Consider the following 60,683-nt stretch of genomic DNA (forward strand, 5'->3'; position numbering starts at 1 on the left):
CGCTGTTACCGGCCCTTCACATCTAACGGTGCGGCCGCCCTCCCCCGCCCCCGGGTTGGGCCGCTGCGGAGTTCGGGGCGGGGGTGTTGTGCCCGGCCCCGGGGCCTTGCTGTCATCCCCCAGGCTGCCGAGGCCATCCTTCCCCCCGAGGGCAAGCCGCCTTGTCCGAAACGCCGGGCCCTTCAGCCCTGCGAGGAGCCGCGGTGGCGGCCGGGGAGGGGGTGTTCTGCTTCCGCCCCGTCGCTGAGGTCGGCAACGCCGCCCAGCCGGCTGCAGGGGTTTGGGGGCTGCCTCAAAGGAGCAAAGCTGTGAAAGTTTAGGGAAGCCAGCGTGTAGTCTGCTGTGGCACTTTAATGTGCTTTCTGGAGTTTAAAGTATTATAATATCTTTTTTAAAAAACAAACAAACAAACAAACAAAAACCCTACCCCAACCTTAATCTGTAAGTTTGGTTATAGAATATGTCTTTTAAAATGATGATTTTTCGAAAATTTATGTAAAAACATAACTAACACTTCTTTTTCTTTTGAATGTCCTTAGTTTTACTGAAAAAAAAAAATTTTGAGACAAAGCTCTATGCAACTACTTTTTAAAGAAATAAACTTCAGTCTTCAGCGAGTATTGTAAGACTCATCTTTTTCCTCCTGATGGAGAGAGGGGAAGATTTGAAAGGAAAATAAATCAACTAGACATCATTCATTGTACCTAGGGGTGGACTTGTGCAACGCACAAGTCTCATTAAGTGGGTTTTTTTAAAGCTCGAGAGGTATGATTTTTGAGAGATGATTGAAATTGCCAAGTACGTGTGCAAAATAGGACGTATGCTAGTTAAATATGAGAAAAAATATAAAAGTTTGGTCTGTAATTCTCTTGCTTTTTGATGTTAATGTTAGAGTCCAGGAGCTGCATCTGTTTCTGCCAAGTGAAGATAGGGCCTACTGATTTCAAAGTAAAAAATGTTCATTTTGTTGCTCCTGTAAAATATAGGAAGAAATACAAGAAATTTTAGGTGATGAGAAAACTTGGAAAAATAAGTGGCTCCCCCTGCTGCTAATCGTTGAAGAGCAAATGTAGCTCAGTAAATGGTGAAAGCTAGTAATTGCCAAATATTTGTTTGTACATAATGACAACAAAAATTACAGTGATTTATCTGAAGATTTTTCAGCTTTTATTACATCAAGTCTATATTAGGTATTTGGAAACAAGCGTGGCATTATTTTGAAACAAATTAGAACATTGGCCAAATACCACAAAAACGTGCTCCTGACTGTAGCAAGACACACCAAAAACCACCAGAAAGGTCAGCCAACCGGCTGATTTTCTTTTGACAGTAACTTTGTGTCTGATGAAAAATCTTAGAGTGTGAAGCAAGAGCTGAATTCAGGCTGAATTCATCTGTTGTGCCACGATGCTGTGACCCATTTGTATCTCAGGGACTCTGAAGACCTTAAAATCACTTTTGTAAGAACAGCCACTCCTCCTTATGACCTCTGGTAGAGCTTAGCAGCAGCACAGGAGGAAAAAAAAAGAAACCCCACAGTGTTTGGAGCCAACGTAGTGCCTGATTTATGTTGAAAAAGAAGGGGTAATGCTTGGAATGCTATAGCAAGCAAGAGAGTCCAGGAGTTAAATTTGAACTTTGATCTTTTTACTAAAAGTTGACAAAAGTTATTAATTGTCAGGAAGTATGTGGGAGCTGTTGGGTTTTAGTACTTACTGGTAGATCTCATCTGTGTACATCTCAGTGATGAGTTTGACTGTGAGCGCCACAGCCAAAAAAAGAATTTGGATTAGATAACCAGATCTATATTATTAGGAAACTCAAGGTTGCTTGTTTTATTGCTGGTACTGCAAATCTCCCACCACATTCAGAGCCTGAGGCTGCTAGCAACCGGAGCAAAAGGCAGTCCCTGCTTAGACCTCGGATCACTTAGAATTCAATTACACCAAAGGGACATACAGAGCGTGAGTGAAAAATAATACAGGAGTACTTTTCCATGCGTGATCCTGTTGATATTTTTGGCAAGAGAAGGCTGTGTGCTGTAACTTGCAGTTGATGTTTATCTGTAAACTTGTTCAATGTACAATGTCTCTTGCTCATGTTATTCCCTTACTGGTTTTGTTCAGATTTCAAACATTTTGTTAGGTGGTCTGACTCTTAGAAAGTCTACAATATAGAATGCATAAGTGTGTGTATAAATGCATTTTTGCACAAATAAATTCACATATTATAATATTGCTAGACTTACCTTACAAGATGCATTCGTGTTAGCAAACTAAAAATATGCCAAATCAATCTGGGACTTGGAATTTTAACTCCCTCTTTTTGCTCTTCATTGAACCACTGGCATGAAAGTTTCCATCGAAGCTTGGATCCTACAAAATTGAATCACTCAGGCAGACCCCTAGATTCCTGTTCACCAGCATCCTAAATCATCCCATTTCATTCTGCCTGAAGGATTAGGAATGAGCAGAGGGTAGAAGGTTGTCCCTCCTTCTGCTATGAGAAATAAAGGATGCATTAGGAGCATTCAGTCAAGGTTAGCCTTCAGCTTTTAAGGTCAGGAAGCTGAAATGGTTCAGAGCTCTTGAACAGATTTAGTCAGCAAAGAAGAATGTTAAGGACTCCCGCTTGCTGGCAGATGTTTATGGAACTCCCGGAGTATTTAGCAGATGTTCATTATTTTGAAAGCTTGCATAAATAAAAAAGGTATTCCTTTTTGTAGTAAAATTAATATAACAAGGATCACTTAGAACTCAACTTAAGGAAGCAGAGCCAGGGCCTGTGTGAAGGAAGCTTGAAATGAAACGTAGGATACCAGCATACCTCATACCGGGGTGTGAGGGTGCACCTGGTAATGTGGTGATGCTACTGGGCTCAGGACAGAAAGAGCAAAAGTTTGCATAGAGCTTTTTAATATATTTTGCAAATGCAGTCATGTATTGATCATTAATGCCATTTACACAACTTGTGAGGAAAATGCAAAAGGAAAATGAGTTTTGGTACCTTTTTTTTTTTTTTTCCCCCTACATTTGACAAATGTATGGTCAGTAATCCCACATTTCTTGTTAAAAACTGCATATTTATTTATATCTTGCTAGTACAGTGGGGCTGTGATGTGGTTTGAATGAATTTGAAGGGATGAATTTGTGGCTTTTCTAAGGGAAAAGTGTTTTTTGCATGTGAAAGAACACATCTTTAGAGTGCCAAATCAATATATCCAAATAGCTTTATTAGAATGATACGTGGTTGGTTTGGGTTTTTTTGAACTCTGTGAATGAATTGGATGTGTTTACTTAATTCCCAAAAGACAATCTCTCATGTCCGAGGTACTTAATGTAATATAAATTTTTGTTCTTAATTATCTAGTAGATTATGTGAGGTCTTTTTCTTTGTTTCTTTGGCTTATGTATTATTATTATTTGTAAAAGTGTAATCATCTTTGTGATCTCTTCTGCTAAAGTTAGCAAATTCTGTGTTAGCAAATACTGATCGGGCTGTGGACACTAAACTTAGTGGTGTCATAGGGAGTGACTAGTGTTGATTACGGAATACATTATGATGAAAATTTCTGTAGGTGCCCTCAGCTGAGCAAAAATGTGACTGAAATCAGTAGGGCGAAGAAGGAGGAAATGGCATGGAAATATATAGGCAGAAAGGATAAATGGTGTAACAGGTGATAAATGAATAATGGCCTGAATAAATGGGTCTCATGTCCTAGGAAAATTGTTACTTGAAATAAATTTTTAGTGTTCAAATTTTAATTAATTCAACAAAATGAGAAGAGCTATGAATATAGTTGTGCAAGATGAGATCCTCGTCCCCACCTCCATGGCAGGACAGGAGGAATGCAAGGAACTTGGCGAGTTCTAAACTTGTTTAAAGAACCACAGATGACAGCCAGAAACTTGTGAAGTTCCTCTTGCAGGGTGCGAGGGGAGCCTGTTGTGAACAACGTATTCCCAATGTCTTCAGTAGGTGCTGCTGCTCTTAGGGAAACCCAGGAACAATGCTGCAGGTCAGACAGCTCTGAAGACTTGTCTGGATTATGTCAGAGACGCTCCTGCCTTCGGGACTGCCTGAAGTCAGAAGGCTCAAAGCTCTGTTGGGCTTTTCCTGAGTCATGAGTTCCTCTCTCACCTGCAAGGAAAGCATTCCTTCAGTTGGGTTTCTGACACTAGCTTCCATGAAGCAGGCGGAGTAAAGCCTATTGAGAAGACAAGCGCCAGATAATATAAAGTAGCAATTGCAAAACTATGTCTGTTGGTCTGTAATATCAGATAATACTGCAGATAAGTATTAATCGTATAGTTTATAGGTCACATTTCTCATGAAGAGAAATCTTTGGAAGTACTAGGAAGGCATTCTGGCAGTATCTTGAAATGCTGGGAAATTACAGTGAAATCACTGTTGCAGTACAGGTTGATAATTTTAAATTCCTTCTGGCTTTTTGTCAGCATGATAAAATATTTCAAAGTATTTTTAGGCATAGTCTCTGTGTTTGAAAAGTAGACCTAACTTTTACCCTTGCTAAAGGTTGTCCACAGTACTGGTCTGTATCTCACCAATATTAGAAACAGTTTTTTCAGCTGAGGCCAAAAGTACTATTTTTCTTTATTGTAGTTTTAAAAATGTTTCCGGGAATGTAATTGCACATTGAAAAAATGCCATAAACAGTTCAGTCTCTAGCCTTCTAACCAGACAGTTAAAAACTACTGAAAGTCATTAACACTAGGAAAGATGGTGTAAAACCTTGTTTGTCAGATAACACTGGATACCCGATCTCTCTCACAATCCTAAAACTGTTGCAATTTACATCAAAGCAGTGGCATAACTTTTTTATATTACATGTCACACCTACCTGTATGTCAAAATATAAATAATGTGCAGGACATTTACCTGAAGTTGTACATCTCTCTCGTATAAACAGATGACATTTATCGCTTCGTCACATCACAAAATCTTCCTAGAAGTTTTTGATTAAACTGATTTTCCATTGTTTTGCAGTCATCAAACTCTTTGAAGGCATCTTATGAAGACTGGCTGCTGACATACGGCTTGAGCATCTCTCCTTTCCACATGCGATGGCAAACAGCTGTCTTCAACCGCCAGTTCTACAACTGGGGGAGATGGAAACCCAGATTTCTGTATTTGTGGTATAAATTCAGGATTTTTTCTCTTCTGTCAAATACAGAGTTAACAACTTTACCACATCTGTGCCTTCCAGCCTTAAAAGTGCATTAGATAGATGTAGCTATTTCACTGGGCTAATGATAACACCAAACTAGCATGGTTGCGGTAATTGTACTGTGCCAGTATAAGTCTTTCTCCTCTACTAAAAAAATACATAGCTGTAATATAGGTTGCATATTGAGATGCTATAAAACTAGAAATCTCTTTTTACCTATGGTTTGAACCATACATAGTTCTTAAAAGTACAGCTATTGTACAGAGTACATGTAATACTGCATACAGAAGTAGGTCTGAAAGCAGCTTCTCATATCCTAGATCTGTCCATCACCATACAGTGAGCCTCTCCCCTGATCACTAGAGTTTACAAAGTATTCAAAGACAGTTGTGTCCCTGTTGTCAATCGTTGCCCAGACATTCAGCAACTATACACGCTCAGAAGTGCATTGCTCACCTTCTGTCTTTTATCTGCCGGCACCTTTCCCTGCTAAGATTGCACAGACTGTTGGGAATGGTAAATAAACAGGATGGTTTGTATGGGTGCTCCTGGACTGGTTTAGAAAATTACTGCTCAGTTGCCTTCCTAACATTACTTTATATCTGCTCTGAAAATACAAAATGAGTAAGGTTTGAATTTCTTTTCATTTCCTGTATTGCTACACTCAGTGAGGTAGTAATAAGAGAGGTCTGCTTAATATTGGCTTCTCTCCTATGTAATGATTTTACTATTTCAATTTGAAATAATTCTATATCCATCAGAATTTTTAATGTGTATAATTTATTACAGCACAATGTTTCCACCAGTCTCTTTAATTAACATTACAAGTACATGTTGCTTAAAATAAATCTACTAATTCCCAGTGAGCTTCATTAAGGATGGTAAGAGAACAGTTATGCTGTTGTGAGAGGAAGGACTGGTAGTGAATTGAAGCGTTTTAGCTAGAAAATAAACTTTATCACATCCTTCAACTATTGAACAGTGTAAAATAATAATAATAATGCTGAATAAAAATTCACCACGAGGTGGACTGACGTAAATTGAAATTATTTTCAACACTGATTTTAATGAAAAATAAATTGGTGAGAAGAACAATGTATTTTAAGTAAGTGATTTTAATCTGGTCTTGAAATTGTACCTTTCATTTGTTCTTCTTTAAAAAAGGTTGAGTCTCCTTTATTGTTCTTTAGCACATGGTATTGTTTGTGAGGAAGATGCAAAATTTATTGAAAAAGCTTGTATAAATAAATATGGATGCTACCCCATCATTTGATCTGTGTCTCTAAATATGTGATGGTGTGGTACAACATGGTAAATTATACATTGTTAGTTATGTTTTTATACTCATAGCTAATGGCAAGTTAGATGTATTGGGTAACAATAAAATTTAGAATGTTTAAGAACAACATAAAAATATTTGAAGATTAATCAGGATGCGGCTTGGGTGTAAAACATTTATTAAATAAGGGAAATATTGTATGTTATTAGTCAATGTTATTAGTATATGTTATTGTTGTAATTAGTTTCCTTTAGCTAATATTTTTGTACTGGATTGTTGATACACGAATGGTAGTAGGATCAGATGAGTTTTGCCCTATGAGTTTGGTGTGCTAAATTGCACTGAAGCAATTACATATCTGGAGAATATACTCTATCTTCTTGCAGCTATACATTGTTAAACTGTTTGCTTCTCTTTGTAGGTTTAGCGTAGGAATGGTGTTTGGTATAGTTGCCATGTTTGGCTCTGTTATTCTTCTTGGAAAGACACTGATGCAGACACTGACACAGATGCTCACGGAGGCACCGAACGCCCAGAATGATCGTATGCTGCAAGTTGTGGTAAGTGTTTTCTCTTCAGGTCTTTATTTGAGAGTTGTGAACTGATCTTAACTGCCTTTTAATGGGGTATGTGATGCTTAAATCCTCCCATGCAAGAATAACCTAACTCCTCATATTCATCTGTATAAAAATGTGCTGGTTTGTTATCAGCCTTAAAAATGGGAAGTAAAAGAGGGGAAGACAAATGAAGGCAAACGTGGAAAAGTTTATATTAAAAATTCTCAGGAGTGAGAATTGGCTAGTCATTTTGAAAAGCTTTAAATTATCATGGTAGTAAGAATACAAAACAGAGCTAAGAATTTGCCTCCTCTGAGCTGTGCAATGTAGAGGCACTGGTGGCCTTGAGGTTTGCAGAGCAAATCCATAGTCCACAAGAAGAGAGGAGTTCTATTTCATTTGTTACAAAACATCAGTGGAAAAGGAAAGAAGCATAAAGAGCTTTGTGTGATAGTGGAAGCAAAGATTCATTAGAGAGAAGATGGCATCTTTTGGTTGTTCAAGGACTTATGCCCTACAGTGTTTAATTGAAAGTTCTGTTCTGGCAGTATCTAGTGAAAGGCCTAATAACAATGCATTTAATTGTTTTATAGATTTCTGATGCTGGACAATATATTGTATGGTTTTAGAAAGGAATGTATTTCACAGAATGAGAGAGACTGCAAATACTGTCCTTTTTATCTACGTGAGGCAGTAATGGCAGAATTGACATTGCCCTTAAAACAATTTTAACCTCGAAGGGTTCCTAGCCACACTTACTTCCCCAAGAGCGCTATCTAGCCAGAATGTATGGTCATTTTCTGGAAGTGTAGAAAGTCCTATGACTGCATGGCTTAGAGCAGGGGTGCCCAACCATTTTACTCCATTTAAGTACTCAGCTAGTCTAGAGAATGGAAGTTGGGAATTGTGTGCTGCCACGATAGGCCTTCCCATCAATGCTAAATTGACAGCATGCAGTCAATTAAAAAATTGTATGAGTGCAGGAAGCCTGATTGTTAGCATGTGCCATAAACTCGATGCCTTTGGGATGGTTTGGGTCTGTTTCACACATGCAGGGTGAATATAGCAAATGCAGTATGTGTTGGCAAAAGCAGGGAACGAGACCTGGGAGAGAAGTGCTGGTACTGCCACTGCAGTCACTCGGTCTGCAGTCTGCTCCTGAATTATCTCCAAAAGCAGACAGGAGTAGGCAGTCTGTATGTCCAGTAGAGCACAAGTTGAGCATGAGACAGAAAATTTTTATTTAGGTGCCAACAGAATCTATCCTAATGTCTGTCTGTTACATTCTGGAGTAAGAAGAGTCTCCCTCACGTGTTCATTTTCTAGATGATCTCTCCACTTTTGTGACACCAGGGTAAAGTGGCCATTTGCAATACATTGCTCCTTTGAGAAAATAACGTAGAGGCAACCAAAGTAAAGATGAGCATTTGGAATTAATCTGGTGTGAACTGGAATTATGAAAGCAGAAGTCTAGGATAATGTTCACAATTTCCAATTGGAATTGATTCCTCAGTGGCTGCCTACTGGCAATATTGCTGCATTCAAACCAAGGACAGACTGGCACTGAAAAAGATGTAATTTATAGGGGTAATGTAATGTCATGGGGGGTGGGTGGGTAAGGCTACTTCTCTTAAGTTGACTTCTGGTTCTCTTTCTTTCCCACCTCATTCTTTAATTTCTGAATGGTCACAGTTGTATAATTATGCCTTTAAAGAGTTTCAGTATTCTTTTTGAGGGGAATGTGCTAGCATAAGTTAACATGAAAAAGTGACCTATGTGTGGTTGCAAAGAGGTGAAGAACAAGTCAGGAGAACCTGCTTGTCCTTTAAATTAGTTATTTGTATCTGACTGCCTGGAGGAGAGCGAGTTATTTAAAAAAAAAAACAGCAACTTTTTTTTTTTTAACTCAACTGTAGCCTGTGGCGTAAATCTGTTTAGCCTTTGGCTATGGAGAGAGGGAGATACAATTCTGCTTATGTTTTATTGATTGAGATTTTTGTACCCTTCCTCTTTTGTTCATTCATGCACTTTATTTAAAATACCTGTCTGTAGGTATCTGAGCTGTTTTTCTTTAGCTGCCCCCTCTTGTGTTGGTTGATTGTTGACAAAAGTGGGAAAGGGGCAGACCAGTTACTAGCAAAGGGTCTTCTTTTACTAAAGGCATTTCCAGAAGACCATAAAATATAAGATGACAATGCTTATTAACAAAATACTGCTATTGATTTCAGAATCCTTCATGAGGGTTAGCTTCCCTTGTAGGTGAATCTTAAACTAGCTGCTTTGCCATGAAGTCTGAAAGCATCCAGTGCTGTGTTCTAACACGCTATAGTCAGGGTGGTATTAAGATGGCAACTCTTGCTGTTGCTGTCTGTCCTCCCACGTGCCCAGAGCGGAGGGCCACTGGCAAGGCCAGTTAACTGGTGCATTAGTGCCACCAGCTGATACTGTTACACAAGCAATGGATGCTTAACAAATGAAGAGCAGCTGTCTTCATACACTGAGGTTCCATAGTCATGCCAGGTAAGATAAGTATCTTGGTCATGATCACATGCTGGACAGAATTTGTTAAGTGATTCAGTTTAACATTAATGAAAACAGTCTTTTGAAGGATTTATTTTAGCTGAATTGTCTCACCAACCTATTGTAGAGTTCTGCTGCATGGGTAGATGAATGCGTATAATCGAGGAATGTGCAGGACTGAATGCAGGTAGGATCAAATGGGATCTGTTCAGTTGGATCTTCAGCCTTTTGTGTCCCATAAGGGTAGTTTTTAGGGAGTACTGTGGACAGGCCAGGATTTTTTACCCATAGCATCTCTCTTCTGCCACTGGATTGCAATTCAGTTTGTGTTCACATCAGCTGTTAGTCACAGTACTGGAGTGTGCCCTGCCTTGAGCAGGGAGAGCTGTGGAGCAGAAAGGAGAACTGTCCCAGAGGAAGCAGCAGATGTGGCCCTATCTTCCCACTGCAGCGCGACCGCTGAGCAGGGACAACAGGAGCTGAGCAGGAGGAAAGTCCATCAGGAGGAAAGAAGGGATGGTTCCTCATTCCCTGACTCATGACTGCTTCCAGCCCATCTGGAAGGAGTGACTAGCGCAATGAAGGACTGGGGGAGTGGTGGGAATCCACAGCCACAGAGGAATGTGAGGGGCCTGCATATTATGTGTTATATAAATTCGAATAGCATACTCATTTCAAGTGCCTTTTTTTTAAAGGTTAAATTGCCATATGTGGACTGCCAAAACTTGAACCACAGACAAAGTTACCCTTATTTTGACCTTGTAAATTTGGTATAGTCACGTGATTTGCATAGGGAGAGGGAAGAGAGACTGACAGTTCCTATTGTAGGCTTAGTTTTTGAAGTTCTAGTGCTTATAATGTTTTAAGTGCCATACAATTTTTTTAATTTTTTTTTTTTTGAGGAGTGGATCTTCTCCATAGCTGCATAACTGGCTGCAGGAAGTTGTAAACTAATGCTCACAGTTGCCAAGCCTGTCTCATTTGAGTGGAAGTCTGTGTACATTTTTATAAACTTCTTGAGCTTAATATAGAGTAGGACACATTTGGTCAGGGCTGTGGGGAATAAGTAGGGCGGGGAGAAGGCTTTTGATCCTGAAGAGCTTTTCAACCTTTAACAAAAGAGTATATATTTAATATATTTCAAAATACATTGACCAAATTGGGAGGAGAGGTATGAACTGATAGAGCTGCATGAGAATGGCCCCCGTTCTGTTGCGGGTCTGAAGAAGCTGAGTGAAAACAGCAAGTTTTGGGGCACAATGACTTGTCTTTGTACCTCTTGATTTCCTCCTGTGTTTTGTTTTGTTGTCATGCCCACATCCACAGGTGCCTGGTGTAAATTTGCCTGTCAGCCAGCTGACCTATTTCTTCTCTGCAGTCCTCATCAGTGGTGTGATACATGAAGTCGGCCATGGGGTGGCAGCTATTCGGTAATACAAATTACTTTACTCGTAGTACGTGCCAACAAACCCTAATATTCCAGGGCATTTACTTCCAGGTGCATGTTGTTAGCACTGCTTCAGTTTATCTAGAGAGTCTGTTTATTCTGTATTTCATAGCTTCCTTCGATTTTAAGTTTAGAATTAAGGATAGAGTTCTAATACAGTGGTTTACAGATCGTGAGAAAGGACTTCTGCTTTGCAAATATACCACACTGCATCAGGTGTAAAATAATACTTCTTTTAAGGGCTTCAGTTTTTCAGACAACAATTGCTTTTCTGCAGCTGTGGCACTTGAAGAGTGCACTGTTGCACAATGCTACTCCAAAATAGATTATAAGTTGATTTGTTTAAACATAGCTTGTGAAGTAGCGTTCAAACAGGCTGAAGCAGTAACTCAGTCAAATGTGATTTGCTGCTTATGATCTCAGGGGTGTGTTAATTTTGGTCAAAGATTATGTTTTTAATGTCACTTAACTACGATGATTACTTCACAAAAACGTTATTTGACATGGTTAGTCATTACTGTTAAATGACACTCTAGCATAAGAGGCTTAAGTGCTTGTTACTGGGACTGATATGCAGGTGTCCTCCGCGTTTCTGCTGGACATCATCATTATCTGTCCCATAAGCATGAAGCCCTAAGTTGTTTCTCTGATTTTCTTGAGTGTAGGGAGTCATGACTGCATCTTGACCCATTGCTACCTTTTTCGTAATCCCCAAAGTTCTCAATTAAAGGGGTGGGTTTGGACCCTCAGTGTTTTCTGTTTTCTGATTGTCTTTCAGTTTTTTTCCCTTAGTATTCACAGGGATTTTTCTGTGGAGGATGAAGCTCTTGCTCTTGCTCATCCCACCACAGGAAGAAGCAAAAGAATTTCTTTTGTTTTACAGTGTCTTCACACGCTGCTGGCTAACTGCACAGAAGCCAGGAGTAACTCTAGAGCTCTTTTAAAGCAGAACAAGTCATTTTTGTACCTTAGTGGTGTGATATCTTCATTCAAGATCTGGGCTCTGAATATTCAAATTGGGGTTAGTTTTTTTGTCAAAAAATTGATTCCCAGCTGTTTCCAGGGGAAAAAGTAGATTGTCCAATGTACATTGCTGTTACTGCTGCTGTTTTCTGCTTGACTTTTTTTTTTCCCCTTCTAGCACAGGTTGGGTCTCTAGTGCTGTTATGGTGAATCCTCAGGGTTTAGGCTTTACTAAATAGCTGTGCTGTGAACAAATTTTATTATTCTGGCAAATCACTTTGACTTCCTGAAATCTAATACACTTTCACCAAATTCAGTTCAAGATAGTATTGGCTGTGAACTACAAGAGCTTAAAATATTTGAGCCTTAGCTTAGTCAAGGCTTGTGCCAAAAAAGCCTTTTTCTTTTTCCCTCTGTACCTCCTACCCAAGTCATGAAATCATGTATAGGCATTAGACTGCCTATTACTAATAGGTAGCATGGGTAGGTCTGATGAGTTAATTCCAGGGAATTACTGTATTACTTCATTCTGATTAATTTTGTATAATTCTGTGTCTTCTTTTATTGTATATGCACACTAAATGTGAGTAAATAAAATGCTATGCCCAGTGTACTGTCTCAGTAAAGATATGGGATTAGCTCATCCATGCCTGGTTTGTCACGGAACATGATTGTCTTGGAATAATAATTAGAATGTAATTGTCTTGGAACATGATTGTCATGCCTCTGTAAGTTCCTTACGAAATGTCTAGCTTCATAAAACCTTTACGTAATTATTCCAAAAAGTGCCATTTAAAAGCAATTGTAAAACATCTGAAAAAAAATATATAGTGTCAGCTACTAATATGTTTAAATAGCATTTGTCCTTTTAACCTCTTAACTTGTTTTCATTTTTTTCAGATGACATTTCCCTCATTTTCCTTAGTTTACAATTTACTCTAAATTTCATTTAGGAGAAAAAAAGAAATGATAAATTCCAGAAATCTGTAAGTGTTTCTTTAAAAATGAAAGTGATTGCTTCTTCCAGATAATTTTTCATAGATTATTTTGAAACTGCATCCTACAGGCTGCCATTTTTTTAGTGAAAAGAAAAAATCCCCCAAATGTTAACATATACATTAACTTGAAAGTAGGGTGTTTTTTTAAAGTTTTTTGTGTTACTATTACCAGGAGACAGAAAAGAAGTTGAACTTTTTATGAGGCTCACAAATGTGCGCTGCTTAAAAGTGGCAACTACTGCAGAAAACATCCTTTAGTTTAATTATCTTTCAGTTATTGCTATTATGAAAAGTAAGTTAGTTTTCTAATTATAATTTTAGTTATCCTTGTTGTCAAAAATATGTGTGCTATGTGGAATCTCTGGTTTTCATGTGTTTGTTTGCAGTAACACCACTTCATTTTTCTTTTCTTCTTTTTAAGAGAACAAGTACGATTTAATGGATTTGGGATTTTTATCTTCATTATCTATCCTGGAGCATTTGTTGACCTCTTCACAACCCACCTGCAACTTATATCTCCAGTCCAGCAATTAAGGATATTTTGTGCAGGTAATAGTGTGTGCTTTTTTATTGAATCTTTGCTTAGCACAGTTACTTATTCTACAGGCATCATTTGTGAATCCTTGATGGAAGATTGAAGGTTTAAAATGAAGTACAAAAGCTTCTGTTTACCTAAAGGTGATCCTTCTGTTTGGAACCTAAGTTGTGATTTCAGAAAATCATTTGATCATTCCTTCCATTGTGTGCTGTTTTCTGGAGGAGAGACGGCAGTTTCTAGGAGTTTAAATGAGTACCAGTTTCCTGTCTTGAAAAATTATAAAATTGTAACTAAAACAATATAAAGAGAGCTTTAGGCTGGGCATACAGAAGTCTTTAGCAAAGCATATTTTCAAGCTTTCGTAAACCAGGTAAATGATGGTAAATGTTAGGTATGTAAATATATCTATATTCCAGATACCCTAATGAACCAAAGTCATTCACTACAATAGCCTAACTTATGAAGCCCTGTTTCTCAAATTAAACAATTTCCATTTCCAGCTACTGTGAACAGAAGTGAAAGTGAAGACATGCCAATTTTCAAATTGAAATTGAAATTACTGAGAAATCATATAGAAAAATAAGATTATAATCTGTAATAGAAAGTAATTGCTTGCATGTTCTTGATGACAAGCAAACACCTATAATAATTTTTCAGGTTTCTTGGGAAACCTGAAATAGGAGAATACAAGGTAGGAAGAAGCATGTTGCAAGATTGGTTAGCATCAATGCCTTGTTATCAGTTAGGTATAACAAATATATGCATTTTTTTACAGCTAATGACAGGTATGTTTCAGAACTAGGATGTTTGATAAGGATAAAATGTGGTATTCAGTAAACTTGACTCAGTTTTTCTTAATTGTCAGAGCAGTTGAATAAACCTATTCTCAGTGTTCTGAAGATCTGAGTTCAGAGAGACATGCTTTCAGATTTTTGTGTGGCAGCTAAGTAAAAGAGCTAGAGTGGAGAACAACATTGAATATTCCACCTATACTCAGGAGATTAGAGTATATTTGTTGTACAGCAGATGGCATCATGAGTTCAAGAATAGTGAATGAGCATTCTTGTAAGAGTTGTGATATTTTTAGCATTAATTCCATGCCTAGTAGATGGAAAATGCTTCTGTGCAGCACTTTCTTATAATTAGTTCCAATATTTGTATTATTTTTTGAGATCCTTTTTAATACATTTTGTCTTGTCTTTAACAGAAACAGGAATTAAACGTTTTTAAAACACTAGTTTAAGGTGTTTTAAGGGTTGTGCAAAGTTTCCCTTTTAAAATAGAAACAATTAGGTATCCAAGGATGAGGCTGTTTTAGCAAAATGAAATTGGTATACTCAGCAGTGTGCCATGGTATTCTCATTTTGAGCCTGTTTATTTTTCTATGGATCACCTGGGATGAATTTGGAGCCTTTCTATTTCAGACTTTTCTGCTGTATTCCACACAGCAAACTGTGTAGATTATGTTATTAAGGCCCATATTTTCCTAGCTGTTTCCTTGTCGCCCTCTAGCAGTTCCATCACTTCTTTTTTTTTATTATTTTAAGGTTGTTTTTTTTCCCAGTTTAGTCTCTCTAGCGGCCATACTGTTACAGAGGAATTTTGTTTCTGTCTTAGTTTTTATTCTTTTTTTAAGCTGAAAAAAATAATTATTTTTAAGATAGAAAGGTTAAAACAATAAAGTTAAAATACTTAATACTTTTGTTTCAGTTGTGTGTGTGTGTGTGTGTATATGTATATATGTATGTATGTAAGATAGAGAAAACTGAATGTAGAAACGTTTCATCTATCTGATTGCCTTTCAATGAGATATGACTAAAAACCATAGAAAGAGAAATCACTTCAAGAAGCATGTACTAGTGGAAATGGCAACAAATCCTTAGTTAAAGTACTCGACAAGTACCTCTCATTTCTGCAGCATTAGAAACATAGAAGACCACCAGGTTACATGTAGAGATAACCAGGGGAAATAAGTCTGCCATGTGTTATGATTCCTGTGTTATATACACTGCAAGAAAAATAAGTTTAATTTTTTTTTAAAATGTATTTACTTTAGTTCGTGTCCTGTAACTGCACTGTAAATATACAATTAAATCAAACCCCTCTTAACAAGATGAAGCACTGTAAGGAAACAAGGGGTCTTCAACATTGAAAAGTTTTCCTGTATTGGTCATACAAAATGTTTGTGCAAGAACACAAATTAAATGAGAAAATTTGTATAGTACTGGATGTTGAAGGAAGCCAAGTGTGTCTTATGATAGTGGTTCATTTCTTCCTATGGGGAGCAGTATACTATAAAGATTGCAGTTGCAAATATGTTGCCCAAAATAATGTGTCAGGAAATGCTGATTGCACAGCTTAGTTTCTTTATGTGGTTTGAGGTCCAGATTTTCTTGTAAATTAAGCCTTTTTTGAAATAATTTTCTAAACTTGTTTCGTACATATACATGTAAATATTTTCATTGATACAATGGAGATAACCATGAAAAATACCAACTAAATTTCAAAAATCCTGCTGACTAGGACAAACAGTACTTATTCACATATAAGCCTATGTATTAAGATTCTTAAATTCAACAGTTTATTGTGGTAGAAGGTGATATGTAATACATTTCATTCCACCAGTTTTGTAATATTTGTTTGATGACAAGTCTGTAGATAGAAACTCTTGTTTAATAATTGATTCAGAAGCCCAGTTTTTATTTGGATACTCTGCCCAGTTTTTTCTTCTGGATACTCTGCCCACTATATACTTGGAAAAGTAGTGTTACATGATGAAATACCAATATACTAGAATAACACATCAAAAATGGACTTACCACTTCCCTGTCTTTTCTGGTAGTGTAATTCTCAGGGGCTCAAAGGCTTCTCTAAAACTCCCCTACAAAGTGATATCATAGAAACTTAAGTTTTTAAAGTCATGTACATATTCTTCTTTTGTACCTGTGTTCACAAATTAACTTTTCATCCATTGTTACACTAATTATTTCAGGGAAGTTAATGAGAATGTAACCAGAGGATCCTGCATTTCAAAAACACCTTTTTGTTGTTAGCGTTTATTTAGAAACATGATTTTTTTCCTTCTCTTTAGGAGTGTGGCATAATTTTGTTCTCGGTGTTGCAAGTTTCATTGTTCTGTTTCTGCTGCCAGCCATTCTTTTCCCTTTCTATTACACGGGTGTTGGGGCACTTGTCACTGAGGTTGCCGAGGTAAGAAAAGATCTTTACTATTTTCATATTATATGCTTTGTAACCTGTGTCTCCTATTGTCAATCAAATTTGGTCAGTGCAGCACTCTGCGGAATCTAATATATTGCACTTTTTGTCTGCTTAAAGTTTCCTTCTCAATGTCATGTATTTTAGTATTAGTAAATGGAGGAACAGTAATGGAATGAATAATTATAGACTATTCAGCGTATTATAAAACTGTTTAGACATTTCAGATGAGTTTGCAGGCTTATTTTGGGGGGCGGGGGAATTAACTTATTTTCAATATTGGCACCAAGTAAATCTACTGGAAACGGCAGTATCATTCTAGTTAGTGCTATCTGGTTTTAATGTTAAAGATTATTTTGAGCCAATTTCCTTGCTTGTTTGGTCAGCTGGAAGCAAAGTAGAGATAGACTGCTGAGTTTCTGGAAAGGACTGATTTTTTTCTGACTTAATCAAATACAGCACAGTTGTAAAGCTGAAAGGAGCTGAAAGGATTCAGTCTTTCTTGGATCTAAAAGTGAACTGGTATAACTCAGGAGGAGAGTGATATTTATTATGCTTTATACCTTCAAAAGTATAGGTACACCCTGCTTTGTTGAAAGATTCAGGGTATCAATTTAAGCTTCTTGAACTTAAAATGGTAGGAAAACCCACAACATATTTACTTATATGAAGATAATTACTCAAATATGGAGAGGTCCCCTGGAACACTTAAGATTTGCCTCCTCTCCTCTCCTCTCCTCTCCTCTCCTCTCCTCATTATTTGTAGAAGATGTTGGCTTTGTAATGCTCTATCATAAATTGAAATAATCAGTTGTAGTGGAGCCTGAGATTTTCTCTTTCTCTGGAAATAGTGTCTTAACTTAAAGATTTTGTGGCTATTTGGCAGAACTGTAAACAAATCCTTGTAGTTTTAACTATAACAACTTCACTGTTTCTTCTCAGGATTCTCCTGCCAATGGACCAAAAGGTCTTTTTGTGGGAGACCTCGTGACTAACCTACAAGACTGCCCAGTCTATAGTGTGGAAGACTGGAATTCCTGTCTGGAAGACATTTCAGAGAAGTCACAGGTTGGCTACTGTATAAGTGCAGCCACCCTACAGCAATTAAGCTTTCCAGCTAGAGGTATGACTTTAAGTGCTTGCTTCATTATTTTATGTTGTAATTTTATCATGTCTTAAAGACTATTTTGGATTTAGGATTTGTTGGTGAGGGCAGATTTCTCATAAGTCGAGTCTGCCATCCTGTCTTAAGCAGTGACCAATATACCATTCATTTTTGTGAAATCTGTAAGTAACGAAGAGGTAGGTAGAAGATACAAGAATTTCGCTGGTCTTCCAGTCATCCTATACAAATATCCTGTATGATCTGGGTAAGGAAATTTGCCTCTTCAGGATATTGGATAGCTTGGTTATTAGCAGTAATACAATTATTTCCTCTATTTTTAGTTAAATTATATGGATCAACTCAGTGATCTTTTGCAGTCGTAAAATCCACGCATTACCTTCCTGCTTTGATTAGCATGACATTACAAATTGTACCGCTTAACCCAATGATGTGCTTTATTATGGCCACTTCTTCTCACGTGTCTCACTATATGGGTTTTATGTTTCATTTGCTCCTTCAACCTCACAGTGTCATTGCTCATAAACTTAGTTTTGTCTGAATTGCACATATTGTTTCTAGAAGTCCTATTTCCTTCTGTTTTCATTTATACATTAGGGTGCCTGTTGCTATAATGGCTTACCACTGAGAAACAAAAAAATGTGAACTGAACTAAACTAGAACAATAAACAAAAATTAAGTGGAACAAAAAAGAACAGTCAATTAAATTGGCTGAAGGTCTTGTCACACGCCCTAAAGCTCTCTAGAGTTTGTTTCATGCGAGCATACATGGAGACTGAATTCCAAGGGTAAGGGGGGCTGCTGCTGAGCAAAACCTATATTATGCTATTCAGAGCTTTAAAATTGTCACTGCATTTTACTGTCATACTGGAAGTTAAAAGGGGGTCAGGCAGCTCAACTACCCATGTTTTTTGATGCATTATAGTTCTCTTGTGGGACTGAAAAAGCAATTTATTTATTTTTCGTATGTAAGAAAAGTAATCTTACAAGTGGAACTAAGATAAATATTTAAACTGGAAATTAGAGGAATATGAGTAAGATCCTGCTTTTAGAGACCTAACAGTTTGGATTATCCCTCTGAAGGGGAGGGCAGCTTTGGCATATGCTTTCAGCTGTGCGGGGGTGACAAGTAAGAACCAATTCTTAGATGCTGTAGGTATATATGCTTAGATTCTGCTGTTCTTTGAAATGCAATTTCAGAGTCATGGATAATAAAACTGCATATTCTGCAACTGAACGGATCCTATTTAGATTTAAATACTAGAGACCTAATACTAGAGACTCAATAGTGCTTCCAAGCTTGGTTGCTGTATTGTGTTAGCAGCCCATTGTCCCACTGCTGCATTCTAATCAGACCAGTCTGTCTGCATTTTCAGAGCCATAAGCCTCCAGCAGTGAGAAATATTCCTCTGAAATTAAATGAACTCTGTTTGGTCTCTAGCAGCTGTCATTTGTCAAAATCTTGACAGTTCACAACTTGACATAAATACCAAATATCAATAAAAATGTATCTAGCAAATGGACCCTATCTCCTTTACCATAAAACAAACGGAGAGTAAAAAGTATTTTCAATGTAGTTTATAAGGAAGCTAATTTCATGGTCATTCACTATTCGAAAATATACGTGGTTCCTTAGCCTCAGGGTACTTGAAAAAAGGATTGTACGGTACAGTGCTTGCACCTGTAAGCCCCAGGTATAAAGCTCCATGTTAGTGGACTGCAGGTTATGCAGTGAGAAATCAGCAACGAGTATCACAGGCTTGATCTACCTAAGGAAGGTATGGCAGTGTTGCTGTGACACAGATTCTTACAGTGACTATTCTTTTGTGGGGGTTTTTTAAAGCTGTTGTTGCAGAGTAAGTTAGCTTTAATTTGTTTAAAGAACATCTGTACAAAGATTCTGTACCAGACCAGTTAAATCACGGTTTAAAACAACGTTTATTCACTGCTGCAGCCTTCAAGGCTTGGAAAGCTTTCAAAACCTGAATACTTGTAAAGGCTTTCACGTATTTAAGAGGACATTTTGAGTCTTGGTCATTTCCATAGCCAGCCAGTGAAACCAGTACAGTAGCAGGTATCAAATTTCTATGCCAAACCTTAATGCAAGGTGGGGGCAATGGATAAAAGTATTTTGTAACTCGTACTGCTCAGAACATTGCAGTGGTAGATCCCCAGTATATCAAGGAGATTTATTAAGATGAAAAAATCAGTATGTGATGTGACTGAAATCAGATGACATTCACACATACAAGTGGTGAAGCTTATTTTTAGTTGTCACTGAATCACAGTTAGGCTCTGTGAATTTCTATAATTCTTGAAGGCTATAGAATGATTGTTTTATTTTATCCAGAGACTAATTTCTTCTCAGGAAGTTACTGTAATATTGGTTATTTGCTCTATGCTTGTGTTCTTTAGTCTACAGAAGACTGGATGGCACAGTTGAGTGTTGTAGTAACAACAGCCTCACAGACATTTGCTTTTCATATAGCAATAACGTGGACAGCCACCTGGTAAGTTACTCAAACTGCTAATTCTGTTTGGTAAACCTGAAATTGTTTCAATTAAATTAGTAATATATGCCAACATTTATGCTCAAGTGCTTAAGAATACCTACAGTTTGTAATAAAAGTGTATGTGTATGTTGTTCTCCCCATTTACAGCTTAAAAAACCCAAAATATTAGTTATGATTTTTCCCATGATCACCTGAGCAGTCAGGGAGTCTCTGGAAGAACCAGAAAAGATCTTAAACCCCTCATGCCTTTAGACAGAGACACCTCCCTCATTTTCACCACTGAATGTAGAATATTGATGAGAGAAAACAGCGTTTGAAAACAAGGTGAAATTGCTTATTTTGGTGCTTCAGTCTTTAAAGGTACTGAGCACTACAGGCAAGGCAAAGTAAAGCACTGGACTGTATGTTCAGTTATTTTGTCTGAAGCCAGCAGTGCTGCTCACTAGGTTAAACTAAAAACATGCAAGAGAAGGTCCTAGAGATTGCCCAGTGTCTCAAAATTAGGGCTCTATTTGATTCCTTTTTCACCATGTTGATTTTCTTGTAACATGTGGAAACGTATAGAGTTTCTCAGTAGGATCTTGACTTACTCTTTTCAAAATACAGAAATGTTTATTAAAATATGTGATCCATATTGACAGTGATGGAATATTTCTAAAAGTTCTCTTCACAAGAAAAAGAGCACAAGTACCAACTGTGTAAACTTTTCTACACATACCAGTTTGTTATTGTTCTGACCTCTAGTGTTAAATACCTAGAGAACTGGAAATGAGTCTGTTCCTCATCTGCTATGTTTACAGTTTCTACAATGGTAAATTTCCTGCTTCAGGGTGATTTTGTGGTATTTAAACACTAAGAATTGAGCACAGATCAGCAGTTCATTTGAAAGATGACAGTGGCTGGTAACATGCTGGAGTTCAGCAAGATTTGATAAATCACTGCCCCACTGAGCTTTGACATTCTTAAGCTCATAGCTGCTACTTAGGAACAGAGAAGAAATAAAAGCATCCAGAAGCCTGTGACCTTCAAGTGTCCTTAGATTGGCTCTGAGTTTCTGAACAATTATTTTAAATAGTCCTTGCAGTGCTATGCAGCAGTGTTTGGAAAGTGTGCCCTCTCCCCCTCCTTGAAATAGGAAGAGCTTGTATTGAGTTTAATGGAGAGTGTCTTGACATTCATGCATCTATGGGGACTGTAACTATCAAGCTAAGAAGAAAGAAAATCTTTTTTGTTTGTTTGTTTCTTTCTTCCTTAGGCAAACAGTAGATGAAGAACTTTCCTTGCTTATGTTTAAGAAAAAAATAAAAATTATCGCTGAGCTTTTATGAGAGACATGAGGGGGAGAAACAATTTTCTGTTCCTTTCTGCTATACTCTTTTTGGCCTGTTGGGAGCAAGAAAGATCTGGTCTTTCAGTCTGCTGAGTGAGTGTTATAGGTAGGACTTGGGACACAGCACTGCACTAAGTCCTGTGTTCATCTTAGAACTAAGTCAGTTCATTTGGTTTCTTAGCTATCACACAACCAGTAGGTTTTTTGGTTTGTTTGCTGAACATAAGGCTTTGTTCAGCCAAATGAGGGTTTAGATAATGAAGACTAAAACTTCTTAAACAGGTAAGTCACTAGTATGTTGATGCAGGCACTGTTCATTAGAAATCACTGACTTATGGTTAGATGCTTTGATTTCTTTTGTGCGTATGTGTACCTCTTTAAAAATAGTTAGCTTTTATTTTGGTACATGTGCACACCCGGTCTTCCACATTCCACCAAAATTGAATGACAGGCTGAATATCTATCAGATAGAGGTTCTGCAGGATTTGACTAAAAAACCCCAATAAATCAGATTTCAGCTCTTCATGGGCTGGTAGTATATCAGTGCAGCATTTCCTTTGCTTTAAAAAGGAATATGTAGTACCTTCTTTCTGATCTGTTGGAAAATACCTTTAAATTTGATAATCATTTGAAATGCCTTTTGCAGTATGCCTGTCTGCCAGCACGAAAAGTTATTGAGGCCAGCAAAGTTTGTCGAACCAACGTGGACTGCCAGAAGGACTTTGTTCCAAGCTTTTGTGTGACTCCTTCTTTAGAGAACCAGACAAGACTAATCAGGGTAAAACATCCACCCCATATTGACATGCTGTATGTAGGACATCCCATGCACCTTCAGTACACAGGTTGGTATTATTTATTAAAACAGTTTAACAAAAAAGATTTCTAATATGGTTTACTTTGCCTGGCTGCTTGAACAAGGTCTTGGAGCACTTGTCAGTTAACTTGTTTAATGCAGAATCCATTTCTTGTTACAGCCAGTGGAGAGACATGGACTACTCAGGCCTAAAATGAAATGTGCACAGTGCAATGAGTTACGAAGGTAATAGAAACCATATGCGATATGAGACAGTTGTCTTTTTCAGAAAAGTATGAAAGGGCTATTTCTATAACAGATCTCACTCAGGTTAGTCATGGCAACCAGGCACCTGCATTTTCCTAACATGTAAACTTCTCAAAATGCTATTGTAAAATCTCTAGGGCATCTTGCTCTAACACCTTGCCTGGAATATTAGCACAACTGTTTAAATCACACCTAATACCCAAGTATCTGTGACAGATTCCCATGACTGCTGAGCCACAAGTACAGTTACAACATAGGATTTTTACTGATTTTTTTTTATTTGAAAATAAATGTGCCCTAAATTAAATAACATACAAGAGCTTAGTTCCTTACTTTGAAATGGACTATGGCTCTCCTTTGGGCAAGCTTATATGTTTGATCCAGGTACACAAGTGAAAAATAATTCTGCTCTTGGAGCAAATATGAAAAGAATGAACAAACTCATCTAAATTCCTAGTTAGTGGCTTGAGTGACATGGTGAAAATGAGCTTCAGATGGGCTTAAAAAAGTATGAAGTGTAAAACTCCTGTCCCTTCCTGTGCGGAAGTTGTCTGTTCCTCAGAGATGGATATACCTCACAGGGGGAGATTCTACTTTAGATGTCATGAAGTACCTCCTTAGCAAGGCATTGCACTTGTCCGAATAAGCACTGGGATTAGGTACAAAAGAGCTTTGGAAACGGTGATGAAATCTGGTAGTGTAATCCATTAGCATTCTTGCATAAATGTATTTTTAGTTAAACTGTCAGTCTTTATCTTTCTGTGCTGGTCATATTTGAGCACTCCGTGGCAAATTATTTATTTCTACTTGTTTACACTGTACCCCCATTTAAGCCAAAAATAGGATCACTTCACGACTTATTTCTGCCATCTTGCCGTTTAGGAGGAAAAATGTTGTTCACCTGTGTGATCCCAATACACAGTTCTGTATTTGATGACATCTATTCCAAATGCAGCGACAAATTTTAAGAATAGTGTTTGATAATTATTTTAAGGTCCCTTTCTTGGTCTCTAACAATACAAACAGTAGGTACTGTAGAACAATTGGTATTGTTCTCTTTTCCAATATGTTGGAGCAATGGAGTTTTAGTCAGTGTTTCCCACTGAATGCTAATTCTGAAAAAAATCGGAAGCCGTCAGTCTTTCAGAAGTTGGAAAAGAATGTTATTGCATCTAAGGAGGTAGTTCTACTTTAAGAAGTTACTGTGTGAAAATACAATTTACAGGAGTATAATTCTAAAGTGATTTACTGGACCCTGGGAGTCGCACATTGAATGTGCTAATTTGAAAGCTAAAAGCTTGACTTTATCACAAACTTTGCTGCAAATGCAAACTATGCTCCCCTTGGAAAAACATCAGAGCTAAAATTAGAGGATCCTGACTTGGGCAGCAGGTAGCCTCCTGTACCATTGTAGAGTTCCGTGCGTTCCAATGAAACAACTTCTAAATATTTCAAACTTAACTTCGCACTGTGCAATGCTGGCTTGGGGCCAACAGGTTTGATTTTTTTCCAAATGTGACTGATCAGAATGTGTTAACCGGTTTTGTTGGTTTTTTTGTTTTTTTTTTTTACAGTCCTCTACTGTGTGACTTTTGAAATAGGAATACATTTTAGTGAAATGCCTTGTTCTTTACTATGATCTTTCTGCCTGCAGGAAACATTATTTTTAGAGTAGTGCCACGTTTAACACACAACCTGGTATGGGAGTTGTAGTAGTGTGTACTATAGCTTTACTTTCTCTAGCAATGTCACCAAAGCAATTTTGAAAAACATTCTAAGATTATGCATGTATTATTTTCTACTTAGGCTTGTACTGTTGTCATGATAGTCTTGGTTTATGAAGAAGCAGTAATTATTTCATACTTTCATTTGAAGCTAGCTTCCAGATAAAATTTAAAAAAAAATGTATATCCATATTAGGTATTCACAAGGAAAAGGCTATACAGCCTACTTCATTAAAATGTTTCTGTTTCCTCAAAATAAAATATACTAGCAAAAATATTTTTTGTTGATATGGACACTAGATATTGCTCTTGTTTCCAGTATAAAAAAAAACCAAAACCTTAACGAATCGTACTCCTAAATGAACTTACAGTGCTGGAGATTTGGCCAAAACTAAATCAGAAAGAATGATTAGGAATGCATGTTGTTTAGGATGGACACATTGATTAATCCTTTTAATTAGCATTCTCTCTGTAAAAAGTATCTAATGTAATCCAATATAAATTCATACTGTGGGTTTAGTTCACGTGGTATTACTCAAGACTTTTAGACTTTTCTTATTGCAGGCCAGTTATGCTCTAGAGGCTATCGCTATGTTGGACAGATGATGAGTAAGGTTGAAATGGAGAGCCCTTTCATTATTGCCATGCAACTTTGCCGTGTTTCTCCTTTATTTTGTAAGCATTTTTTTATTCCGTCATGTCATTCTGGTATTGCACAATCTTGGCCTCCTTCTCTGGCCCATGTTGGTTGGGAAGAATCTGGTGACTAACATTCACGTTTGGAATTCACATTGCTTGAGGGAAGATCACATCCCTGAATATTACTCTGTCTGCATCACCCATCAGGGATCAAAACCTGCAAGACTTCCTTCATGAAAAGAAGATGGAACTTACCAAAGCCACTTCCTAGCTTCGGGGACTTTTTTGGGCAACCACAGCTATAATCCCCGATTAAGGTCTGTCTGTTTCTGGTTTCTCAGAATTTCCATGCTTGTTTCCCCTTATTGCTGAGGATGAGCCTTCTTTGCTTTCAACCCATGTTTAAAGGGTTACACATACAGTTCTTCTGGAAAACACACAGAAATATCTCATGCCATACTGTCTCTTTCCTCCATAGCATACATGCACTTTCCCCCATGAAGAGGTTTTGAAAAGCTGTTTGGTGAACCCAGTCTCCAAATCACTTCTAATTAAAATTGTGTCCAGTGTGATTCTTCTCAGTATTTGCCAACACCATCTAGCCTTAGCCAACAAAAAAAATGTTAATTCCAGGTCAAAGAATTGTTTAATTAGAGTGGGAAAGCAATGACTGTTTTCTCTCACCCAGCCTCATTGCTGTTCGTCTTTTCTCATCAGTGTCTTTGAAGACAAGCCTGGAGAACATAATTTCTGTAATTCTTTGCTTTTTCCTCGAAAGACAGATTTGCCTGTTGCCATTAGGTTTGATCCATTACAGCCACTAAATTCATTGCCTGATATTACAGTGTCTGGAGCTCAGTCCAACAACTTCCTGAAGAGTTTCTTTGTGTTTTGGAGATTGCTTCAGCAGTAAGGTTTGGAGTTTAGATCCAGGTCTAGTGGCTGTCGGGGACAGCGGACAGTTTGTTGTAACAAAGAGGGAAGGAGAGTAGTAATCCATTCTGAATGTAGGCACAACTTCAGGTTCAGCATGACGACTTGTTAGTGGCCACTAGGGGTTTGTCAAGGGGCAGTCAAGCTTTGAAATTACACTATATTGAAGTGTGTGTGTTTTGAAACCTTTGAATACACTGGCTGCCTCAGCCATTTTGCTGTTTTGGCTTATGAACAAGAGGTCTGATCAGATGTTCTGATACCAGCCTTCAGCTTGATGAGTTGTTTGCTTTGGATATCACTTGACTTGGATGCCTCTGACTTTCCGAGCTGGGTGGTGTCCAAGACTTCTGTCTCTTGTGTTCTTCACTCAGTAGTCCAACAGACTTTCTCATTTTCTCTCCGTTTCCCTAAATCAAAGGTCTTTCTTAAGCTAAGGTAAGAGAGAACATGATTTTCAAGTTGTCCTGGCACAGCCGTGGCAGTTTTGGTATTGGAAAGTTCTCTGCTTGTTGCCACACCAAAATTGTTCCTTTTTTGGGACTCCTTGCTATCCAAATCTCTCCACTCCATCCTGTGCTTGTGGGTTGTACTAATTATCCCTTCTGACTCATCAGGAAGGCATCTATTAACAGAAGAAAATGTGTTTGTGTGACTGAGTGGACCACTTCTCTGCCTCATGTGCCTTTGGAACTGTTTTCCCCTCATTTTTGTTCCGGTGTCCTTGAATTGTTTATTGAACCTGAAGAAATCTGATCTCACTCTTAACTAAGATATACTTAGCAGCACTTTTGGTATGTTATGTACTAGCGCTGAGGTTTCCAGTGTTCTCTTAGCCTATGGTTTTAAAATTTCTCAAAGGGTGGGTTAAATTGTTCCTTTTCCAAGGGGTCTTTTTATTGAGTGGGATTTGAACTCTTGCTTTCACCTCTCTCTGTGGAGACGGTATTTCTTATGGCTATAGGTTTTTCTCAGGTTCGTAGGGAAAATTCAGGCCATTGTGGCTGGCCTCAGCTCGTGTCCAGAGTTGTTCTTTAGGGACAGAGTGACTATTATTGATACTTTGCAAGCTCATTCTTAAGGTGGTTTTCTAATTCTGCCTTAATTTACCTAAACCTCTTCCTTCTGGGGATAAGAGTCCACTATGCTATGAGTGGAGCTTTCTAGTAGGAAAGGTATCTCTCTTCCAGCTATCACAGAACTAAGGCTTTCAAACAGTCCTTGAGGCTGGCAGACTGAGACTGCTGTTTACTTTGAAAGACTACATCAAGACTTTTTATGAGACAACTCAGATGGAGCATCCCTGTACTAACAGTGCACTCTGGGAGGTCTCAAGCTACCTCAGTTTTCTTTGAGGAGTCTCTCATAAACATTTGACATGCAGTCAGCTGAAGTTTCATGTACACGTTCAAAGGAGTCACAGTACTGAAGAAGTGTTTCAAGGTCATGTGGTGCTTGACACTGAAATTTTCCAGTCGCTATTTATATGAAGGATGCTGTGTCCCACCTCCCAGGTTTTTAAGTTGCACTAAGTTACATCTTAGAGTCACTTATGGTATCATTTGAAGACAGAAGAAGAAGCTACTTATGTACTGGCTGACTGGTGTTAAGATGTGTAATGCACCCATGCACCATCTCCTAGCCTTTGCTTTCTCAGAGTGATTCTAGAACTCTGCTCCCTATCTGCTCCACTCCTATATACCATGAACTCAGCCTCAGGACAGGGGTATCTTCTGCAGGTACTGCAAGAAAAGAATTTTCTAGCCTTGAGAGAAAGTACCCATACATGTGAACCCACAGTTTGAATGTATACATGTGGACTGCATATGTTGAAAAAGTCTGGTAACTATAATTTCTTTTTATATGTTTTTCTTTGAAAAGGACTTAAATTACACAATGTGGTCTTTATGACTACAGATGTCCAGTTGCCTCTGAAAGTATGTATCTTAGATCTACTTTTACTGAAATCACACTGACTGTATTTTGTGGAGTGACTTTACTATGATAGGGACCATGTTTAAGAAAGATTTAAAGGCTGCAGTCTTTTAAAAACACAGACCAAGCAAATCCATATTTATGTTGGTTATTCATCCTTGAAGAAATGTAGTTTCAAACCTGATTTTTCTGCAAAATTATAATCTAAAATTCATAATGTTATAATCCTGGAATGACTGTTCATGTGTTGTGTATCTTTATATTTTCGTTTCAGTAAGCCTCAGCAGTTTTGTACCACGACAAAACTTTCTAAGCATCGATCTGCCTGTGATGATAGAGACATTTTGCAAGTATCCTTTGAAGTATGCTTGTTCTTTTAAGGCAAGAAGGGAAGTGTTTAGAATTTGATGACCCAGCAAAATTTCAGCTGGATATCATTTTAGACAGGGTGCTCTGAAACATTTCTGTAGCATTTAACATCTTTATCCTATCTCTGCATTGATTATTGTCCACGTGCCAAGCTCAAAATGAAATCTCACACTTTCTTGTGCTTAGCAGGATATTTTTGGTCAGTGTTTTTTTAACTCTTTCTTGAGGGTGAGTCTTAGCAGCTCTGACAAGAAAGTAAAAGTAATCCTGAATTTATGGCAGGACAAATGAGATGTTATTGCTAGCTTTGTTATATCCGAGTTTTACCATTTTTGAGTCATTATGCTGAACTAAATAACAAGGTAGGGTTGTTGGGGTTTTTTTCCTTCAACAGAAAAGAAAACAACCTATTCAAAAAGCAGGATTATAATTAGGGTTAAACATGCTTATTAATGAACAAGATTATATATATTCATATACATACATGTTAGTAGGCTTAAATATGGCTAATATAAGAACCCTTAGCCTTAAAAACTGAGATGTTTATGTGTGGCTGTAGAACAATTAAACAGTGGAGTTCAGATTTGTCCATAAAACTAGTGTAAAGATGCTACATAAGCTTCCCTTTTCTGGCAACACACCAAGGTTCACACTGACCCAGCTGTTTTCTGAATCATACGTCTTATTGTCCGGCCATTGTAGGATGGAGGTAAGTAGTAATGTTAGCAGGACTTTGCCAACAATAAGAATTATCTACCCTTCCCTCATTCTCACATGCACGTGCATGTACAGAAATCCACTGAACTTTGCTGGCCAGCAGGTAAGTAGGAGAGAGAGGCCAAATTTCCAATTATATTCTAGCCATTTACTTACTCCAGCAAGGGAGTGTTTTGGAAAATATTGCCAGTCATTATTTCATACTTAAGTCATAGGTCTAGAATACCTTCTTACTTCAGGCATGGTGTCAGAGCTATAACCTTGCTCCAAAACCGCACAAAGCAAGGGAGGAAGATGAGCAGTATTAAGTGTAGTTTTGCTGTCTCGTGCTTTCATCTGAGTTGTGAAGAGTGCAGATTGTTTAAGTATCCAAACCTAGTCCCTAAAAAAAACAAAGAATCTATAATGGCAGTTCTCTGAGTTGGTACGTTATGGTGTAAAAATCATTGTACTCATATAATTTCCATGTAACAGAATGGTAGCTAAAAAAAACCCCACCCTTATATGTTTATGTATGCTAGAAATAAAAAAAAAATATGTTTTGTTTTTGTTGGTGTTTTTTTTTCCGTTTTCTTGGATATTATTCATGAACCTTAACTAATATCAACCAGGTACCTGATTTCACTGTCAGGAGCACTGGCAGTTATCAATGCTGTACCCTGCTTTGCTTTGGATGGTCAGTGGATATTAAATTCATTCCTGGAAGCCACTCTGAGCTCCCTGATTGTAGAAAAACAAAGCAGAGAGCTTGTTGGCTTTTTAATTTTGCTTGCTGGTAGTGCACTATTGGCTGCCAATGTTGCACTGGGACTTTGGATGGTGACAGCACGGTAGAACATAGGATTCTCTTCCATCAGTTCTCAAAGTACACAAATAATGAATCCATTGCCTTTTAAAACTTGTTCAGTATTGAGATTGAAATAATTCCCTTAAAATGACACTGAAAGAACAATCACTGATGGATGCTGTTTTAATTTAAATCTGTACAATGTTGTGACTGTGGTCATGAGAAAACTAATAGAAAGAAGTAGGAACCTTTTCATATACTCTTTAAGCACTGTACTAATCTTGGATAAATTCCATTGTAAAGTTTCACATGAAAAAGCCTAAGACTTCATTAACTTAGATCTCAAAATAAGGGAATTATTTGGCCTCAAACATTTGTAAAGCGGGAGAAAAAAACACTTAGGTTTTATTGTCTAATTTGAGGAATTGTCAGAAAATCGTGTGTTGGCTCTGATCATTTCTCAGTCAGCATAGTCTTGAGTGTCTTGTTTGGGTTTTTTAATCTAGTGTTCTACCAAATTGAACTCTAAGAAGCCCTAAGGTCTGATCTCAAAATGGTGAAAAGCTAAGAAAATTATTATCATGTGTTAATGAGGAGAGAGAGGCCATATGGGTTACTATCTTTCCTTTCAGCTGGCCAAAATGACTGGAAGCCTGTTGTCCTCAGGATGTATGTAAGAAGTGCCAATGTCTGTTAAGACTGAGGCATGTGGGGGGATAACAAAGCCCACGTGTCTGTGTTACTTATACATTCAGTTGTATACTATCATACGCAGCTGAAGATTTTTTAAAGGCAATATTTGTCAGCAATAGCCACTAGATAACTGAAATTTAGTTTCTGAGTGAAGTACGCTGTGCACAATTACTCCGAAGTGATAAGTAATGTTTGTGTTGTTTTACTCAGAAAAATAACAACTGTGTTGTACCTGTTTGCAGTTAAAAGTGAAACCTGTTGTTTTTATGGTGTCTGTCTTCTGATGCTATGCATGTAATATGTACAGTAACTCACTGATGGTTTTTTGTCTTTCAAAGGGTTGTTTACCTTTGCTAGCATTCATTCTGTTCAAAGATAGCTAACAAAGATGTTTAGCTGAAGCTGGTCTTGGATCAGAATTGTTTGGAGGAAGAATATGATTGTGGATTGAATTATTTAAACATTTGGCTTTGCTTTCTGAAGTGAATACAGACCATATCCTCCTTCTGAAACAAACAGTGGAAGAATAGTTGGTGTTTTGCTGACTAAAGTATGTCTGTCATACTTTGAAGCTTTTTAAATCTGTAATATTTTGTACCCAATAGGATTATATATTGACCGTCATACCCTCCTGTGATATATTGCTTAGTTTATATGAATCGGGTTCATTCAGCTGCTTGCCTCAATATAGGCTGATATTAAAAATAAATTGCTCTAGTTTGGGAGCCTAAATATTTGAAATAGGGATATTCTGAAAAATACCCTGCAACTTCTGTCTTGTACAGTGCTCCCCATAGGAGCTGCTGCAGCTCCGAGTTCCTTTACAGAAAGGGCGTTTCCATAAGGAACTGAAGTGGAAGCAAAGCTCATGGATACTGGCCTTGCAGGGAGCACTGAAGCACTGATGGCCAGCTACCATAGATTCTCTTGGCACTAGAGGTAAAAGCCTGGGTAATTTCAAAAGCAGGGCTGAGCCCAATTCCTTGTGCTACTGCATGGATTCGTAACTATAATGTTTGCATTTGCCACTGATATGCTACTGTATTTTGCACAGTAGCCTTCACGCTTACTTAAGATATATTCTTTTCTTATGATGATGCAAGCGGTAATGAAAGATCATGTTTGTTTATTTGTTGTTGTGTTAGTTTACTTACCTCTCCAGTGCTGTCACAGGCTGGGTGGGCCTCTTGAAGTTCACCTCTGTGGGGTGGCAGGACCGTGCCTCTCATTTTCAATCATCTCAACTCAGGCATGTCGGCACAGATCCCAGTAAGAGACACTAAATCCTCCAGTCAATCCAGCATGAGTTGGTCCCTTTGGGGACTATTAAAAGTCACATGAAGTGCAAGAAAGAAAAAACAAACTATCAGAAACTGCCAGCGGGCTTCTCTTCCAGAGATGCCCTGAAGGTCTGACTCATCATCACTCCTGAAACGTATAGAGGTTTCAGGGTAGCAGTTCTGATGGGCCACTCTGCCATCTCTCCAGGGACAGGAGGGACAGGAGCAACCTGGTTCTTGCACAAAGCCTGGCTCTGAAGCTGTGCTCCAGAAGCCTGCTCACTCACCCAAGTGGCTGCTTGCTAATCTGAGCACTTCCTTTCAGTGCCACTGTGCCGCTTTCCTCTGTCTCTTGTCCAATCTACAGTGCACAAAATTAATTTGCACGTAGGAGTTTTAATGCAATTTAGTAAGACGGGATATTTACTTTTCAAAGCGGCTACTATTTCTTTATCAGAGTTGCAGTGATGTCTGATTAGCTAAAACAACAAATGCATCTATGGTGATTTCAAAAATATTCTGTGAAAAACATTTCAAGTTGACTACAACTGCTTGGGACAGTCTTTTAGCACAGTACCCCTCCTGGAGATGTAGGCAAGAGATTTAAATAAACCCAAAGTTTCTGACTTAACAGACACAAGTTACATCTGCTGTAATGAGGCTGGCAGGTTGTTCCTGGTTATTTAATGTGCTACCAAAACATAACGTCTTATCAAAGGAAACTAAATCCAGTTTATTTTACTTTACACAATCACTGAAAGCCACAGTTATACTAAGTAGAACTTCAGTCTGTGTTTGACCTCATAATCAAAAAGGGGGTGGAGAAGGCAATGGTCATGGTTTTAGTAAAACAGACACACTAGTGCGCTGTAAAGACCCTGGTTATCTTTTATAGGAGAGATGGTACTTAGAAGTGTTTAAAAATAATTCATGCGTCCATTTCTTTGTGTGCTGGAATCCTACTGAATAAGGGTCCGACTAAGGTATGTACAGGTGCTTTGAATCAAGGGGATATGAATGGTGACCCACCACATCTTAGACTACCCGTGGACAAGGGTAACCGTTAAGTTGGACCACTCTCTGGAGGAAAAAGTTGTTCAGTGGATCCATTTTATTCTCCTGTAATGGATTACGTTCTGATAAGCAAGTGCTGTACATACAGTGATTGGGAGGAGTTTTGCTGGGGTTTTGTTTGTTTGCTTAGCAAGAGAGAACACAGAAGGACACAGACTGGTTTTTTTGTGTGTTGGGTTTTTACTCTGGACTATTAACGATGTTTGTTGTATTTCTGGTTTTGTAAAAATTGAAAGGAAGTCTTTCCTTAAAAGGAAATCTTTCCACTTCTCTTTCTAATTAGCTCCTCGGAACGTAATGTAATAATACAGAATCCGTCAATATAATTATAGGGCATATTAACTGGAGTATAAAACAGAACACTCTTGAAGATTGAATGGATACTACTATTTATGTATATAGTGTGCATTTGAAATCTGTATCAGATGGAAAAAATAATGTCTAACATTGGGAAGTGTTATACGTAGCCTTTACTTGAAAATTGCCAGAATTATTCCATAACTATAATCAGTCATTGTTCTGATTTGGTTTTTATGAGAATTTTTTTTATATCACCATAGCATGTTCTGATAATCCATAATATGACATGAAATTGGCTAACTTCTTAATATGTAGGAAGTTACACGCTCTTTGCTAACTTAGGAAATAAAAAGCAGCTTGCTTCTGTACAAGCTAAATGAAAGAGACTTCATTAGAAAAAGTATAGACAAACTTGCAGATTAGTCAGACCAAACTTATGAGCCACGATGGAAAATCTGTTAATTCATCCTTTTTGTTTAGAATGAAACAAGCAACTGTCTTGGCAGTTATATTTTTCAGGGATGATGGTTCTGTGTTTGGTGTACATACTTATAATAAGACACATACACAGCCACAGTCTATATTGCTGCTTTTATAGGGATAACTGACAGCAGTCCTCCACACTCTGCAGTTTAGGCTTTTTTTTCCTTTTCTTTCTCTCTATGAATTCCATAGCTGTCTCTGGATTTTAAAATTGCAGCTATGTTTTTCTCCCATACTGATCTAACTCTTCTTTATTAACAGAAGACAAGTGATGGACGTAATGTAACCACAGCTGCATGAGTTTTGCTCAGCTGATGTTTAAAATACGTTTCTTGCTCTCTGTGAGGCCTCAGCTACAAGCATGGCAAACACAAATTTTTCAGGGCAACAAGAAGAAGTCCACCTTAGAATCCATCACTCTCTAAATCCGCTATTTGTGCTGTTCTGAATGATAACTGGGATGAGTGAGACTGTACAGATTATACTGAAGAAATAATGTTTGCAGGACAGACTTTCCCATGGCAGTCAGGATGTTTCGGCTTTCTTGAAATAAGGATATATTTTTGCTAAGTTTAGAACACCAAAAATCCAAGTTTTCTAATAAGTTTCCTATAGATTTTACTTGATGGCAAAAGGTGACCTGTGGCAAATAAGTTTTTAAATAAATTATTTATGCCTTTTATCTGAAAGATCTGATTTTGTATCTGGATATCATTTATGACAGATGAAGAAGGGTTATAAAGATTTATGTAGACTAGTCTGTATTTAATTATTTTAAAAAGATGTGAGTTAAACTCTAGAAATAAATAGTTATTTGTAAAATATGCATTCTATACACCTGCATTCAGACCAATTCCCACAACCAGTCTTGCCTCAACTTTGTTCTTGTGACCTTGTGAGTAAGGAAGCTGAATCTGACTCAGGTAAGATCCAATATTAGCAGTTATATTATATCCTTTTTATCCTGAACTTCATGTAACATTGTACATAGATCAGTTATTTAATGTGGCCGAGTTATCTGGGATACATATCCTGTATTAATGCAGCATTTGGGAAGTGTTGTGCTAGGGACTGCCAGAAAATGACTCTTTCTCGTTACTTGGACTCATCCACTATGATCATGCGAAGAGCAGATGGCAGCGACTAAGGGCAGTGAAGAACCTCAGTTTATGGCAGCTTTATGAAACCTTCACACTGCTGACCCAGCGTGAAAGGACAGGAACAAAGAGCAGGATATGACACTGCAATTCCATTCATTCCATTTACATTGGCATGAAACGTGAAAAGGTCTTGTAATTAACATTGCAGAGCATGCAGATATGTTTTCCAGTTTCTCACTGAATCATTCAGTGTTTAGTGATCAAACTTTTTTTTGGGTTGGTTTTTTTTTTCACACTTTGTCATTCCATGTGCTGAATAAGTGGCATGGGTAGTTGTAACTTATTTAGTAAAATGGACTTGGATATTTCTCACCTCTAGGTGTTGATCTTGAGGGTTGGTTTTTGCAGCATCATGGTGTAATTGACTTTCACTTGATACTAGTTTGAAAGTTTGGAGGCTATTTCAGACCCATCACTAGAGAAATCTAGTTTTTTCCTTCCTGATTCATTTGTTAATATTTTAAATTCCTCTTTTCCTTACATAACTTTGCTTTTAGATTTCATATGCTCAGATGATTTTATCTGAAGCCTGTCAATGGAATATGTATTGTTTTGAAATTCACTGTGGGGTTTTTTTCCTCTACATAGCCTTATTTTTCACACTGACTCACAGCTGTGGAATGTTAGATTTCTAGACCCTTTGTTCCCACTATGCATTGTTCATGATCATGGGGTTTTTTTAGGAAAAAAAAAAAAAAGAAAGCTTCTTTTTTAAAATGTCAGCTAACAAATATATGGAACACTTTGAATAATGTATTGTGCTTTTGTTTTGCTTGTTTTTTCTCCATTTAATCAACCAAACAATAAGTATTGTTTTCTATGTATGATAAATGTGTCCTGCAAATAAATTCATTGTTTGATTGTTAATGTGCTTAAATCTGTTTTTAAAAATAAGGTAAGAGTGACGTAATTCCTTATTTGTGGCAATTGCCATATTCTCTCATATATTCTCATACTCTTCAATATGTAATTTATATTCTGTCTCTGGGTACCCTTTTCAGTATCTGACCACCTCTTAAAATTAATAATAACTATCACTTTACTTTCCCTTATTTACCAGCTTATGACAGTAATATTTTGAGTCATAGTGGAAGTACAACCAGACAGACACCTACGTGCTGTTCTGGAGTAAAGCTACCTTCATTTTAATGTGACCAAGGAACGTAGTGACTGCCTTATAGGAACCAATCCCTTTCTCTTGGGTTAGTTCCTGTGTAATTCTCTGATGGAGTTACGGACTTGTGTTAGCTTGGTTTGTAGTGAAATATTCAACACAGGATACTGTAGTCAAGGTAAGTGAAACCACCTCTCATAGAATGATAAAATGGTTTAGGTTGGAAGGGGCCTTAAAGGTCATGGAGTTCCACCCCCCCTGCCATGGGCAGGGACACCTCCCACTAGACCAGGTTGCTCAAAGCCCCCTCCAGCCTGGCCTTGAACACCTCCAGGGATGGGGCATCCACAACTTCTCTGGGGAACCTGTTCCACTGTCTCACCACCCTCAGGGTAAAGAATTTCTTCCTAACATGTAACCTAAATCAGCCCTCTTTTAGTTTAAAATCGTTACCCATCATCCTGTCACTACACTCCGTGATAGAGTCCCTCTGCGGCTTTCCTTTGGATGCCCTTTAGGTACTGGAAGGCCACTATAAGGTCTCCCCAGAGCCTTCTCTTCTCCAGGCTGAACAACCCCAACTCTCGGCCTGTCCTCACCTCTCTGGGTGTTAAGGCCATCCCTACGTGAAGAACTTAAATCAGATCTTTGAATGACATTAAGGTGATGTTACGCAAGCCAGCCCAGAGCCTGGCACATACCCTGGCTAGTTCCGAACAAGGGTACGTAAGTACCCAGATGCGTTAGCACCGTGCAAACAGGTTGTTTAGCTTTATTTGAGAGTGAAGCTTTACCACTCTGTTTCTTGAGCAAGCTCAGCCAGAGTTGGCCAGGTTATTTGTACTGAGAACTAAATTGTCCTTTGTTACTTGTTGGATGAGCTGTTATTTTATACAAGCAGAGCTGTTTCAGCAAGCGTGGCTTTGTTCCCAGATAACAGATTACCACGAGAAACAGGCACAAAGCGCAGATCGGACATGTTGGTAGGATTTCCCAGACAGGTCGCTATGCAATTTTCTGAAAACTTGCATGAGGAGATGGTGCTTTTTTTCTTACCCATTTTAAAGGCAGAGACAACAGTTCAAGCTTCTAGGAGGGTCCTGAGTATTTTCAGTTGATTTTGAAAATGTTATCTCTTATTTTGATGTATATTCTGTAGTCTAGAAGAAAATCAGTGATGTCTTAACATCATCTTGAGGAATATTGCCTTAATCACTAATATAATTTCAGGATAAGATTTAAAAAGATACACTGTATCTATGACACTGCTGGTAACTTTATAAAGAAGGCTTAATATGATTCTTCCTCTGATCATACCAGTTTGCATCACCAAGCAGAAGCATTCCTAAACATCTTTAGTAGATCGGCATGCACTGAACTGACTGACTTACATATTTTTTTAAGATTTTTATGAGCTTTTGATGTGAACTACCCAAAGAAATACAATTTAAGGTTTGATTCTAATCTTATGATGGTAAGCTGGGAGAATCCACAACTTTCATGAGATCTAACCAGCAGTCACCCAGCACTCTACCAACTTTTTTTCCCTTTTTTTTCACCTCAGACAGCTGTGGGTCTGGTGTTTACTTTGATGCTTTTAAGGTTCCAGTGTTGTTGGAATAGCATTGGATGTTATTACCAATTATGTACCTCATGCTCTACATTTCTGATTAATTCTACCTCTTTTTAGTTCTTTGCAAATATAGTAGTGGTTGAATACTATATAACCACCACTTCTGACAGTCTTGAAAACATATGGTCGTACATCCTTTTTCATTTCCCATGAAAGGAACCTTTCAAATCAAAAAGAAATACTTTTTTCTTTTTTTCTTTTTTTTTTTTTTTTTGTTAAATGTCATCCTTTTTACTTGTTATTGTATTACTAAAGTCTCTGTATCTTTTTCCCTTTGACAGCGCGGTGAGGATCTCTATTAAAATATTACCAGATATTTTTTAAAGCTTAAATTCCTCTCAGCCTACTGAATTTGATTCAGTTAACCACACAGGCATCTGGTGTAGTCTGAGATATCCGAAGGTGTTCTGAGGTTAATAACCTGACTTGGAACAATGTTTTGAAACTCATCCCCCACTTGTCTCCTTTTGCCTCCTGTTGGTTGAAGTCTTAGAAACCCTAAGACCTATGCATGGGGTTGGCAGATGTGGGTGAGGCCCTATAGGACATCAAAGATGTTCTGGACCAGCAGTTGGATACTAGGAGGGGTACCTGAGGGCATTTTGTATCACGCCAGATGCTTAGATATGGGCAAAAAATCAAGCCAGACTGACTCCTTTTCTTTCCTTGCAGTTCTTTTCTTTTTGACTCATGAATTCAAGTGGAATATGAGACTTTTTGAGTGAGTTTTAATTGACATAAAAACACATCTATGCTTTTCTGTTTGTGCATAATAGTGCTATACAGGCTGTTTTATAAAAGTCATATTGGCAGAATACATGCATACTCCTCCTGCTCTGGACCTTAGGTCTGGAGGCAGCAGAAATGAGTATTGCTGCTTTATCTACAGCAAGAAAAAGGAAGGCTTATTTTACAAGGAAAATACCATCTGTCTCCAGATGTGGAGTGGTGGTAACAGCAGTGCACAGATTTACAGGAAGCAATGAAGAAGCACCAGGTGGAGGCAAGGCTGCACGAGGGGACTATGATCATCTTGGCCAACTGCCACAATTGTGTACTTGACTCCTTTTTTTCCCTTGCAGGAGTAAAGAATTGGTGGGACTTAAGAGTTAGAAATAGGATAAAATCAGGGAAGGGGTGTGATAGAGAGAGGGGGTTTGTTCATTTACAGAATCTTTAAATCAGAAAGAGAGCATGTGTACTTTGGAGATATGAGTGCTCTTTAGTAACTCCATGATAAACATTTTTACTACCTTTTTTTTTTTTTTCCTTGACGCATTTACAGAGCTGACCTGCAAATAAAACTAACAAACTTCCATCATGGGTAGAAACATCCCATGTAAGGTCAAAGAGGCAATAAAAGCCTGTCTTTCTAGATAGTAGTTCAGGGCATTTAGACCTCAGGAGTTGTGTCCCTCTCCTTGTTTAAGGATCAGGCACGATCTTACTTTCAGTTAGTCTGGATGCAAAGTCAGAACTTTTCTCCTGTTTCCACATTCCCTCTTCAGCACGAGTTCACCTCACAGATGCAATTATTAAGAAAAATTAATCAATCCATTTTTATAATGTTTTGCCCTTTGGCTTTGTTTTCATTCCTGCAGCTATTTGGATAAGCAGCAGAAATTGGGCCAAACCACCTGTATCGCTATCATCGCTGCAAAATCAACAAAGCCAGATTATGAACATGCATTAGAAACCGCAAATTCCTGGGTACTTACCACTGGTTATACCAACAAACTTTTTCTCTTTTTCTTTTTTTTTTTTTTTTTTCACTGCATGGATTTACCGCTCTTTATTAGATGATTGAATTTATTCCCTAGAGGTGCTCTGCGAGGCACTTGCAATGCTCAACGTGTTGCAGTGCTGAAGGAAAAAATGGGCAAACCAGAACTTGTATGCTTTTTACAACTGGACAAAATTCACCGTTTCATATACCGGACCAGTGCAGATAAGTTGTTAGTCATCTATGAAGGCCCTGCTTATTTTTCCAGCATTTATCTTCGAAGTTACTCCTAAGGAGTGCATTTAAATAGTTGACCTAACTGGCCTCTGCATACCACTTTAACTGCAATTAAATATAACTGGACCAGAAGTAAAAATATTACTGAAATATTTGTGAAAACTTTAGCATATTATCAAGCAGTATGTTTTCATAAATGTGCAGAAACCTATTGTTCACTTGAGACTTTACCTAACTGGACACTGCACAAATTTTTTTAATCTTTATTTTTTATCTTGACATGAAAATACCAAAATCAATTCTGAAGAAAACATCTCAGCTTTCACTTACAGGTTAACTTAGAGGGGCTCACTTTTAGCATGTGCAAATGATGGTGTAAAAATTAAACTGTATCATTTAACATGATATTAAATGTGATACTAAATGTGATAAATCACTCTGTTCTCATGTACGTGGTTCTCCAGTTTGTTTCCCGTGCTTTATACTAAATCAAATGCAAGTGCAATGGAGATTATTTGCATGTGCTTTTATAGCTGTACAGTGTACCTAAAGACATTAAGGTTGCAGCCAAACCAGGAGTCCAGGTTTGGTGCATTTAGTTCATCATAGTAACAAGGGAAAACCAATCTAGATAGTGAATGGAGCTGATTAAGGAGTCATGAAACCAAACTTGTCATACTCAGATGTAAAATTGCAAAAAGAATCCAGAAAATGAATGGTCATGGAGGTTTAAAAAAATAATAATGTTTATTATTAATTACAAACAAATAAATAAATAATTTGGAAAAACGCCCCCTAAATTAAGGCCCTCTTCTAGATCAAAAGGGTGCTTTGAAATGCAAAATAAACCTCTTTTCTTCTGCCATGGGTTTGTGTATACACACAAATGCTAATTTGATAAGCACTTGGTTAACTTCCCCTGACCTGAACTGTCATCAGTTTAGATAAAAATAATGATTGTTAGTGGCCTTAAAAAGCTGTGAAACATATAGGTTGTAGCTGCAGTGAAGGAAACTGAAATGGCATTGTCAAATCCATAAATTACAGCTTGCAGTGAAGAAAAGTGGTTAAGCAGCTCCGTGTGGGCCTGGGATGTGAGACCACCCAGTGGGACAGGTCGCCCCCTGTCCTACACCTTCCCTGCGTGACCTACAGTGTCTGCTAGGGCCACACTCAGAGAGGTACCTCAAGTTGTAAGGAGGGACTTAGGCCAGTGGAGCTCACTAGGCTCTTACATTTAGGACCTTGCTTACCCTGAGGTCAACGGGCCTCCAGAACTAGCTCAGATTTTCACTCAAAATAGCTCTGAAGTCTTCTTCTGCGCATGCCCAGCCCTGTCACAGCAGAGGGGCTCATGCACGATGTTCGGGCCAGGGTCTGGCAATGTCGCGTGCCGTTCCTCTTGCCCCCGCGGCTCAGTTGAGCACTCGGTCTCAGCGTGGAAGTTTTAAATCCAGCATCCCACAGAATGCAGCAGGGGTTAGTGCTGTCTTGGAAAATGCTGCGTGCAGGGGTGGGAGCAGGGTACAGCAGATGGGAAACAGTCTGGACACAATCCAGTGTCTGTTTAGTGAACCACTGTCCAGACTGTTTATATAATACTATAGGTGAATTCCAGGCCTTGGCCAGGGCCAACTTACAATCTCCAGGACAGAGCCAAGATGTTTCCAGGAATGTTTTAAATTGTGTCTTTTGGTTGTTGGGGTTTTTTTTAATCTTTGCCGTATTTGTTTTGGAGCATAAGGAGTTTGATATCCAGGGCCATTAATATCCTGCAGCAGTCAGCCTGGGGATGCTTCCTCTACAGACACATACAAACCATGTAAGAATGAAGTGTTTTCTTGTTGGAGAGGAATGTTAAAGAGATACTGTCAATTTTAAACTTTAGTGGGAAAAAACAACTATTATTTTAAAGAATAAAAGTGCTTTAATATTTGAATAGCTGTTCTGCTTTTCTACAGTATTTGCTGAAATACCTTTTATAAGTTTAAAAATCCATAAATCTAACTTTCTTTGCAGCCTAGGAACTGTACAGCTTTGGCCATGGAAGTTTATGAACAAAGGAGCTTTGCAATGGGCTGTCTCCTCTTCAGCTGCTCCAAATGTTTAACCTTGATGTGTCGTTGAGAAGAAACTGTGGCAAGCGTGTTGCTAATAAAAGCTTGCTCTTCTCCAGCTGTAAGGAAAGTCATCTGTCTTAAAAACAGTTTAAATTATTAGCCAGTCGGGCATCTGAAATTAGAAATTTCTGCTGGTGCATCCCAGGCTTTGGAAGACAGCTAGACCTGATACCAGAAAATTGTAGGTTCAAATTAAATGGAGTCCATGAAGTAAGCCCTGAATATGATATTTGTATGAAAACAGAGCCAAATTATGCATGAGTAATAAGACTGTTATCAATATGAAAATATATAGGAGTCCTTTCTTCTCTCCTTATGCACCACAGACATGAGCTGACTACACTGATGTCAGTGGGAAACATCCTGCCCCTATATGGAGTGGAATATCAAGTGTTAAAGTAATCGTAGAATAAGGTGACATAGCCTAAAGAACAGTGACGGAACTGGACCTGCTAAGGCAGGAAAACAGTTTCCTTGCCCCAGTTTCTTCAATCTATAGAATGAAACAAGGGGTTCCCCTTGTTAACACATTTTGCAAAGCACCTTACTTGCACAGTGTGAGACATAGGCCTATTGTTCTAAGCACATCTCGTAAAAGTTATTTTGTCCTGAAGTATAAGGATGTAGCAATCAAATGGAATTTGGCAATTTTTCCCTACTTTGGACTGTAACAAGCTTTCAAGGCTGCTGGTCGATTGAACACGGTGCTGCTATGAGGGGAGGAATTCAGGGATTCATCCCCACCTAGCTTGAGTCACTTGCTTTGGGCATTTGGATAGTCATCACTTCCCCTCTCTACAGTCAATGAAGAAAGAGATACCACCACAGATAGACAGCCATCTGAGGAGCGATCAAGCTGTGGGGCTGCTTCTCACCCAGCATAGTATAGGCACAGCCTGGGTGTGAAGCTTAGGTGCAGCCTAGGTACGGCCTGCTCCATAGCTGTGTCGAGGAAGGAATATGTTAATAAATAGGATTGCTCAGGGCACCTAGACAGGCAGTATATAGTGTAATGGGATAAAGCACTACCCCACCAAAATCATCAAAGTAACTTGAAGCCAGTGAGTATTACACCGTGTTATTTCATCTTTCTTTCTTTAGTCCATAGCATGTTAATGAATAAAAAGCTTTGCATGAATAAACGCTGTTTTGTGGCTGATTGCCATACTCAAAAGGTCTTTATTCATGCACACCACATTCCTCTACAGAATGTTTTAAAAAAAGTTCTAAAAATTGTGTCATTCCTGATTTTAAAATATTTTAGTCTAGTAACAGAATATCAATTCTTACACATGCATGTGTCATTAAGATCACTGAAACACAATGATGAACAATTTGTAATTGCTAGGTATCTGGCATTATCAATCTCTTCTTATTTTTAAAGTAAAAGTTACAATAAAATATAAAGTAAAGTAAACAATAAAAGTTTAGAATAAAGTTAAAATTACAATATTTTTCCCTAGGATCCTCAGGGAGTCTATTTGAAGATTTCTGTATTCATAATAGGATGCTCCCAAGTGGGATTTATCAGAGCGCTGATCGAAGCTGGCATCTCCATAAATATAATGGGAAGAACATCTATTAGTGCTTTTATGAGTGCCTTGTATGCCAAAGAATGCAGCTACAATCAGATGAGGATCAAAGCTAGGCAGTGGGCCATGGGTACAAACTCAGTGTTTAACTTGACATATCCAATAACCTCTACACTTTCTGGAGCAGCTTTTAACAGCAGCATCAACATCATGTTCAAAGATAAGCAGACAGAGGATCTGTGGATGCCTTACTTCACTATCAGAACCAACATCACTGCCTCAGCAATGAGGGTCCACGCGGATGGCTCTCTGCGGAAGTATGTCTGTGCCAGTATGTCCCTCTCTAGGTATATGCCTCCTCTCTGTGACTCAAAGGATGGGCATCTCTGGATGGATGGGAGGTTATATATCAGTTTTCCAGCTGATATTGCAAGGTCCATGGGTACAAAGGTGGTAATTGCTAGCGATGCGAGGAGCCGGGATGAGAGACCTCACTGACTACAGTGACTGCTTGTCTGGCTGGTGGCTGCTCTGGAAGAGGTGAAATCCACTGGCTGAGAAAGTCAAGATGCCGGATATGGCAGAGATCCAGATGCGGCTTGCATATGTGTGCTGTGTGCAGCAGCTGGAGATGGTGAAGAACAGTAGTTACTGTGAGTATATCCAGCCACCCATTGACCGACTTTGGGAAATTTTATTAAATCCGTGACGTGGGATAGCAGCACAAAAAACCAGTATTTAATGTCTGGTGCAGGAGTGGAGTCCTTGACAAGATGCTAAGAGACAGGCAGGAGACTTGCAAATCCAAACCTGATAATGTGATCTGTCCCACCACCTCTTTTATGGACCTGGCAGAAATTGTGTCCAGGACTGAGCAGACAATGAGTCAGACTACCAGATTGGGTACGAGGAAGAAATTCTGGGCAACCAGAAGGATGATTATACCAATTTCATAAGCAATGAGGTTGAAGAAGACTCTGACTCAGATGAAGAAATGCAGATAAGAAAGGGCAGGAATTTTCCCAGTGCAGCAGTCAGGCACACTGCACAGGAGAGCCAGCCTAGCACTCAAAAGGGTCTGACCTTGGTGGTTGAGAGCTATGTCCCATTTGTACTGACAGCGGCCATATTTATTTACGAAGTATTTATTTTTTTAAAAAAAGTCAGTCACCAAGGGGAGTTGCTCCAAAGCCAGCCCGACCCGCAGCAGAGTGGCAGATCTCAGCACACAGGGTTTTTTCCTGAGGTAGGGAAATGCCAGGGCAGCAGAGAGAGCTGCCAGGAGCCGGCAACTCTGGTGGGAGACGCTGAGGAGGCAGTGCCAGAGCAACTGCGACACCCCCAATGCCTATAAAAAGCAGCCTGGGGAGCACGAGCGACCAGGAGCATGGTGACCATAGTGTGGCAGTTTGGGCAGGAAGGGCATAGTCACCCTACCGCCTCAAAAGGTGAGTTCAATCAGTGGTCATCACCCTCTCAGAAGGAGCTCAGCTACGGTATCCACCTAGCGGAAAGACACCACGTCCTCCACGCTCACCAGAATGGATGTGGCAACCCAGGTAGAGACCCCACAAAAAGATGCAGACATCCAGGTCTCGGGCTGCAGGGAGTGCCAGAGCCTTTCGCTGGTAACTCATGGCAGCAGTGAGAACAGCCGTGTGAGGTGTGACCAGGTGGACAATCTGCTCAGCCTGGTGGCAGAGCTACAAGAGGAAGGAGAAAGGTTAAGGAGCATCAGGGAGTCTGAGAAAAAGATAGATTGGTGGAACCATGCTCTGCCCTGCCTGAGACAGAAATGCAAACAGCTGCCAGAAAAAAACAAAATCATGAGAATCCTGTATCCTCCTCCTGACAGGCTGAAGGCAGTAGCTTAAAGGAGAGGAGTGAATGGAGGCAAGTCCACGCTTGGGGTGGCAGGCAAACCCACTCCTTGCCCACCTCGCCTTCCCAGGTGCCTCTGTACAACAGGTACGAGGCTCTGGATGTGCAAGGCCAGTCAATGGATGACGTGGATGACAGTGCACCTTCACCAGAGGTGCTGCCAAGGAAGGCCTACCCCTACACCACGACCACCTCCACAGGGAAGAAAAGATGGGTTCTAGTTGTAGGTGACTCCCTTCTGAGGGGAACAGAGTGTCCAATATGCCTTCCTCTTAGGGAAGTCTGCTGCCTCCCTGGGCCTGGGTTAAGGACATCACTAGGAAACTCCCTAGCCTGGTGCGGCCCTCAGACTATTACCCATTACTGCTCTTCCACTTGAGTGGTGATGAAGCTGCAACATGTAGTCCAAGGGCAATCAAAAGAGACTTCAGGGCCTTGGGACAGTTGGTAAGGGAATCTGGAGCACAGGTTATTTTTTCCTTTCTCTTCCCAGTTGCAGGCAGACACACTGGAAGAAACAGATGAGCCCAATCTGTTAACACATGGCTCCACGGCTGGTGTCACTGACACAATTTTGGGTTTTTTGATAATTGGATGGCCTACACAGCACCAGGTTTGCTGGTGTCAGATGGGATTCACCTTTCTGAAAGGGGGAAGAGGGTCTTTGCTCACAAGCTAGCGGGGCTCATTAACAGAGCTTTAAACTATGCTTCAGAGGGGAGTGGAACAATATCAGGCTTGCCTGTGACAAGCTGTGGAATGACAGGCAATTGTTAGAGGGACAGTGTGCTAGCGAGGTCACACGGCCTGTTGCTCTGAGATGTGCTGGCCACACTGCAGCACACTTGAAGTCTTACAGAGATGAGCCAACAGCTCCTGCAGTGATAAGAGCCAAGAAGGAAACACTGAGGAAATACCTCAAAAGAATTAAGGGGTGTTCCCTCTAAGAAGGTGACACAGCCAACAGCCCAGCTGAAGTGCCTCTACACCAATACATGCGACATGGGCAACAAACAGGAGGAGTTGGAAGTCACTGTGCTGACAGAAAGCTACAACTTAGTTGTCGTTATGGCAACTTGGTGGAACGAATCCCATGAGTGCGACTATTGATGGCTACAGGCTGTTCAGAAGGGGCAGGAGAGGAATGAGCAACAGAGGTGTTGCCCTCTACATCAATAAATGGGTAGAGTGTGAAGAGCTGTCTCTGAAGAATAGGCATGAGCAGTTTGAAAGCCTGTGGGTAAGAATAAGAGACTGAGGCAACAAAGGGGACCTTGTGGCTGATGTCTACTACAGCCCACCTGATCAAGGGGAGCCTATTGACAAAGCTTCCTTACTCCAGCTACAGGAGGCATCACGTTTGCAGGCTCTCATCCTACTTGGGAACTTCAACCACCCCAACATCTGCTCTAAAAGTAGCATAGCCATCTGTAGGCAATTCAGGAGGCTCCTGGAGTGCATTGAGGATAACCTCTTAAGCCAGGTAACAGACAGCCCTACCAGAGGGGATGCGATACTGGACCCGTTGATCACCAAAGCAAGTGAGATAATCGGTGAGGTCAAGATTGGAGGCAGCCTCGGCTGCAGTGATCATGCACTGGTAGAGTTCACAGTTCTGAGGAACATGGGTCAGGTGAAGAGTAAAGTCAGGATCCTGAATTTTAGGAAAGCAAAATTCCAGCTGTTCAAGGAGTTACTCAACAGGACCCCCTGGGAAACTGCCCTCAGCAACAAGGGAGCAGAACAGAGCTGGCAGATCTTTAAGGACACTTTCCAATAGAGCACAAGAGTTCTCAATCCCCAGGTGTAAGAGATCAAGAAAGGAAGGCAAAAGACTGGCATGGCTGAGTCTGGACCTGCTGGTCAAACTAAAGGGAAGGAAATGCACAGGCAGTGGAAGCAGGAACAGGTATCCTGGGAACAGGATAGGGACACTGCTCAGTTGTGTAGTGATGGGGTCAGGAAGGCCAGGGCATGACCTTGGCAAGGAACACAAAGAATAATAAAAAAAGCTTCTACAGGTATGTCAGCCAGAAAAGGAAGGTCAAAGAAAGCTTTCCCCCCTGATGACCAAGACTGGCAAACTGGTAACAATGGACAAGGAGAAGGCAGAGGTACTCAACAACTTTTTTGCATCAGTCTTCACTGGCAACCTCTCTTCCCACATCTCCGGAGTGGATGGACCACAAGGCAGGGACTAGGGGAGCAAAGTCCTTCATGCTATAAGAGAAGATCAGGTTCTTGACCACCTGAGGAACATGAACATACAGAAGTCTATGGGACCTGACAAGATGCGTTCCGGAGTCCTGAGGGAATTGGCTGATGTAGTTGCCAAGTCACTCTCCATGATATTTGAAAAGTTATGGCAGTCAGGTGAAGTTCTTGGTAACTGGCAAAAGGGAAACATTGCACACATTTTTAAAAAGGGTAGAAAGGAGAATTCTGGGAACTACCAACCTGTCAGCCTCCCCTCTGTGCCTGGGAAGATCATGGAACAGACCCTCCTAGAAGGTATGCTAAGGCACATGGAGGACAGAGGGGTGATTTGAGACAGCCAGCATGGCTTCACCAAGAGCAAGCCTTGCCTGACCAACTTAGTGGCCTGCTATGATGAAGTGAGTACATCAGTGGACATGGGAAGAGATATGTATGTCATCTCTCTGGACTTCTGTTAGGCCTTTGACATGGTCCCCCACAACATCCTTCTCTCTAAATTGGAGAGATATGGATTTGATGGGTGGACTGCTCAGTGGATGAAGAACTGGTTGAATGGTTGCATCCACAGGGTAGTGGTCAACAGCTCATTGTGGATGATTGGTGACAAGTGGTGTCCCTCGGGGGTCTGTACTGGGACCAGTACTGTTTAATATCATCAATGACTAGACAGTGGGATCGAGTGCACCCTCAGCAAGTCTGTAGATGACACCAAGCTGAGTGGTGTGGTTTACATGCCTGAGGGATGGGATGCCATCGAGAGGGATCTGGACAGGCTTGAGAGGTGGGGCCGTGCGAACCTCATGAGGATCAACAAGGTCAAGTACAGGGTCCTGCACCTGCATCAAGGCAACCCCCGGTATCAATATAGGCTGGGGGATGAAGGGATTGAGAGCAGCCCTGCCAAGAAGGACTTGGGGGTACTGGTGCATAGACACCTGGACATGAGCCAGAAATGTGCACTTGCAGCCCAGAAGGTCAACAGTATCCTGGGCTATATTCAAAGAAGCATGGCCAGCAGGTTGAGGGAGGTGGTTCTCCCCCTCTACTCCGCTCTGGTGAGACCTCATCTGGAATACTGCATCCAGCTCTGGAGCTCTCAGCACAGGAAAGACATGGACCTGTAGGGCAGGTCCAGAGGTGGGCCACAAAAATGACCAGAACATTGGACCACCTCCCCTGTGAAGACAGGCTGAGAGAGTTGAGGTTGTTCAGCCTGGAGAAGAGAAGGCTCTGGAGAGACCTTATTGAGGCCTTTCAGTAGTTAAAGGAGGCTTATAATAAAGAAGGGGATACACTTCTTAGCAGGGCATGTTGTGAGAGGACAAGGGGTAATGGGTTTAAACTAAAAGAGGGTAGATTTAGACAAGATATAAGGAAGACATTTTTTTACGATGAGGGTAGTGAAACACTGGCACAGGTTTCCCAGAGAGGTAGTAGATGCCCCATCCCTGGAAACATTTCAGGTTAGGTTGGACGGGGCTCTGAGCAACCTTATCTAGTTGAAGATGTCCCTGCTCATTGCAGGGGGTTTGGGCTAGATAACCTTTAAAGGTCCCTTCCAACCCAAACTATTCTATGGTTCTATGAAAATGAGTCAGAAAAATTGACAATAATGCTTAAAAATATTGACGATATAGTGCTTTAGAAATAAACCTAGCTAGGATAAGCTTAGAAATAAGCCAAATATATGCTTGAAGACAGGGATTCTCAATTATATGTGTGGCTTCAAATGACCCCTTTCCACCTTCCAGACTGTACATCTCTGCTGTAGTTGTAAACAATTACATTTTTACCTGCAGAATCATTCACTAGCCTTTTCTCTGTATTTCTGCCAAGGTTAAGACTGAAGATTGGAAAGCCATTTAGAAATACACCTTCCCTGTCAGAGCTGATTACCAAGTTCATTACCAGTTTGACACTGAATTCACAACCTGTATTTTTTCTACATCCTGCCTTTCCTAGCACCTCTTCCACCTCCCCATCTTGACTTCATTTTCTCACTAACAAATCCGGAACTGCTCGGCAGAGTTATTAGTATCTGCCTGACTTTGTTTTGTCAGTGAAAACATGGTTTTTAAATGAAAAAGTGAGATTTTCTCAGCAAGCCATTCCTATGCAAGTCAGGAGGAAGGAAAAGAGGAGGAAGACATCTGTGTGTTTTACTCTTGATTTAGCTGAGGGAGGACTTAATTAGCAGATATATTTGTCAACCTTCCTGTTCTTTACATCTCTTTAAAAGAAATGATTGAGCTAATATGATTGAGAAGGACTTGTTTATAGAATTATGGCTCCCTTACATAGTTGTGTTCAGTTTGCCAGATGTGGCATCTATTTGAAAGGCTGCACTTTCACTGCCTGGGGATTATTAGCAGCTTATATATACCAGGTTATATACTTTCACACAATCCATTGCTTAATGCTTTATCTCCCTTGAGGACACTAGAGATGTTAGGGTAAAACCTGGATTCATACTGAAGGGTAATTTGCTTTGGGAAGAAAGAGATTTATACAGTGAATAAGCGTTACATGCATCATACAAAGATGTGGCCAAGATTCTGGAAAGTGGCTACTGAATCTTGGTACGTTTTTAAGATTCCCATTCTAAGGTATTTACTTTTCCAGTACAACAGAGCAGAAAATCAAGTCCTTTAAAAAGAGCCAACTGGCACACCAAAAACATTGCCTACTACCCAGTAACATTTATTTGTGTTTAGAATGTTCATAATTTACTTCTCACTGAAAGAAAAAAGAAAAAGGTTGGAAAAACTGAAGACAGTTACCAGTAAGGGCACTGACCATGTTCTTACATACAATCACACTAGTTTCCTGGACAGTTGAAGGAATAGCAGCCCATTTTAGTGCCCTTGAACCAGTTTCTACTGGTTGATTGCACGTCACAGTAAAGTCTGCAATACAACTGTCATCAAAATCGGCAGCACCTTAATTGTGACACCAAGTAACTACGGCAGATGCTGAGAAAACCTCCACATCTGCCCAGGCTTGGTTTGGCTTCTAGGAGAACCAGGGAGATGACAGTCCACGTCGCAGAATATTTCCACCATTAACAAATCGGACTAAGTTTTACAAGCCCTGAATTAAACTCTCAGCTCAGCCACTGTAAAACAGGAGCAATAATGTTTTGATCTTTTGCTGCTCCCTTTTATTTTCAGTACTTGGATCATAAATTTTCTGCGTAGAAACTCCCTTTTCTGAGTGCAGTGATGTGAGGATGTAACTCAGTTTGGAGAGGGGAGCCTCCAGGTATTGATGCAAAGATGGGTTGAGAGTAGTGTGTACTGGAAAGACTGGCTTCCAGAAAAGAGATACTAGCTCTTAAATATGATTTCTATCACACAGTCCAAACCCAAACAGCAGAATGCATTTTGAAAACAAATTCAGTCAAGAAGTCAGCAACAGTGCAGACAGAGCAAGAAAAAGAGGTTGTAAACAGCAGAGAAATCAGACACTGATGGAATGAACATCATACAAAGGACTCACAGCAAGAGGGGATGCAAATGACTAGTATCAAACAGAATAAAGTATGGCTTAGGAAAAAAGAGAAAAGGAATAAAGATCTGAGAAAAAACAGTGCTTCATTCAGAACAGGTTGGGCAAGTGACTGTGCAGTTTGAATGGGAGGACAGAGAAAGCTCCACTGATTTATAAATAACAGATAAAGATGCTGTGATGAAGGAAAGATAATAAGGTGAATTAGGTATCAAAGAGCTATAGACAGAAGCAAGGCAGAAGTAGCACATGGCAAATGAAAAATCAAGCTGACAGAGTGGAAATAATTGGGAGAGCATTAAAGAAGGAAGCCTCCAGTTGGTGAAAATGTTAAGTGATGATCACACAAAAGAAAGAGGAGAGAATGGAACTGAGAAGACAGGATGTTCAGAGGGGGAATGGGAGAGGTGACTGGGGCTTCAAAATCACAGAATCACAGAATCACAGAATGGTCAGGGTTGGAAGGGGCCTCTGGAGATCATCTAGTCCAACCCCCCCACCAGAGCAGGGTCACCTACAGCAGGTTGCACAGGACGGCATCCAGGTGGGTTTTGAATGTCTCCAGAGTGGGAGACTCCACCACCTCTCTGGGCAGCCTGTTCCAGTGCTCTGCCACCCTCAAAGTAAAGAAGTTCCTCCTCATGTTAAGATGGAACTTCCTATGTTCAAGCTTGTGCCCATTACCTCTTGTCCTATCACTGCACCCCATGATACCATCGGCCTCCTTGGCTGCCAGGACACATTGCTGGCTCATGGGAATCCTGTTGTCCACCAGGACTCCCAGGTCCCTTTCCACAGAGCTGCTCTCCAGCAGGTCAGCCCCCAACCTGTACTGATGCATGGGGTTATTCCTCCCCAGATGCAGTACCCTACACTTACCCTTGTTGAACTTCCTAAGGTTTCTCTCTGCCCAACTCTCCAGCCTGTCCAGGTCTCACTGTATGGCGGCACAGCCTTCTGGCATGTCAGCCACTCCTCCCAGTTTTGTGTCATCAGCAAATGCAGGAGGGATGTAAGCATTAAGGAAAGATCATACAAATAGCCATGCTTCTCCTTCCTTCAGAGGTACCTCATCTTTTTTGTGTTTTCCTCTCCCTGTCGTGTTAGTTAGACAGCACTTTTGCGTTTAAACCACAGTTGCATTACTTGTTTTTAACATTTCTTACTTCAAGCAGCTTGCAATATTGACCTTAGGGGAGGTTTAAGGTTTTATAGCAACCTTTTACCTACCCACCACCTCCTCTCAAGCAACTCCCAGTTCATTCCTGCCATGACTGAAATGCTGGATGATAGCATCTTTGCAAAGCCTACAGGGGCAGCGCAGGGCCAAAAGCATCTTATTGCTTCTCAGTTTGCATTTTCTTAAAGTCAGTTTAATCCCATGTATTTAGTGCTGTAAGCAAGCAATTTCAGAAAATTAAACAGGAATTTCCCTGTGTGTTTATGACATAGCAGTGATGATAGATTTTTGTTTGTAGTTAAATATTTCCCTGCAGTGTTTACTGATTAAACATTCAAGGCACACAGGGAAAGTGATTGCGGGCTTGACTGTAAGCCAGCTGAAGAAAAAAAATCTCATTGATTCAGCTGGTCTTTAGAATTGATAAAACCAGTCCAGAGACTGATTTACAAATAAATGTGTGCATTTCACTAATACACTGGAAGTGGGAACTCTTGCTTTTTATGGACAGGAACATTTAAAAGACATTTAACTCCTAAACAGTTTATCAATAGAGCTCTGAATGGTTGTGTTCTACAGGAGGATATACTGTAAATGTGTTAGTTGGGGTCACTGGTCAGACAGACTGTATATTATGAAGGCAATGAAATATGCCCTGCATGATGTATGTCATATCATAGAATCATAGAATGGTTTAGGCTGGAAAGGACCTTGAGGATCATCAAGTTCCAATCCCCCGGCCACAGACAGCGACACCTCCCATTAGACCAGGTTGCTCAAGGCCACGTCCAGCCTGGCCTTGAACACCTCCAGGGATGGGCCCTCAACAACCTCTCTGGGCAGCCTGTGCCAGTGCCTTACCACCCTCAAAGTGAAAAATTTCTCCCTAATGTTTAATCTAAACCTGCCCTCTTCCAGTTTAAAGTCATTCCCCCTCATCCTATCACTACATGCCTTAGTAACAAGTCCTTTCCCAGCTCTCCTGTAGGCCCCCTTTAGGGACTGGAAGGCCGCAATAAGATCTCCCTGGAGCCTTCTCTTCTCCAGGCTGAATAGCCCCAACTCTCAGCCTCTCCTCATAGGAGAGGTGGTCCATATGAATAGGACTAGTCTGCCAATAACACATGCACTGTCTCTTAAAGTTAGGCTCCATGAATTATTATAAAGGTAGAATTACGGCTCACTAACAGAAGGTCCTTTCCACCCTAGACAGTTCTAGGATTCTATGATACATATGCCTAAAGCTAATGCTACTGACAACATATATTTTGACTAGAAATATTATCTACAAGCAGAAAACTACAGTGTCTTTCCCATCAAAAAGTACAATTTTCATTAATTTAACAAAACGTGCAAATTTTTTTTCATGTATTTTTAGCTTGATATTATCCATGAATAAGAAAGAAAAACAATAGGAAAATCAAAGTCATTGAAAGTAAAGCCAATTTTTTGCCAAATGATCAGTAGTCTAAACAGTCCTATATGCATAGTAATAATAGACTTGCTCTCTTGTTGAGAAATTTAAGAAACTTTTAAAAGAGTCCCTTAGGTTTACCCTGCAAAATCATAATCATGTGGTCTAATAACTGGAAGCAGGGATTCAACAGTAGGAACACTGACAAGAACGTACTTTCAGGGACGCTGAATACTTAGAGTAAGGTGCCTACTAGTATTTCCTCTGACCATCTTGGCTTCCTCCTGCAACTCTCTTGTGGCTCCTCCCAGCTCGATCCTACAGAGCTTGTTTCAATACCATTAGAAAGCGCTGCAGCAAATAACGTTTCTGCAGATCAGACTGGCATGAGGTGTTTCGACATCATTACTCGTGTCTGGTTTATGACAGGATAAGCTTTGATCTCTTAGGGCCAGGGCTTTTAATCCAACTGAATAGTTCCAATGCAGGACAGTGTGTGGGGAAGCAGAGCTGTACACTGCTTCCACACTCCTACAGTGCTGGTGCCAGCAAAGGCTCCACGTAACACAAAGGACCATTGGTCTCATTTGCTGGGAAAGCCCTGGACTCCTTGTACCAGCGGCTCTCAGCAGCATAGTGTAACGATGTCAGAGAGTAATAAAATCTGTGGAAAAGATTTCGGAAAGAATGGAGTGAGGCAACTGCATAATTTGGTTCCAAAAACTCTTCATGGCATATTGGCTAAAGTTAAGTTTTACAGCTTTGTTTGACATAGTCAAAAGTGGATGTCACATAGAAAATGTATCTTGTCCTTTCCTGAACAATTTTTATTGTAGTATCTGTTATTCATCATACATTGGTCAAAAAATGAATTAATACGCTTTCACATCAGCTCTCACACACTTCCTAAGCAAACAGTAAAAGTTATAAGGCTGTCAGTTCAGTATTGTTTATTGTTACATGGGGCTGTGTTAGTTTGAGTATGTGATGAAGAGAAATACAATAGTGTATGCTTTAAAACAGGAATCAAGAAGAAAATATAATCCAGAAGTTTCATTTCAGCATTCTCAAATGTCTTTTTTAGCCAATGTTTTTTGGCATTGGCAAGACACCAACTTGCGTTCTTTTGGCACAACGAGACACAGTATTGTAGACTGTGATAGATGCAGCCCTTGAAAACAGGGCAAAACAGAAAAAGAAGAAAGCAAGAAGTGAGCACTCAGAACACAGCAGCTAGTTGCTTGAATTCATCAGAGTACAAACTCAATGCCACCATATCACTGCCTAGATCAAAAGAGAAACCTAACTGTGATTTCTAATACCCCACAGGTACAACAATACATACTGTTCTTCTTACAGCCGAACCCCTGCATAGTAACAATTCCAACAAAACCCTGAAAGCCTAGGAGCCAGACCAAACTAAATTACCCACCATTTGCTTTAGGTCATAAAGGCAACCTTTCTATCAAGATTTAATTGAAAAATTAGAATGTTTCCGCACCAGATATTCTAAGGACACTATCTATTCATGGACATTTGTAATTTTGCATGCCGTGCCAGTAAAGCTGGGATTAGAAATAAAATAGCTACTTGCTCCTTTCAGGATTCATACACTCACAGAAGTAAGACTCTGAATTAATAAACTTTAAAAAAGAAAATGTAATTGCATGTTATTGCATAAGATATTTGAAGCCTTTAAATTACAGAACCCTGTATAAATAGCCTTCCTTTATGTAGCCAAGCAATCTTACACCTTTGTTTATTGAAGCAATCGGCACCTTCATTGCCTGTGCTTTGACACAACTCTCATCATAACTCCTCATCCTCTGGACAGAGGAAATGAATGTTTCAAATTTTGTATAAGAAATTCCTTTGCTCTGTCTCTTTCTGGAAGTCTGCATTTCTTTCACCATTTTCAGCCTAAAAGTCAAAATAGAAATGGTACTCAAAAGTCCTACCTTTGAAAATTATACTCAGGTGTTACTAGTATAATGTAGCTACCATTTTTATCGGAAATCCCTTTACATATTTGAAAATCTTGCCTCTTAAGATTTTCACCTCTACCCTCTTTGAAGAAAACCTTCCAGAATTCTGGTGCTGGGAAGAAAAAAAGAAAAGGTTGCATTTGAACTCTGCATATGGTAAGTATTCCTATCTGATTAATTTTCTGATTTTCCTGTATTCTAGGTTAATACTGCTGGCAATAGTAGTCATTCCAGAAGTACTGCAGCCAACACCTTGAGGCAAACTACTTGTTATCTTTTGAACAACTGCTCAATCATCAACAATAGCTACACATATAATTTTGTATTCATCAGAAGTTCTTTTAGTTCAAAATTAACTATCAGAGTAATGAAGAAAAAAATAAAAAAAAAAATAAAAGAAGAAATTTATTAACCTAATGGTTAAATAACTGGAAAATATAATAAAGACCGTCTGAGGAATTATTCCGATAACATAAGGCAAGTAATAAAGAAGCATTATGGAAAATGTACGTAGAATATCAAATACATTGTTCACAAGAGAAATTTATAGTTAGCTGTTGAATTAGTATTTTAAAAAATGTCACAGCTGAAACAGCTTCTGTCCTCATGGGTTTAAAAACTAATAGAGAAAGAAAGTAACGTTACCACCACTTTTCAGATAGTTTCTAACTTATTCAGGGTGGAATAATCGGTAGCAGTTTAAGAATTAAAACACTGATCTCCTGACTCTTAACCTACTGCTCTAATTAGAAGACATTTCATTCTCTTAAAGTATCAACTGAGACATTTTAGTAAAGACCATTCTCTGATAGGTTTTCTGATAGTTAAGACAATAGGCTGGTTTATGCTGAAAATTTTTATGTTAATTCCAAATGTCACTTTGCTGTAATTAGTGCCAAATATTCCTTTACTGAGTTCTGGTGAAGTTTTGGTATCAGACTACAACGCATTAATATTTTACCTTATCAATAAGTTTAGTATTTTTATGTAAGTTTTGGGGAATTAACTACATTTTTGTCTGTTTCTCAAAATTTGGTCTATTCATTATAGCTCTAATTGTGAAAGTATTTAGGCAAGCTATAGATCAATTGCTTTGGATTATATCCTTTACCTTTTGATTTAATTACTTCGCATTTAAAAATACAGATTTATAATTAGATGTTAGCTGACAACTTCTTAGAGGAACTCCCTGCGAATAAACACAAAGTCCTTCACAAAGTCTTTCCAGCTTTTTTCTGTGATGCCTTTAATAAACTCAGAAATAGCCTGGCAGTCAATAAAACGAGATCTTGGCCTGATGAGTTGTTCGGTATTATCTTACTGTATTGTTTTTTTCCCTTGGAAAGCTCATCTCTCTTTCCTAAGCACTAAACAACGTTCCTAAGTTGTTTCTTATTTACAATAGAAAATGAATGGAGAAGTTTGTGCAAAAGTTTCTGCTAAAGAGCAAACTTGCTCTAACTCCCCACATGGCAATTCGTATTCCATGTTGAGAGTATCTCTGACCAGAAGGAAATGAATTTAATCTGTGCAAAGCACTCTATTGATGTGGAATGCCAGAGTGGCATTCACCTGAACCGTTCATAGTCAACAGAGAGAAGCAGAGCACAATTTATCTGATCTGTTTTAGACATCTACTGCAGGGTGAAATGAATCACATCTTAAAAATGGCTCTCTGCTGGTTGTGAAGGCTGTCAAGTCAACCAGATCAAATACAGGCTTCTGGATTGTAGACATCTGAAGTTAGATGAGATGAGCTCCATGCACAGGGCTCCTAGGAGAGCCTGCTGTGGAACAGCTGTTCTGCACTCATACTTTGGCCTTTTGGACAGGCACATTTATTTAATCTGGGAATCCCTTTGAGGAAGAGACTGTCTTTTTAGTTGGAATTTGTTTTGCACTTGCAACCAGAAGATTCACTCATGACGGGCAAGATGGTAATACTTCTGGTCATGATATAAAAGCTGACCTAGTGAACACAAACTAATACCCCTTATAGAGTTACGACAGCATGTGTGTGACTCAATAATAGCTGGTATGATTTATCAGCATGTATTTAAGCATTTTATTCATTCTCCCTGGTTTTATATTTTGAATGCAGTTACGTGCAATTCTGCCTTGAAAGTCAAATGACCATGTAGCAGAGTATTAATCTAATCTTGTCTGCAGTGCACCGAAGACTGAAAATCTGTCTCCCCTGAAGTCAGCAGTAAGTCTGTCTTTGACTTTGGTGGCAACAGCATTTCACATAAGAAGCCCTGAATTCAGTGCATAATACAGATGTGAGAAAAAAAAATCACATTATCATTTACCAGTGTTTCTCACAGATTGCACACTGAGGCATCATAACTCAAAAAGGAATTAGAAAAGATAACTAAAAGGAAAAACTCTATGAGAAACAGTATTGCACAACATGCATATAAAGCAAGGTAAACTATAACTGGTTCTACTGCAGGTAAAAACATCTTTTTCACTGTCTTTTTTTTACATTGTGTCTCTTGGTCATCTGTTTTATTGCCTCCTCATGCTGCTTGGATGAATTAATAATTCTAATTTTGCCATTCATTATTCTCTGTGCAGGACTTCCCTCCATCCCTATAAACATTTTGATCAGAAAAAACAGTATTTCCTTCATGTTATGTAAGGCAAAGGTTACAAATTATCAACCCATGTATATTTTCCACTAATTTACAGTGGTTGAAAAGATATAAAAAGAAACTTCTCTCTGTGACCATTTTTTTTTTAAGGTTTCATTGTCCTGATTTCATTTATACATTATTCCAACTGTAACTGCTAATCTTGATCAAAAAAGGAGAATGCTGTCCACTGGATACAGAGTGCTGTGATGAAAAACACAGGGTATTTACCTGTTCAGTGGGGTTTTTTGATCTCCAGGGGCTAACCTCTTCCTGAAGTCATCTGCATAACATGGGAAATGATCCATCAGTAGACAAGATATTGTGACTTGGCATTACTAGTTTTGTAGATGTAATTTTTAGGAAACAGAAGCCAAAACAGAAAAAAAAAAAAAATAGCCTATGGTAATAGAAAAATGACTCTCTTCTACCACTGATGGAAACGAGGAGAGAGCTGTCTTGAAGTCCAACCATATTGCCGATAGCCACCCCCCGCACCGGTTTTCTGACCTCACCTGAGCTTGCCATTGTTCTGCTACATACAAAGAAACAAGGCATCAGAATCCAATTTTTTCTGTTATGTTCTTTTTGATTGTGAACCACAGGTCCTCTTCTGTAGCTGGGTCTGTAAGTCACCACTTGGGAGTGGTTAAGATATTCTAACAAGCTGACACAGCTATCAAGCGTAACTTCTATAGCTTAGGTCATAAAGGAAGACTAGTACTAGCAGGGCCTATCAATGTCTGTAGAGGTATAGCCGGACTACGTGACGGGCGTGATAAAGAAGGTGGACAAGCCCTTTGGTTGCTATCCAAGATAATGATCATGTGATATGGGATTGGGAATCACCTGATGAGCTGGCCACAGGATCAGATGATGACTGGGGATGAAGCGGGAGTGGGGGTCATCTGATAAAAGTTATAAAAAGGTTTCTCAGGGGCTATTTTCAAACACCAAAAGGGATCCTTATAGGATGTAGCTGTTCTGAGAGATGACACAGATGTTAAGGAAAAGCTTGACCCCAATTTGTTGTATCATGTGATGGAGTTCAGGAGCAAGGCTGTGGCTAGTGGGGACCAGCAGGGTTCATCTAGCCGTTCCTGGTATTTGGTTTGGGGGTGAGGAAATACTAGTTGGGACTCTGAGGAATTCTGTTGTACAGTCAGACATCTACAGAGAAACACAGAAAGAGACTCTGTCAGGCCTGTGGCATTTTGGCAGTTAGGAAAACCCCCAACCCCTGAGCCCGCCCGGTATGTGCAGGTTAGAGGTATCGCTCTGGGCTAAGCTTAGAGAATGCTGGTGGGGTAAGAAACGGTCTGTCAGTGGTTTCCATGGCTACTTCTCAGTGTTATCAAAATAATTTGCTAGTTTCTGTCAAGCTTGAAACCTGATTAGCCAGTGTGCTAACACAAGTAGGGTGTTCCTGAAGAAGGTGTGTAGGGTGACCAGGATCCTTTTTTTTTCTGCTTTTCAGACACACAGCTGCCACAAGACAGCCAGGAACATCCCTGTACTTCATGATCTCTAATGTCTCTCACCATTGCTTGTGGCGGCTGCAGTTGTTTCAGTTATCTCATTACATACAGGAGCTTCCTGGATTGCTTTTTGCTGTCTTAATCTTCAACGGCAGCAAGGAACTAACCAATGCCTTTTGTTCGGTTCAACCTCTTACATTATCTTTCCATTGCGGAATAGTTGGAAGAAGGTAATAGTGATGTTGTCACCCAAGTACCTTCCATTGTATTTGTTGATACGTGCCAGGTGCCTAGCTAAATTATGCCCTTATATACACGTGAGCAGCTTTGTTGGGTTTACAGGAAAAAAAAGGAAAAAAAAACGAGCACCAATTTGTCACGCAAATCTTTTCCTGGCATTAATTTTGCTACTTAAGGCTGACCATTCCGGACTGGCACTTGAAGCAGGGTGGAGCATCATCTTTTTAATTCAATTTGCTGTGGAAAAAAGAAACAGAACAGTTGTCTTACCATGTCCTTTTTTATATGGATGGGCATTTTATGGATTAGTAGTGGACTTCAACTGAAGAGCTGAAAAGGCTAATGAATTATTTCAGAGAACAGTATGAAGTCTTTCTTTCTTAAACTTTGACTCAAAGGACAGTTATTAGCCATAAATGGCTTTCACAGCTGTTCATTAGGTTAGGTGGAGCAGGGAAAGCTGGCAAAACAGCATGAACAAATTTGAAAAAGGAATGTGGGTGGAAGAGGTTCATCTTGGAAACATCAGTAGAGCTGTAGAAAAACATTCTACAAGAGGAAGAAATCTGCAGTATCACCATGTAGGAGTGAAAGCGGACAGTAGATTACAGAACAGTTACATGCTGTTACAGAACAGCATAATAATGAAGCCCACAGAATTTAAGGCTCCGTGTGAAGGATCCCATCGCTACGGAAAGAACTAATAGACTTTCTCTTCCTCTTCTTTGGCATGACTACCCTCTGCGTACTACTTAACTAGGTCATGCCTGGGATATTTTTGGGAATCTTCCTGTTAGAAAATTACACTGAAGGGAATTTAAAGAAGAGCAATTAAAGTAATTAAAGAGATGGAGGGATTGATTTATGAGCCAAGATCACAAGAGCTGGAATATTAAAACATGTTTCACAAATGCTGTGGCGTTTGAATGACATCATATTGTTCAGATTAGCACAGGCTAT

General features: G+C 39.4%; 1 protein-coding gene and 1 pseudogene across 1 annotated transcript; both read left to right on the plus strand.

Moving 5' to 3' along the window:
• Window positions 1–5,001: 5,001 nt before the first annotated feature.
• MBTPS2 (membrane-bound transcription factor peptidase, site 2) lies at window positions 5,002–29,883 on the plus strand (the record flags this gene model as incomplete). The annotated part of the gene is made up of 10 exons (XM_009893103.1): window positions 5,002–5,156; window positions 6,889–7,027; window positions 10,871–10,974; window positions 13,374–13,501; window positions 16,582–16,700; window positions 17,649–17,829; window positions 20,245–20,339; window positions 22,319–22,514; window positions 28,238–28,313; window positions 29,661–29,883. Coding segments are annotated over 10 exons (1,416 nt in total), but the record flags the coding sequence as incomplete, so codon positions are not given.
• A 1,897-nt stretch (window positions 29,884–31,780) lies between these two features.
• On the plus strand, window positions 31,781–46,176 carry LOC104293600 (annotated as a pseudogene).
• Window positions 46,177–60,683: the final 14,507 nt, after the last annotated feature.

The sequence above is a fragment of the Charadrius vociferus genome, unplaced genomic scaffold (assembly GCF_000708025.1).
Source record: "Charadrius vociferus isolate BGI_N301 unplaced genomic scaffold, ASM70802v2 scaffold169, whole genome shotgun sequence".
Classification (NCBI taxonomy): domain Eukaryota; kingdom Metazoa; phylum Chordata; class Aves; order Charadriiformes; family Charadriidae; genus Charadrius; species Charadrius vociferus.